Here is a 67469-nt window from a genome sequence, read left to right as displayed (position 1 = left end):
CAGGTACGCCAGTCCTGTGGTGCGCTCTGCATCCGAACGTCCAGCAAAGTGTTTGCTCATTCTTTAAGAACACCCCCAACGGTGCAACACAAGAAACCACCTCGTCCAGGGTGAGCACAGAGGGGCGGTGACATTTGATCGCATAAAGTGGCGCAGGGAACCCACGAAAGGGAGATTCCACCACTTCCACGCCTCGCTTTCTCTTCACCCTAGGAGGCGACTAACCCATCAACTAGGGTGACCACAACACAGAAAAGAGTAAGCGACCCCAGCAAACACCACCACGGAGACCACAAAGAGCAGGAGGACCGAGAAGAGAAAGAGGATTTTCAAGAGACAAACACCCTCGACCAGCGCTAACAACACCGCATCATGATCTACGCGGGACAATACCTGCACCATCAGCAGTGCACGACTCCCCCACCATCAGCCCAAACACAAATAGTGCACAGAGAGCTCAGTACGTCAAGCTCAAAGCGGCACATGAAAAAGGCCCCGCGAGGCGCATAGAAATGGGAGCACCGCGTAGCCGCTATCCTCCGTTGCTACACTTGACGCAACCGCGCCGGGGGTGGTGATTTCAAAACACATACACACATGAAGCCCAATAAGAAAAGCTAAGACAAGAAGGGAGTGGGTGGGAGACTATGGGTGAGGGGGAAGCGAGGGTGCGTGGGTCTGACCACCTCAGCGCTGTGCACACAGGGGAGAGAGCATAGTGGGGGATGAAGAAACAGGCAAAACAAGTGTGTGCACGTGGAGCGGAGGGGGGTGCGAGACGTGTGCGCAGGTGGCACACCATCACCCGAGTCGGGGAGAGGGGGGGACAGGAAAACGGGCGGGACGCGCCCGGCTCCGCACAAAGTGACACGGGGCACACGCACGCACTCGAGGGGTGCCATCAATGAGATAGGATAAGAGAGAGTCAACGAAATAAGGCGTATCGGAGGTAATCGCACTTACACATGCACGGGGGGGGGGGAGGCTGTGGGCGGGGGCATCGGCCTGCACACACACAGTCAGTAGTCCGGTGGGCCGAGAACACGAAGTGGTGCGGATAGGGGCCGTGACGCACGCGTTGAGGCACCGGCGAGCCGACAGCACAATCGTCCCAAGCGGTGGTACACACCAGCGGGCAGTGCACGCGTGGTGCGCTACTGCGCCGCGCTGTCGCGCACTTGACACCTCTAGTCCCACGAGCAGGAGCCGCAGGGCTTCCACGTTGCAGCACCCATGGAGCGCTCCGCCGTGTAGGCAACGTACAGCATGCCGTCGTCCGCCTGCTTGCACGCGTCGTGCAGCTCGCCGAGCGTCGCCGACGGCGACACGCTGCAGCCGGCAACCGTCAGCGTCACCGGCTTATTCGCCGCCACGCCGCGGAAGGCGCGCACGGAAGCCACGAGCTGCGCAGCCGTTGTCTCGCGCGCCAGCGCGCTGAAGTGCGCCTTGCCGCCGCGCGCCTGCGCCTCCTCCACCACAACGGGCACAGCGTTCGTCGCGCGCAGGCTCGCGCACCGCGCAACGCGGGCCTCCAGCGGCGTCGACGACACGTAGGCGGACATGGCGACAGTGGGGCAACTTGGGGAAGTGGGGGATTGGATGCAGGAGATGCGTGGAGGTGGTCGAGGAGGTGTGGGCTGGGCTGCACGCAGGGAGTCGAGCGGCGGAGATCCACCAGGAGCGCGCCGCGGTGCATGGGCGCACAGAGTGGAGATGGGGGGAGGGGGGCAGACGGGGAGAGGGCGTGTGGAAAGAGGGGTGGTGGTGCGGAGAGCAGTGGGGAGGCAGCAGCAGCAGAGAGAGGCGGGGAGAGGAAGGGGGCAGGGGCCACGGGGGGCGAGGTAGCGAGCGAGTGGCAGAGGCCTCACCGCGAGGCGCATCGCTCCGTGACACGTGAGCCGTGCCGGCGCGCAGTACGGGGGAGAAGAGGCCTCACCGCGGTGACAGGGAGGCGGCAGCACACGGGTCCTCGTACGCATCGTGTGTGTGTGTGTGTGTATATCGTGCAGCTGCTCTTTTGGTGCACTATTTTGCAAAGTTGGTGGGGATGGACACACTGGTGGGGAGGGAGGGGAGGGGCACGCGTGGCGTGGCCGGGTGGGGGTCCCAGGGTGCAATGAAGCGCGCACTCTAGCGGCGCACACACAGTCCCCAGCACCCAGGCCACCGCCAGCGCGCCGGGGGTGGTGATTTCAAAACACATACACACATGAAGCCCAATAAGAAAAGCTAAGACAAGAAGGGAGTGGGTGGGAGACTATGGGTGAGGGGGGAGCGAGGGTGCGTGGGTCTGACCACCTCAGCGCTGTGCACACAGGGGAGAGAGCATAGTGGGGGATGAAGAAACAGGCAAAACAAGTGTGTGCACGTGGAGCGGAGGGGGGTGCGAGACGTGTGCGCAGGTGGCACACCATCACCCAAGTCGGGGAGAGGGGGGGACAGGAAAACGGGCGGGACGCGCCCGGCTCCGCACAAAGTGACACGGGGCACACGCACGCACTCGAGGGGTGCCATCAATGAGATAGGATAAGAGAGAGTCAACGAAATAAGGCGTATCGGAGGTAATCGCACTTACACATGCACGGGGGGGGGAGGCTGTGGGCGGGGGCATCGGCCTGCACACACACAGTCAGTAGTCCGGTGGGCCGAGAACACGAAGTGGTGCGGATAGGGGCCGTGACGCACGCGTTGAGGCACCGGCGAGCCGACAGCACAATCGTCCCAAGCGGTGGTACACACCAGCGGGCAGTGCACGCGTGGTGCGCTACTGCGCCGCGCTGTCGCGCACTTGACACCTCTAGTCCCACGAGCAGGAGCCGCAGGGCTTCCACGTTGCAGCACCCATGGAGCGCTCCGCCGTGTAGGCAACGTACAGCATGCCGTCGTCCGCCTGCTTGCACGCGTCGTGCAGCTCGCCGAGCGTCGCCGACGGCGACACGCTGCAGCCGGCAACCGTCAGCGTCACCGGCTTATTCGCCGCCACGCCGCGGAAGGCGCGCACGGCAGCCACGAGCTGCGCAGCCGTTGTCTCGCGCGCCAGCGCGCTGAAGTGCGCCTTGCCGCCGCGCGCCTGCGCCTCCTCCACCACAACGGGCACAGCGTTCGTCGCGCGCAGGCTCGCGCACCGCGCAACGCGGGCCTCCAGCGGCGTCGACGACACGTAGGCGGACATGGCGACAGTGGGGCAACTTGGGGAAGTGGGGGATTGGATGCAGGAGATTTTCGGTGAGGTAGTGAATGTGCGGATGGTATAAAGAGGCGGGAATGAAAATGGGATTGAGGAGCGCGTGAGAGAAGAGATGGTGGGCAATCGTGTTGGCTGGTGTTGTTGGGTGGGGAGTGACGTGCGTGGATGTGGTGACTTGTGGGCGTGTCTTCCGGAAGCAAGGGAGGGAGGGGGGACTGTGTAGGTTGTGTACCGTATGGGGCTGAAAATTGTGGTATTCTTTAGGGGAAGAGGGAGGTAGTGAGGGAGCAGCAGTGGTGTTGAGGTGCGGTGTTACGAGCCGTGTGGGAGAAACGAGAGGTATCGTCATGGGGGTACAGCGTGGTGGCCTGGCCAAGTGTTCGTCGCTTTATGGCGGTTGTTGTTGGGCCTCTTGCGGTGGGTCCAAAGTCAAGGAAGTGATGCTGCCGACTGGGTTGTCTCGCTTGGGGGGATTCCTGTTTCTTAGGAGAGTATAGCGAAGCACGATAGGCAGGGAAGGGAAGTTTGAGGTGAAAGTGGTCACTCGATATGTGTCCACCTGCACTACCATCTTCCACAGGCCCCCCCCCCCCTACACCCACCCACACACACGAAGGCGCGCTTTCGGTCCCTTTTCGTCGCTAACAGGAGCAGCCGACTACTCCTTGCGCTTCTCCTGGTAGCAGACGTGGTTAAAGTTTTGGGCGTGCTGGTGCTTGTGGAACTGCATGCGGCACTCCTTACCGTACCAGCAGTTTGGCCGGTTTGTCACTGACTCCGACAGCTCATGAGGGGCGATGTGACGGCGGTAGTCGAAGAGAAGCCTCGCAAACACCGTCGCCACACACCGCTGGCACACCGGCGAGTCTGCCTTAATAGCGCCGTTGATCAGCACCATGTCGGGGACCCACTCCCCAGCCTCCAGCTTGGTCAGTGCCGCCGACCACACGTCCTGGAGAAGAATACGGCGTGTGGCTAGGTAGGTGGAAAGAATGCCCTGCTCGATCGTGTTGCCGTTAAACGTCTGCGGCGGCAACACACTCAAGGGTTTGTGTTCCTTGAAGGGCATGAATGGCATCACGTCGTTGCGCTCACAACCACCTGCACGGTAGAGGTGACAGAAGGCGAAGTTGCAAACATGACAGCGCTGCGGTCGACCACACAGCGGGCGAGCGGCGAAGCCGCAGGCACACGCTGAGCAGCGAAGGTGGGGGCCACCGATTGGGCACTGAAAGCCGTCGATGGGACTCGGTGTGCGGCACTCAGAGCATTGCGGACCGGCGAGGGGCACGGCGTGTCCGAAGGTCAGCGCCGCGTGGCGCACCGCAAGAGCGGTGTCGCTTCCGCAGTCGTGGTGGAGTTGATGCTCGCTATCGTCGTCGTCATCGTCGCTGCGACTGCGCTTCCCAATACTCATGCCCGACAGAGGAATCGTGTCTGCGGCGTCCAGTTGGGCGAGTTCCTCTGACGTGCGGCGGCTGGCCAGGTCTGAGAGTAGAAAGTTCTCCGCACGGATCTGTAGGCGATGGGTGGGGTGAATGCCAGTGATGTTCTCGTGGCACTCGGGGCAGGTGTGTTGTTGTCCCTGCGCTATCCAGACGCTGATGCACCCAGCACAGAAGACGTGCATGCACGGCAGCACGGAGCACGGTCGGTGAAAAATTGATCGGCAAAGGGAGCATGTCAGCTCCTCGCTCATGCGGGCTTGCGTGGTCTCTTGCTTCAGGCGTTGAAATATAAACTTGGCTTGGCCGTTGGCGGCCATGTCATTCACAACGACGCCGAGTGCCTGCTCGTCATCGCCGCTGTCTACTGGACGCGTCAGTTCCACTCGGTCACCATTCTGCAGCGCGACCCGCTCCCCCTTTGCGAGGCGCCTGCCGTTCAGGAATGTCCCGTTGGTCGACAAGTCGCGCAGCTCTACGCGTAGTGTCACCGGATCCACGATCAGTTCGCAGTGCCGCGCGGAGAGCTTGTCGCTGGTGTCAATGCGGTAGTCCTCGGCGATGTTCTTTCCCCGGCCAACGACGACATTTCCGCTGTCTTGGCGGAGGTCAAGCGTTGGAAGCGCTGCGTGGGTTGGCACAAGGCGTGCCACCAGTGGTTGCTGCAGGGGTGGGGCAGCGAGGTCGAACAGGTCGGCCGCGATGGACACCTCGTCGGCGAAGAAGCGCTGAACCGGGGTGTCCTTTCTCGCATGATGTGGGGACGCACACTCTGACATTGCAGGAGGTGCGTGGGCGAGAGGCGGACCGACGGCGCTGTGAGTCTCACGTCCCTGTCTGAGTGAAGGGGGTGAGAGCCGGCAGGTGAGGCGTGGGAGAAAAGTCCCGGAGAAGGGTCCGTGTCGAGGGAGCGAAGGCAGAACAAGCGGACACGCGGCGGGGAGGACGACACGGAGCACGACAGGGGATGAAACTCGGAGGAGTCAAGAGAGAAAGAGAGGGGGGATGACCGGCAGAAGGGTATGGGCGGCGTAGATGATGGTGACCCTGGTGGAGCTACTGTGAAGAGGGATGACTGTAAAAGGGTCCTTGTCGAGTGGCGTGGCCCAGAGCCGCCGGGGATATCGAGAGAGAACGAGGGGAGGTGCAGGGAAAGGGCACGCCTCAGCAAACAACGGCAACAGCACTGCTGACAGCACCGTCAGCGTTGCAGCGCGGCACTTTGAAAGAATACGAAGGAGCGAAACACGAGTGCAGGAGGATGAAAGACGAAAGGAGGCGGTGTACGTTGATGGGAGAAGAGCGTGCGGTATGTGGAGGCACGTACACACACGCAGGTGCATGGACGGTGGTGTGCAAAGCGGTACGAGGTGAGGAGAGGGCAAAAGAAGCGGGAGAGGTAGCAAAGGGTCTTTCAAGTCGATCGGGAGAAGGAGGGAGGAGTGTTTATTACGCGGGTGCATGAACTCGCGCTCATCGCCACTGCCCATAGCGGCTAGAAAAGAGCAGGGGCACTGCGTGTGGCGGGGGCAGTGAGCGGTGTTGATACCCTTTTGTGGGTGAGCATCGCTGGTATGATCTGTGCAGGGCGCGCCCTGCATTTGCTTCGTGCCTCCGTTTGTGCGTCATGCGCGCCTGCAGAGTGTCCATACAGTGCCGCTCTCCCTCCACGCATGGGCTCTGGCACGCGCCTCTCTTTTCCCATCGGTTGTTTGTGTAGTTGCCCGTGTCGTTCACGACGCCGTCGAGAGGCGCTAGTGGCAAAAATAGTCAGCCCAACTGTACACGTGAAGTCATAATGGTCTACGCACCACAACAGGAGTGAAACAAACATGTACACGTGATGCAAAGGATGCGGGGGAGAGAGGGAGCGTTGAAGGAAGGAGGATAGAGGATCCATGAGGGGGGAGGGAGGGGGAAGCGGCAGTGTTGGGCCGCGTGGTAGCCGCAGACTCCTCCACACAAACACGTGCAGGCCTGTCGTAGTGGAGAACCGCAGCAGCAGCAGCAGCAGCAGCAGTTGTGGTGGTGGTGGTGGAATGCCACGCCTTGGCTTCCCTTTTCCTCGATCTTTACTCCGTCAAGCACATTGTCACTTTGCGAGTAGAGAGGAGAGAGAGACGAAGGAGTGGGTGCGTGCGTGAGAGCTACAGGAGGTGGTGACAAAGGCCACGTGAGTAATCTCCATACACACACACACACACGTACACACACACACACACGTACACACACACGCACATACACACACACGCACATACACACACACACACACACAAGGAGAGGGAGAGGCTGAATAGGGGGAGGGGGCAACAGCACAAGCTTTTTAACGTGTCCATACGACCACGACCACGTGAGCGGAGCACATGCATACACAGCAGCACCAACACGAGAGCAAGACAGATGAGGCTACTCCCACACACCCTCGCCCCTTCTCCAACCCCTCAGTCCCCTCAACCGTTTCCTCCTTTCCACAGCGCATCATGGCACAGGGCATACGGGGACGATGTGGGTATCTGTGTGTGACCGAAAAACAAAAGGTAAACAAAGCGGCAGCGACAGCGGGGGGACGTGAACATACAGTACGTCGAGGAGCGATGCCCATGTACAGACTGCTTGATACATGCGTGGGCAGATCGGTGTGCAGATATGTGAGGCCCTACCTACCTCTCTCCCTCAGCACCGCAGCTGCTGTGACAAGTGAGCTCGATACCACGCCGTCCCAGCCAAGCACGTACAACCAGAAAACGCGGTGCGAAGCTCTCGGTATGTACGCCAAACTCACTCCTTTGCCAGCCTCAGTCACCACGCCCCACACACGCACACACACACGCACACGCATATGTACATGAGCTCTATGCATGTTAGGGTAGTGCACGCAGCGAGCGGGACTCCTCAGCGAGAAGCATGACCTACTACTACTCTGTCGCTTAGACCTGCATGTCTTCCATCTTTCCTCTCGACGATACTACCGGTGCAGGAGAGACTGACGTACCATCGGCAGTGTAGTTTGCACACGCCGTGCGGATGTCCCGCACAGACGGCTGGTGCTTCTCCTCCGCTATCATGTCTCCACTGTCGCCACGCGGCTTCGCCACTGCACGCTGCAGTCGGCGAACCCGCTGTGTGTGGAACTTGCGTGCTTCGTTGAGGTTCTCGATGCGGTTATCGAATTCGGCCAGTTGCTGTTCGGCATCAGCGAACATGTGGTGGAACGCCTGCAGCTGTCGAAGCATTTCCTCCACATCGTGCTTTTCCTTGAGAAGGGCTGTGTGCTCGGACTGGCCCGGCTCACTAGACTGCAGTGCAGCGTGAACTTGCGAGAGCCGCCGTATGAAACCCTCCTTGGCACTGTTCCACTTGGAGGCATCAGTTGTTTGAGCGGTTAGGAGGATGCGGCGGTACTCCAGCAGCTCTGCCAACTCCTTTTCCATTCGCTCTAGCTCTTGCAGCTCGAAGTTGATGGTTGACTGGGTCGCGTCGCCGTCGCGTGAGCTCTTCAACTTCACATTGATGCTGCGGTGGGGACCACCGATATGAAAGTGCAGCGGAGGCGATGTCATGTGGGGGTTCTTGCGAGCCTTGATGATGCGCGGCGGGGTGTCGCCGAGTGCGGGCGATGGGGGAGTAGCTCTGGAGGAGGACAGCGTCAGAGACGATGTTTTCTCAGGCGGCTGGTGAAGAGAGAGAGGCGAATGCATCCGCTGCTGGGGGGGCTGGGGCTCCACCTGCTGCTCCGCCAGCTGTTTGCGCACCTTCGCGATTGCCGTGTCTTTGCGGTCCATGCGTTGATGTAGTAGTGTCAGCTGTGAGGTTGACGACTGTAGCTGCTTCTGCAATTGCGCAACCTCCTGCTGGTGGGCAGCGTTGAGCTGCCACGATGCCTTCTGAGCCGTGCGCGCACGCAGCCGCTGCCGGGACACCTCCTCCCTCAGCTCTGTCACCTTCTCTCGCAGCTGGCGGGTGTTGTCGAGATCCTCCTGGCGCTCACGCATCTGCTGTACAGCTTCCTTGACGCGGCGGCAGTAGTCCGCAGTTCTTGTCTCAGCGCGGCGGAGGCGCTCCTCGTAGGCGGCGCGAAGCTTCTCCTTTTCCTGCTCCTTCTGCTCACGTGCCATCTCGGACTTCTCCAACTTGGCCTCTGCCTTGCGCAGCTCTGCGCGCAGGTGCGTCTGGTTGATGAGGGTGCGCTGTAGCTCTCTCTCGTACTGCGCGAGTTGAGCAGAGACGTCATTGTTCTCCTGTAGCTGCGTAATTTGGTCTTCCTTGGCCACATTTTCCTTTCTGAGCTGCACCACGAAGGGGTCGTCGTCCGCGCTAGCAGTTGAGGTGGCGGCGAGGTCGTCAACACTGCAGTCTCCATCCATCACAAGGGCTGCCTCTAGTCGACCCGTGTCCCGTTTCTCCTTTAGTTGCGGGCAATGCACCATGTTCATCGTGAGGCCACTGCGGGGGCTCCGCACAAGAGCAGCCCGGTGCTCAGTGCCACTGTCAGCACTGGCCCCGATGGGCCTTTCTGAATTTGCCTGCAGGACATCTGCAATCGTCGCCTCCAACTGCGCAACTCGCGCCTCCAACGCCTTGCGCTTCTCCACTTCGATCATGGCGGTGTACTCCGCATTAAACACGTCGTTTTCGAGCCTCTGCGTCACCCTGCGCTCCGTCTGCAGGAGATCGCGCAGGTGCTCCACTTCTCGCACAAGGGCCGTCGAAGGTGACGGCAATGTTCCCATCTCAGGCGATCCAGCAGCGTTCCGCGGGCCCGCGCTAGTGGCGGCGGCGATCACTACGCGGCGCTGTGCGTCCTCCAGCTGTTCCCGCAGCACCTCAATTGTTTGCTTCGCATCCACGGGCGTATTCACTGACGCAATGGCCAAGTGCGGATTGATCGGGATGCGCTTCGCGCGGTCTGCGTACTTGAGTGTGTTCAGCGTCTCCTCCAGCGACGATGCGAGCTGAGAGACGCAGGCGACAATTGCCGTACGAGCGTTTCCGCCCAGCATCGGCTGCAGCAGGCGTGTCAGCTTCGAGGATCGGTACGGCACGTAGGGTTTCTTCTCGCATAGTGCCACGATAACGTTGCCCAGAGCGAGCAGCCCACTGTTGATGTTGATGCCCTCTCGCATGCGCGTGGCTACAGTGCTGCTCGGCAGCAGACTCGCCTCGACCGGGGATGCTAGCCCACCAGGTCTGTCGGATGGGCCAGCAAGTCCGAGAGACTTCTTCAGGCGCTCGCTCCCAGCCAAATCAACAAAGCAGCAGCGCGAACACAAACCACGTCGCTGCAAAGTGAGCGTGACGACGCAGTGCGATCGCGAGCTTGTCGCATTCATTAGCGTCGAGGCTGTCTTCCGATTCCCAATGGCGCCGTCAATTAGCGTGAAGAGCTCTGCTTCACTGTGCACTTGCACCTCGGTGAGGCCCGCCACGTACACGCCGCCGTGCGGATCCTCGCGTAGGGCGAGGGAGCTGCTGGGGTACGGGGTAGTTGGCGCAGAAGCGCGTCGGTGCGATGGCTTCCGCTCTTGGCGTGTGCCTAAGGCCTGACCAGAGGACCGTCTTGGGGCGGGAACAGCTACGGATTGTGAGACGGTGCCGCCCACCACCGACGCCGTCTGCGGCCTCGGGAGCTGCGACGTTGCTGCGGCGAGGAGGTCGCCGATGGACTCGTTGTACACCTCCAGGACGCTGAGTGTCACGGAGACGGTCGTGCTGACGTCTCCGCTGCTCTGCACCGTCTCCGCGTCCTCTGTGAGGCGGCAAAAGATTTCCTGCACGGTGTCGCTGAGCAGCGCGTCCATGGTGAACGTCTTTCCAGCGCCGGTTTGCCCATAGGCGATCGTGGACGCGTGAAAGCCGCTCAAGAAGAAGTCCGCCAGCGGCTGCCCCAGTGCGACGTAGACGTCGTCAGACGAGGCCGTCTCGTCAAAGACGTGGTCAAAGGCGAAGAGACATCCGGCGCCAACGGAGACTTGGTTTGCCGACACCACCACGCAGCTGGGCTCATCCTCATGCGGCAGAAACGGGCGCACTCGCAGAGCCACCGTAATGCGCTCCCCCATACTGTAGTCCCTGAGGTGGTGGGGGAGGTCCGTGTAGCGAGCGCTACCAGTGTTGAAGGGTCCTTTCCCTACGTTGTCTATGTGCGTTGTTTCTTGGTTACGTGTGTGTGGTTGGCTTGCGTGTCTGCACATCTGCTGGTCCACATGCGACAGGAGGCGCCACTCGACGTATGCAGTCCCCACACCGAACCTTTCACTGAGTATGAGTGGGAGGGGGACGGGGTAAATCAAAAGGCAATCATGAAGGGGATGGGAGACGTGGCGGGAAAACGGCACGAAGATAGGTGGGCAGGAGGAGGGGTGAGGGAATAATTTCCTCCGCTATATGGCACATACGCGGTACTGTTCGTGTCGGCCTGTGCCCATGCGTATGTCCGGTATTATTTACAGCCTTCACATGCTCAGCGTGATGTGCCTTGTACGTTGGCTGTTGCTCTTCTTCTCGTTCCTTGTGTGTGGGTGCACGCGTGTGCCTGTCTGCCGGTGGGCAGCGTGGGGAGGCAAAGAGGACAACGAGTAAACGACACACAGAAGCGTGCACCCCCTGTGGCCCTTTCCTCAGTGCCGCACCACCCTCCTTCCCTTGTCCCACCGTCAGACGCATTCTATACTATCTAAGCACGGCCACTCAGCCGCATCTAGGAAAAGAAACAGAGACACAGAGGAGAAACAACGAAGACGTAGAGCGAACTCAGTGGCGTATTGGCCAACCAGCGGTGGCAGCGAGGAGAGGGAGGAGTGGGAGGCAGCAGGATAGTATGGGCTTGCTCTGCTGCCCGTACCCAAACACTCCTCGCTCACCCTCGGCGCACAACTCCCAAAGGAAAAAGAACACTGGAGCACGCCATGCAGTCAGCACTCACAGCGCAAATGACCGCGCGCGCGGCCCTGCCGCAGTCGCCGAAACGGGTTGGTAGCGGAGCGGCTTACGCCACGAGAGGGGCGCGGGGGTGCAATTGGCGCCGTCCTCGTCGACAGCAGCCTCTGGGCCGCCGGGGGCCGTCGTTTGGCGCCACTGATACGGCCCTCTGCGCGGGATGTCGGTCGTGTGCGGGAAAAAGACACCTGGCGGCTGCCGCATTACGTTGGCCGGCGATGAGTCTGCCGAAGGCACGTCCTGCTGCGACACTCGCGAGAACGAAGACGCGGTCAAAGAGGTGCTCGCTGGCGGACGGATCCAGTGTTGCTCAAATGACTCCTCCTCTTCCCCCTCACCCTCTGCCTCAGAGGCGATCCTGCGCGAAGCACTCGCTATTCTCTGCTGCGAAGACTGGCTGACACCGTGATAGGGCGGCAAGCACCTAGGAGACACACATAAGGTTTTGGGCACCGGCGCTCGTGCGTATTGCGGTCGCCACCACTGCTCCGCTTCCTCTCGCTGCCGCCGTGCCTCCGCCTGCCGCTCCAGGAACGCTTCCACACCCCACGCCGGTTTGGCGTCACTGCGGGGCAGCGGGAAGACGGGATCGATGTGAGGCTGAAAGGAGCACTCCTCGACTGTACTCTCGTTGAGCTCAGCGCGCAGGTCGGCGAGGCGACGGTTACGTTGCTGAGCCCACAGCGCTGTTCGTGCTTCGATGGGCATCGCCACGTAGCCGGCACGGCGCTGGGGCGGTCGTCCAGCCTTGGGTCGGAAGGTGCACTCTGCAGCCTCCTGCCGCCGCCGCTGTTCCTGTAACGTCAGCACCTCCTCCTCCCTCCGCTTCTCCGCCTTGCGCCACAGTAGCTCCCGCGCCTCCTTGGTGCTGCGAGCCACACCGCTCGCCTTCAGGGCCGACACCCGCTGACGCCATAGCTCCTCCGATACGGGGCTCACAGATGGGGTGAAGGTCGGCGTTGTCTGCTCCTCAACCTCTCGCGCCGTCAAAGCCCTCTTGAAGGCCCTTTTCTCATGTGTCACGACGACACTGGTGCTACCCGGGCACAGGCGGCTAGCCGGACTGTCACCCAGTGCACTCGGTTGGCCATCCAGCGCCAGTTGCCGACGCCGCTCCTCCACTATGCGGCGTGACGCATGGCTAATCTCCGGCTGTCTGCTGAAGACGCTCGGCTGCGCCGACTTCCGGTACTTGGGCGTGCGGCGCGTGTTGCGGAAAAGTCGCTCGCACGGATCTGTGCCCGCCTCGCCCTCCTCTTCGTAGTACTGTCGTGACAGCTTCACCGACTGAGCAGAGAGCTTCGGCTGGAAGGTGCAGTGGAGGGCATCCTCCTCGTCGTAAAGGCGATGATGCGGCGCCAAGTGGCCGCGACTGCCGTGGCGCTCATATAGGCGACTCACCACATCCTCCTCAAACTCGATGCGCGAGGCGTAGGCCGAGATGGACGGAGAGAAGCGTCTTGCTGAGGTGGTGCTTCCCCTGGAGGAGGCGGGGTACGTTTTCTCGAATGCAGCTCGACGGCGCTGTCGCCGTGCCTCAGCCTCGGCAGTCAGGGACACCTCAACCAAAACACGGCCACGCTCGGCTCTCGCCTTCTCCTCTGCGTACGCCGTGATGTGCGGCGTGGCGGACACCTTGCTGAGCTCGTTGCGTGTCGCCTCCACCTGTGCCCGGGCTTGGCGGGCGCGACGCTGCTCTCCCCATCGTATGAGAGCCACTGTTACGTCACTCCCGCTTCGACGAGACCGCGTCGCGCGTGCCGTGACGGCTGGAGAGAATGAGCAGTCCTGCGCCTCGGCCGCTGCGCGCCGCTTCGCCTCTTCTTGTGCCTCTTCTTCCAGTAGTGCAAGTTTCTTTTGGTGAAGCTCGTGCAGGCGCGCGCCGATGGACGACGACTGCCGCTCCAGAGAAGTCTTGCCCATCCGCTGAGCGTACGAAGATACTTTAGGCTTGAACGGCGCACGCTGGGCATCTCGCACTGCCTGTTCCTGCCGGAGGAGTTCTATATGCTCGCGGTAGCGCCGTCCCGCCAGCTGAAGGTACTCGACGACCTCGCTGACATGCTGCTGCTGTACCGCCGCCATACAGGTGTCCAATGGTGAACGCTGTTAGATGAGTAGTTCCACAAAATCCACAACACCAGGCAGTGGGACCGCGTAGTTGCGTGTGTGTGTGTGTGTGTGTGTGGGTGACGAATACACTGGCCTGTGGGGAGATGGCCAGAGACCACTTCTTCTCACTCGAAGACCCCCTCCCCACAGCGAGAGAGCGAGAGCGAGCGATCCAGAGGTGGATACTGCTGCTTAATAAAAGTGTTGGTGAGTCCGCAGCCCTTTGTTCCCAGCATGTGCGGACACACCTCCACAGGCACAGACACAGTGAACGCGTTGGGGTGCAGTTGAATAGAAGGCGGACAGCCAGTGATCGGTGGAGGAGGAGATGGCGGTGGAGGGGAGGGAGACGGGACGAATTACGCATGTGCACGAAAGCTCACCAGGGACAGGCAGAGACTCAGAGTGAAGAGGAGCGGGGCTTCATGTGTGTCGTACGAAGCGATGACATAGAGTCGAGTCTGACGAGGAGGTATGAGAGAGGGGTGGAGGTGTTTGAAGAAGGCGACGGCACTTCTGTTCACACTGCGCTGCTCCTTCCCCTCCTCTGTTTCACAGACGCCCCGCGGCGTCACCGTCGCCGCGGTCGCAGTTGGCATGTTTTCTTAGGAGTACACTGAGTTGTGTGCAACGTGTATTATGAGATCCACACACATACACACGCAGACACACGGCGATGGCAGTACCTGTGCTAGGTGTGGTGCATGAGGAATGCTTGTGGACCAGCGTGTGAGTGAGTCTGTGATCCTGCAGACTGCTGAGGTGCACCGAGGCATCGGAGAAAGGCAAGGGAGGGAGTCACTGGAGGGGGGGGGGGGGAGGGCGAAGGAGGAGAATACCCGAGCACGCACACGAGTGCCTGCCCGGTGACGTGCCCCTCGCCCACCACGCCCTCACCGCTCTCGCACAATGTCATTCTCCATCTCCTTGCGCAACTCACGCTTCCGCGCCTGTGCCGCCTCGAGGGCGTCCAGGGTCTGAATAATAGGGATGGCGAGTGTGCGGTAGCGTTCCTCGGCCCGGTTTACACCAATGCGGCACGTATAGTAGATTTCGTAGAGAAGGAAGCACATGGTGATGAAGAGCAAGTACACCAGAACGTCAGCGATTGCGTTGCGACTGCGCAGCTGCAGGCGCAGCGACTGAAGGCTCCACGCATAGTAGCGGCGTGTCAAACCCTGGCGCGCACGCCTCCCCACGCGCCACCACGGAGTTTGCTGGGCCATAGCGTCCACTGTGGTCAGCCCACGATGCAGACGCAGAAGCCGCAGTCCGTATGTTAAGCTGTCGCTCAGCGAGTTAACCGTGAGGCAGCGCTGCATCATGCTGCCCTCCTCGCCCGCCTTGAGTAAACGCCGGTACAGGCTGCGCATCGCCGCCTCCCCGGACTGTTCAATCGCTTCAGCACCAGCGACTAAGGGCCGCCCGTTTACCGATGCACTTGAGGACGCGGAGGATGAGGTAGCGGCGGCTGCGGCCGCCGTGAAAGCGCGCCGGCAGCAGCACATTACTAGAGGTGCCATAGGAGACAGAGTTAGATGGGAAAAGGAGGAAGGCTGACAGACCGCACAACCGATTTACACGTGAACAGTATCGTCGTTCTGCATCAAGCCACCGCTGCCCGTCTCCTCTTTTCTATTGGAGAACACCGTAGATCGTCTGGTATTGTTGGCTCGGTGGTGATGGCGGCGGAGTACCGTGACGAGTCCGTCCCCACTGCACCGAGAGCGAGGAGAGGCGGAAAGAGAAAGGCGAGGAAAGAAGCAAAGGGAGGGAGGGAGGGAGGAGGCATATGTATGCGCATGCAAGGCAAGAAGAACGAAGGACAACGTCTTTGTGCGATGCGATATGCGACGGGGGAGGGAATCGCCTTTTCTACACGATGGTCGGCAAACGCCCACCCACACACTCTGTCTCCTGCCTCACGTGCTGTCCCACACACACGCACGGAGACGGAGAGAGATGAGGAAGATGGAGCGAGAGCGGGGGGAGGGGAGCCCACTGCCAACGTAAGCGCCCTTGCCAGACTTTTTGTGTGTGGGGTGCGTGGCTGTGCGCGCGTCTTTGTGGGCGTTTGAGAGCATCAGCACGCAGAGATGGTGAGAGGCCATTTTAGAAAGGCGGAGGGAGAGGAAGAGGGAGAGGCGTAGAGTGTGAGGCCATAGGGGCGGACAGCACCAGTCGCAGCAGCTATTACGAGCGACTGATCATGGGCGTCGGTGATGGGAGAACAGTGGGGAGACGGTGGGATGTTCAGCGGGCACCCACGCAAGAGCTATGTACCCCGACACTCCACTCCCTCTCAGCCCTACTCCCTCCTTGCCTAATCAACGCCTGAGGGCACCGTGTTTCTGATTGCCATCCGTCTAGGGAAGGGGAGAAGGGGAAGCGAGAGCGTCAGCAACGTTGTGCGAGCGAGAGATGCGGGCACCGGTCACAAACGCGCTCATGGCAAACATACAAACGGCGAGAGCAGCAGCAACGCCAGCACACGACGTAGTTATCGGAGAAGATAGTGGTTGAGGTGTCTGACACTGACCCTCTTGTTGTTCCAGCGTACCAGCCTGTGTGTCTGCCGACGCGCAACAGTGTACTTGCACGCGTGGTCACTCACCGTGCCTCAGTTGCTCTTTGTTTTGGAGGCATTCACTCTCTTCAACCTCGGGTCCGTGGGCACGCCTATCGCTTTGTTTTTCAGTTGCACAGCACTCTGCAACAGCAGCCGGCCAGTGCCCTCCCCCCAATACGATGAGGATAACAGTGCAGACAACTTAACGGCACGCAAAACGAAATAAACAAACAAACGAAAAGAACATCTATGGAGAGGGCGAAACAGGAACAGAAAGAGGGTGAATGGGGGGAAGGAGGGCTGATCGTTGAGAGGGAAAAGGCTCCGGCACGTGGTAGAAATGAGCGTCAACACCACAACGTCTAAAGCACTGTGTCGGCGGAAGTATTTGCCGCCCTCATGCCGCTCTGTGGCGCCACTCTTCTGTCTAGCCTCCCCCCTCTACCACCACCACTTACCCTCTTTCCATGGCCTCAATCAAGACCACACCACGTACAGTGACACACAACGAAACAAACAGGAGAAAGCACAAGACCAACGGAGAAGAAGCGGCGGTCGTATACTCTAGAAGGAAGGAAGAGAGCGAGGAAAAGAAGAAGAAACGCTCGTTTAATGATGATGGTGCATAGCCCCGAGTCCTGGTCGTGTCGCCCCACCACCACCACCACCACACTCAAGACGCAAACACATACACACGAGCGGGTCGGAGGACTCGGAAAAGAAAGAGGGCAATCTGGTCGCCATCTCTTCTTCTGCATGTGTAAAAGTGTGCTCCCGTGTTGTTGCCTGTGAAAAGGCGTCACCACCACCAGCCTGGTCTAACCCGAGGAAAAATACACTACAGAGCGCGTACGAAGGAAGCGCTCACACTTGGTGAGGCGCACATTGCTCTGTCCTAGAAAGGCAGCCAGCTTAATTGATGGCAGCACCCCCCCACGTACCCGCATACAACGCTAGAAAAATAGGCGTGGCGGGTAAAGATGGGAATGGATGAGCAATGAATGTGATGGGGGTGGGAGAGATGAACTGACCAAGCACCCACAGAGGTTGACAGACACGCGGGCTCGTACACGTGCAAGTGACCTCACAACAACGCAAACGACGTGCGCGACTGCTCATCTAAAACAGCGAAAGACACACACACACACACACCTACAGACACACCAAAGCGGTAAATCCAGAGAAAATGCGCTCAACACGAAAAACTCACAGGCGCGCACGGGTGCGAAGTGAAGTGCGCCCATGTCGCGAGCGTCACCAACGAAGCAGCGCGTGAGTAGAGATGAATCGCGGTTACTTCTAGTGAAAACGACAGCAAGCAAAAGAGGGGGAACGCGGTGAGGCAGCGTAGGAGGGCATTTTTAGCGACACACACACACGCACACACCCACGCCCACGCAGGAGGTGTATCGTCCTATGCCCCTCTAGCACTGACTCAGTAGCCGCCGGGGTCGCGCGAGTAGGAGCGCGTAGCGAGGTTGATGCGCATGCTTCCAAGGTAGCTGCTGGCTTCCGACATGAGTTTTGTCTCGCGCTGCTCCAGACTGTCGCGCTGCTCACGAAGGCGCAACTCTTGTTCGATGAGGGTCCGCTCATGCTGTGTGATGAGCTCACGTTGACGACGGTGCTCTTCGAGCTCCGCCTCTTTTTGTTTGATGACTCTGTCCTTGTCGGCGACGGCGTTGCGCGCTGCGTCCAACTCGCGCACCCTCTGCATCACCTTGTCCCGTGCCTCGGCCACAGCCTTCTCGCCGGCGTCGCGCCGGCTAGCCGCCTCATCTGCCTGTCGCCCAATGTCCTTGCCGGCACTGTCCAGTTCGCGCAGTACCTGGTCTGCCGACGCTACATTGCGGTCTGCCATACGCACGGCGTCCTCGGCCTTTGGGATGTCGCGCGCAATCGCGTCCGCTTCCATGGCGGCATCCCTTTCGCGCTCCTTCGCCTGGTCGGCTTCCACCGCTGCTAGCTCGGCCGCCTGGTGTGCACGGTCCGCGATGCGCTTCGCGTCCTCGAGCGCCTTCTGCAGCTGGCGAACCTTGTCATCGGCCGCGTCCGCGTCGTTCACGAGCGCAGCAGCGCGCCGGTCCAGCTTGTCGGAGTCGCGAGATAGGTCCTGCAGATCCTTGCGGGCTTCCTTCTCCCGCTCCCTGATGGCGCCGAGATCCTGCTCCCGGTCCTTCTTCTCGCGCACCACCCGCTCCTTGGCCTTGCGCGCCTCCTCCATGTCTCTGGCAAGGTCGCGCATGCGGTCTGTACGTTCCCGCAAATCGTCATCGGCGGTTTTTACAGCGCTCTGAGCGTCTGCAACGTCAGCCTCGGCGTTCTCCAGGCTGCGCTGCGCCTGGTCCAGCGTAGACTCCGACTTGTGCGCCGCCTCCACCTCCGCCTGGATCTCTTTGCGCATCTGGTCCTCCTCCCAGAAAGCCTTCGAGCGGAAGTACAGGCAGTCTGTCATGATCGGGTACAGACGCGCAAAGCGCTCAAACTCCGAGTAGGAGATGCGGTGATCGTGGTTGAGATCAGTGCGCTCGAAGAGGTCCTCCACGGTGGCACTGGAGAAGTCCAGTCCCATGTTGTGGAAGCCATGCTTAAAGTCGTCCACATCAATCATGCGAGTTCCCTTGTTATCGAATTCGGAGAAGACGACGCGCAGCTTCTCTTCCGGAGATGCGTCTGCATTGCCGCGGGGAACCAGGGCGGTGCTGCTAGCCCCAGCTGCATAGGGCCTCCGCACCGATCCCGACTCGCTGCGGCCACCGGTATAGGGTGCCAAGGCGTTGGAGGTAGACGCGACGGCGCGGCTGCCGGACGGCGTGTTACTGATGGCGGCACTGCGACTCAGCGCGGTTGAGGCCGTTGGCGGCTTCGTTGCCGGAGGAATTGGCTTCTGCGTCTCCTTGTGCCATGGATTCTCTGGCTGGAAGGCATAGAGCTGGCAGTAGTCCGTCAGCTGCCCCTCGCCCAGAAGGTCCACCCACTTGCTCTTGTCTTCGTCGTACACTTTGATCTTCGAGATGTGAAATGCGTGCGTTGGCACGTTTTCTGGCCGCGTGTTCGCAATCTCCGTGGAGAAGGCGCTCTCAGATGCGCGAGTGATCTCCTGCACACTGGGGCGGCTGGGGAAGCTGAGCTCGAAGTTCAGTTTACTGCCGAAGATGTCCGCCGCTACCTGCACAATGAACATGGTGGCAACAGAAGGGAAGCGAGAAGGGATTTGTGTCACTACGATGGATTGGGAAGCCCTCTATTAAGAGAGGAAGGGGAGAGGGGGGGGGGTGGTGGGGGAGCGGCGCGTCACGAAGTTCCCCTGCTGCAAGTGCAGAGTCGTTTTCTGCCGTGAACGGGCGTGTTGCTGCTGTTTCGTTAAGGTGCGGTTTTTCTCTCTTTGTGATCCCTGATGGTGATGAGTTTGAAACGGCAGGATTGCCGAGGACGCGTGTGTGTTAGATGCTCAGGGAGAGGGTGCGTGAGCAGGGTAGAAAGAGGTGTGCGGTAAAGTTGTCAAGAGACAGAAAAAGGCGACAAGAACGGCGGGGCGATGAAGCAAGAAAGCGTGCGAGGCGGGGGCGGGGGTAACATCATCATCCCAGAGGTGGTCAAGAGTTGGAAGGGCGTGAACAGCGCACGTTAACGAGGCAGCTGCCAGGGACTGAGGCACTCGTAAGCACGGGGGCGTTAAGCGGGGGTGAAAGCTGTCGGAGAAACAGGAGAAGGAAGCGACATATAGCACGACTGCTATGCGCGTAGAGTCACAGACAGAGAGACGGCCAATGCACACACACACACACACACACACACACACACACACGCGAAGCCGCTGCTACATGCGTCTTTCTTCGTTTTTTTTTCCCCGTTCGTATGCACTTTCGCTTTGTTCGGTCCGACGACACATCATACAGACACGCACGCACGTGCCCCCTCCGATGAGAGTAGGCAAAACGGGCGTGTGCAGGGGAGCGAGGAAAACACAAAGAGGGACACGACAAGCGCCACGTGTGGAGCGGGAGAACACACACGTGCACCGACGGTGCACAAAGCGCCCCACGCGCGCGAATGCAGTACACAAGAGAGTGCGTGTACGATTACATGCATACGGTGTTCGAAGTTTTGCAATCCGCAGGGAGGTATGAGAGTGTGAGAGAGAGGGAGAGCGACTCAAGGGGGAGAGTGAGACACACGGTGCGGAGGGGAGAGGGAAGGAAGGAGGGAGGAGGAACTACGGGAGAGGTGTGAAGGAGTGGCGGCAGCAAGCGCAGAAGAACAAAGACAAGTCCGATAGAGACGAAAGGAAAGAAAGGAAAAGCAAAAGGCCCCCCCCCTCCCCCCAAAGCAATGGCGACGGTGTGAGTAAGCGAAGGGCGAAGGTGAGAGTGCGACAGAGGAGAAGAGAATAATCACGTTCGAGAGACAATACAAACAAGTTGGCGGGCAATCGCAAGCAAAAGAGAGAGCTTAGGCACTGCAGATAACGTCGACAGCAAAAAAAGAGAGGAGAACGCAGAGATCAAAACATATATTTTGCGATGAAGGGAAGACAAGGCTAGAAGGAACCGGCGAAAGGGGAGGGGAGGGGACGTCAGCAATGAGGTAAGCTTGAAGTTGAGATGCGGACTTAAACTGGCGTGCGTTGCTTGAGAAATGGCTTTCCCCAGCCTCATTTCACAGCATAGAAGAAACGGGAACAGCAGAGAGAAGAAATGCGAAGAACGCTGTTGTGTGCTTCCTCACTCCTCAGCACGAGTCGGCAAGACAGCGCTTCAAGCGACCACTACCGCGACTACGATGTGCCCGTACACGTGATTCAGCTGAGCGGACCTTCTCTCTTTCTCTTTGTCGCTCAGGTGTGCATGTGCGTTTGTATAATTATAGTTTCGCTATGCACAATTCGCTTCTGAGGCTGCGCCGCCATCGCGTACAACGGACCCTTCAGCCATCAAGAAGTGCACGCTGCGCGTCGTTCGTCTTGTCTGTTCACATCGCAGAACTGCCGCTGTCTGAAATTGGGGCCATCTGGGGGGGGGGGGGAAGAGAGAGGAGTCTGTAAGCCCGTGTACGTGTCCTCGTATATATCGATATGTGGCACAACACGATAGACCGAAAAACAAACAACACTCCGTAGATGAAGTCCAGAGGATGCGGAAAGCACATACCTGTCGTGGTGGTGATGAGTGGTGGGGGAAAGGCCGAGAAGGGCGGTACACACACACACACACACAGACAAAGTAATCAGAACGGGAAACTTCTGTGGGTGTCTGTTGTTATGATTGCAGAGCAACGACACACAAAGAGAGGACAGGCCAGCAGCAGGAGAAACGAAGCAACAGCACAGTGCAACCCATGAGTGCCCAGCTGCAGATAAGCGGTGCAGATGTGTACAAGATCCTCCACGAGGCAAAGTATGCCCATGTCTACAGCAGCACAGCGGTCCTCCGCAAAGTACCCCTCACACGGCCCAAAATGAATTGATGTTGAACCCGTTCCGTCGTCCCTACCGCCAATGCGGGAAGAAGAGGGGCATGCGACTACACCAGAGGGGATTCAGAAAACACAAACACAAAAACAGCCATAAACGCCGTCGCAGTAGTCCCCCCCCTTCCCCCCACACACACGCCTCCAACACCCCCACCATGCAGAGGTGCTCTGTCTGTCTTGTGGGCGGGGGAGAGAGAAGCGAGAGGGGAGGCTTGTCTTTGAGCAGGCACCGTAATCACAATGTGGGGCACAAGGGTGAATGACACGGATGAAGTTCTTGAGACGCTGGGTACCCCAATCATACTCATCACCCACCCACACACGTGCACGTGAGCAGCACAGAAAAAGGAGAAGAATGATGATTCCGCACGCAGAGACGGGAGCTGCTGCCTCGATTCTGTAGAGGGAGGCAGAGATGAGTGCGCAACAACTAGGGCAGCAACGAGAGGGGAGGGAAAACGAAAAGGGTGAACAGAGAAGCGTGCGAAGGCTACACGTTTGTAGTGTTTGGTTCTCTTGATAAAAAAAAACGATGTGCCTGTGTGGGTGAGCAGACTGCTGGGCAGCTGTGCTCCTCTCGCTCTGTTGCAGGTACGTCCCGACGCGTTCGGTGTATTTTGTACATCGGTTCACAACTTGCATCAACTCTTCCCCAAGGCTCTGCAGATGAAGTTGCGGGAGACCGTTGTGTACGCCTCGCGGTGACCCTGCCACACTCTTCTCCTTCCCCTCGCCGTCCTTCCAAGTCGGAGGGGGAGGGGAGGGGTATCCGCGAACGTTTAAGGACGCACTACTCCTGAGAAGCGCAGAGGGGGAAAGCGACAAGAAGCGATCAGCGAAACAGGCGAAAAGAGGGTGTCGGTAGGCACGGAGAGGACAAGGGGGAGTGGGGAGAGCCGACGACCCAATGCGCAGCAAAGACACTGAAGCCTTCACGGAGTAATTTGGGCAGCGATAGGCTGGGGGCAGAATGGCCTCTCGAAGACGCGGAATTATGATAGGAGAGCTTTGTGGGGAGAGGGGACCACCAGCTGTAGCAGCGGTGATGGTGATTAGATACTCAGCAAAGAGTCAGGGGAAAGGAAAATGTGCAGGGAGGCCAGCAGGGAAAGACTATGCGAAGGAGGGCTCACTAAATCTTCCGCAAGACGCACACGAAAAATTAACAAAAAAAATGTCATGCTTCTTCCACTCGCTGAGGAAGAAGCGCAGAAACACAGCTGCCAACACGTACAGTATACATGCACATACATCTACATCAATCAATCTCTCTCTCTCTAGGTGATTGCTTCGTAGTGAATTAAAGCGCTCAGTCGCGTATGTTGTGCAAACACATGAGCTTCCCACCGTCTCACAACCACTAACGCGCGTCGCCACTTTTGTGAGGGGTGTGGGTTGGCGTAGGTGGAGGGAAGAACGATGACAAAGCGGCGCTGGAACTTTTTTTTTGCCATCCGCGCACTTCACTCGTTCGGAGTGCAAAAGAAAAAAGGGCAGGCCGGAGGAGGCGAAGTGCGATGACGACCGCGAGTAAAGCGGGGTGTGGAGAGAGAGAGAGAGAGGAGGCAGCGCGACGCGAAACGCAGATGTGCGAGTCGCCATTCCAACCCCCTTCCCCCCAGCAGCCACTACAGCGCTTCAACGCGTGCCATCCCTCCACCTGATGGCGCACTATGTGTGAAGGGGTGGTCGATTAAAGGAAAAGAGTAGGGGCACTACACAGGCAAACGACCACAGCACAAACGGGGACGATGAGCGGTGCGTTGGATGAGTGTGGGGTGGCGAGTCGAAAGAAACGATGCAAAACGCCCGACAAGAGGAACGGAGGGGAGGGAGTGGGAGAGAGGACAAAGACACGGAGGCGCGTGCGCTGTCGAGTTCACCCGTATTCACCCTCATCAGGGGCACCCGGGGCCATGGCACTTTATAGAGGGAGGGGGGGCATAAGAGCAATGAAAACAAGAAGGGGCTGATGGGACGAGCAAAAGCAACGAAAAGAAGGAAGACCGCCTTCACATACACATGCCAACACTCAGCTAGGACGAGCAGCCTGTGTGCACTGTGCGCTGGTACGCCGGCACACTGCCATCAGTGTATGCGATGGAGTACACCTCCACACCCACAAACACCCAAGCACGGCCGCAGAGGGATGGCGGTGGCGGTGCAGTACGGCAGCAATAGATAAACAAAAAAAAACATACAGGATGTACACACACCGTGGGGAGGGTGAGACGTATAGTCAAACAACTCCACAGAGGATCCCTTACAGACGTACAGGAACGGGGGAGAGGGGGGGGGGGAAGAAAGGACAGGCAGGGAAGAAGGGAGGAGGGAGAAATTAGAAACACGCTCACAGACGGTGAACAAAGACGCGTACCATGGAGGCCAGATAATACCCATGAAGGTGGAGGGAGAGGGGAGAAAATGAGGATCAAGCCCACACAGAAGAAAACCCCACATCAAGGTAGAGGAGCTGGTGATGATGTAAGACCTCTAAGGAGCTTGTTTGCCCAAACAGGCGCTAGAAAAACGCGATTGTTTCCTCAGCGTGCCCACCTCACCACGAAGGCGTCAGCAAAATGTGAGCCTGCACCACCACAGCCCAGCCACGTCTCTCTGCTGCCCCGTGGCGGAATCCGAGTCATCCAGCACCAGCCGCCCTGCCGCCGTATTGGGCCATGCGTCTAGCGGACTCTTCTCGTTTTTTCCCCTCGTCCCTCCTTTGCATCACGTGCTGGGCGATCGGCACCGCACGGGCTCAGGCGGAGCGCATGTCCTGATCCGAGCGGGCTGCGGCCAGGGTCCCTGGCCGAGGGTGCAAGCGGTGGCAGCCGTCGTGTGCGCAGTAGTGGGTGGTGTAGACGCATGCCGGACGTGCACCAGGAGGAGGCCGGCCAGCCTCAGGTCAGGGCCCCCTGAGGCCCTGCACCCTGCCTGGATGCCATGCTTCGCCCTCCGTCGCTTCAAGCTGCGGCACCCCGTAACCCGGTGTCGAGGTTCTCTCGTCATTCTTCCGGCATCGGTTTCCTCATCAGCCCGCCCAGTTGCGTGTAGGAGGTGCCACACTATGTCGCAGGCATGCGCTGTGGGGTTGATGGGTATGAATGTCCTCACGCCTTGCTCGGATGCGATACGCCATACTAGCTGTGCTTGACGGCGCGTGCGCACAGTGCTCGCAAGTGTGGGATCCTAAGGCCTGTCTCAGGACGACGGTGTTGACTGGGTGGCTCGCTGTCCCCATCGTCCGTTTCAGTCAATACAATGCGTTGGAGGCGTGTCTGGATGACTTGCCCGCATGCGCCGCGACAGTGGGATGAGTCCGCGGCAGTAGGGGCGTTCCGCCCTCTCCGGAAGCCGCGCGCCCTTAACAGGAGTGGGTGTATCGAGCAGAGAGGATCCCCGTGGGGGGGCACGCGCCTGCGCACAAAGAGCCCATCGCCTGCCCTCCCCCCCCCCCCCCCGAAGGGCCACAGAGGGGGCAGCGATAAACACCCAAGAGGGGAACTCCATGCAGCGCGGGTGAGGTGTGCGCAATCGCATCACTGCGTGCGCGGTCATGGCGCAAAGTGCGGCGGTGCTCTTTGAGCGGCCCGCAGATCTCGCGCAGCGCACCCGGCACAACGCCGAGTCGGCCGCTCTCGTGGTGAACACAGGCGGGGGTGGGCGCACCACAGGGCCAGCGGAGCAGTAGGGACAGCACACCATCTGCACCCCATGCTGCCGCTGCCTGTTACCCGCAGTTGCAGGAACCCCCAGTGCAGACAGGTGCTCGTGTGGTGCTGGGCGAGCATGGCCTTCTGTCGCCTCGGAAGCTCCACGTCCCTCCTCCTTTGGTGTGAAAGACGGATGCCGAGACGAACACACACACGCACACACACACACACACACACACACGCACACACACACCCACAAACGAATAGCATATGCGCTAGTGCAGGAAGACAGAGCAAAGGAAAATATAAGGAAAACAGAGATGGTCAGGCCACAACGCACTCCTCGTTGGTGTGCGCGTCCATTGTGTGTTCGATACCCTCTTTAGACATTTGTTTTCAATTTTTGTTCTTCATCTACTTTTTCTGGTGCTAAATGATGTGTATGCGTGGGGTGTTGGTACGTGTGTCCGCCGCGAGCATGGTTTCCAGTCCGTATGATTTCTGCTTCTCTTTCCGTGGCTGCCGCAGTCTTCATAGACACCCTAGTCGATGTCGATGTTGTGCACATGTTGTTCGGTAAGTTCGTATCACTGTGTGGGTGGTTTATCCTGCCAAAGAAACGTGCCGACAGGGGGTGGGGAAGGGGGCTGCCACGGCGGGATGCTCCTGGGCAGACGATGGAATCGCAAGAACAGATAAGGACGCAACAACACAGAGGCCAAGGATGAACAGCACCAAAAGAAATAAAGGAGGGAACCGCACGCACGTACATACACACCAACGCACAGACAGAGAGAGCGAAACGCGGGTGGCGAGGAGAGAAAAGAAAAGGGGTCAGTGAAGGGAGACGTTTGCTGCCACCTCCAACCCCTCCCCCTACCCTACCCCACCCTAGAACTGGCGCGCATCAGAGACATCTGCCAAGTGAGGAGGAAAGAGGAAGAGGAAGAAAGTCCGTATGGTGGTTGCCATGACGGCCGCGAAACAACGAGGAGAGGTGAAGATGAGAACGTCCGCGAAATGAAGACACAAACGGAAAAGGAAGTCAAAGGCGGCGTGGCTTGGGGCATCAGCGGCAACCTGTTCGTTCAACAGCTGATAAGGGAAGGAGGCACAGGGGTGGAGGAGTCCTAAGAGGAGGAGGGGGCCAGCTTGCAATGCAGTGAATAGGCAACCAAGTCCTCAGATAGCTTCTGTTCAGCGCCACAATCCACCTCTCTCTCTCTCTGCACTTGGTCCGTCTAACCACCGTCTCGGAGTGAACTTAGCCTTCTACAACTGCCCATCTCTCGCAAGCTTTCGTCTCTGGTCTTGTGCCACTGCTTCAGTAAGACGTGGCGCGTGTTTTTTATAGGTGGCACCCGTCCAACCCGAAGCAAACGCTAAAATGACAAAACTGAAAAGCAGAAAAAATATAAAGGAGCCGGCGGGAAGCAGCGTCAGCTACGTTGGTCGGCACTCCGACTGTGCCTATGTGTGCGATTTTGAGTGAGATCGCACGCATTATCGACTCTGCAGTACTACGAGGAGAGAAGACACATAAGGGAGTGCATGCGTCTGTGAGGGCTGTCTTACTGGCAGACAGGTGAGATACACGCCGCAAACAATAGACCATCTGCTCACGTAGATGGAGTGGGAGCCAAAGCACAGACAGTAGCATCAACCACATCCGTGTCGAGTGAAGAGGCAGATGGAAGGCGAAGGTTGAGGCACGGACACCCGCACGCACTCAGAGATGCGTACACGCACAAGCAAACACAAAAACCACGGAAAGACGCAAAACTAAAGGTAATGTGAAGAGACCCAAAACACAATAAGGCAGCGTCATTCCCGAAGACAGAGAGGCAGACACACACACACACACACACACACACAGACGCGAAGGTAAGGAGAAGGGCGGAAAAGGGAAGCAACAAAAGACGGAGAACGAGAGTGGGGGAGAGAAAGGTAACCAGCACGGAAGGAGGCGAGCAAGCGCAAACAAGAAGAGCACCGGGAAAGGTGCGAGATAGAGGGGGGAGGCGGGGGAAAGGGGAGATCGGGGAGGGAGAGGGCCCGTGTACATCAAATAATAATAAAAAAGAAACGATAAAAGACGAAAGAGAAGAGGAGGGGAGGGGGCCAGGGAGTAGCAGGTGTTGCGAGGGCAAAGGTAACGTATTACCAAGTAAGAATAAGATGACACACACACACACACACACACATGGCGGGGAAGCAAACCAGTGGTGGTGGGGGGAGGAGGAGGAGGAGGAGGAGGAGGGGGGTTCTGAGAAATGAATTCCCTCATGAACAGCCACAGCACTAGCAGCAGAAGTTGTTGAGCAGGCAGTGCGCCGTCACATAAACACACGCAGGAAAGAGAAAAATGGCAACAACTCGCCGATGCTGTCTGTCATGACTGTGGAAAAGGGAAGGTCGAAGCGAGCAGCTGCATTGTGCCTTTGCGTGTGCATGTGTGAGAGTGCCCAGAGGAAAAACGAAAGGAAAAAGGAAAACGAAAAGAGCTGTGTCCACACATCGCGTAGAGGGGGGAGCTCTGTCTGTGTGTATGCACACCATACGCTTGGCGCACGTCTTGCAGCGCGTACGCATCGGTTTGTATGTGAGTACGTTTGTGTCTTTGATGTGTACAACATAGACAAGGACAGGTACGACGATTTCTCGATTTGTTTTGTGCTTGTGCTTGTGTGTATGGGTGCGTAGATGTTGGGTGACAGTCCAAGTGTATTGACAGCACCACGCTCATTCATCACGCATGTATGCATGCCACTATTGTGCTGGCACACCAGCACAGAGTTGTGTTATTAATATAATGAGAACTGCCCTCCATGGGAAAAGAGAAGAAGTACGCGGTGCAGCACGAGGAAAAGGAGGAGTGCCCGAAGAAAACAAAGAAGCCAAAGAGGACACACACGCAGACGCGCACGAGGTACTTCTTCAAAGTAAAATCAAATCCAACAATAAAGAAAAACAACAAAGGGAGTGACGAGCAAAAACACCATCGCACGTGCATTGACAAAGAGAGAGGAGGGCCGACGCCGCTAATCGCCCTCCGTTAGTCAGCAAGTCCCATCTAGCGATCACGCGGCAATCCGCTGTTAGACTGTTGCGCAGACTCTCTGTTCCGCGTAGGTGCGCGCTCACTCAGATAAGTGACGCGAGGAAAAAGGAAAGGCGACGGAAGACCGTGCGCGAAGAGCAACAGCAGAAAAAATGCAGCCAACAGAGAAGCAGAAGCACAACAATCAAAATCATCCTCATTGAAGAGGCATTTGGCCTTCTTTTTGAGGAAAAAGAATGCAACGTGTCAGGTGTTATTCACCCTCAACATCTCCCTACAGCCCGCACGACGCACGCACACACAAGCGAGGAGCACAATTGAAAAAAAAAAACTGAGCCGACACAGCAAACACGCACACACAAAGAATGAAGCGGGGGAGCAGAGAGCGAGGAGAATCAAAATCCAGAAAAAAAGCGGAGAGTGGGGGGCTGATATGGCACAAGTCGCAGAGCCCTTATCTTTCTGTGTCTGAGTATCTGTTTTTTCGGTATGTAAGTTTTGTTGTTTATTGTGTTCTGTTTTGTTCTGAATGTAAATTTTTTTTTCGTTTTCTCCATGTGCCCTCGTCCATGCTCATCGTCCCTTTCACTGACCATTTTTCCATTGTTTTGGCGCTTCTTACGTATGCTCTTCGGTCACATACCGGAGTACGGTGTGCGCAGGAAGACGGACAGCATGAGGCACATCGTGCACAGAGACCCAAAGGGCTCCACACATCCAGACGTGAACGGGGAGCGAGGGATAATGAAGAGATGCACTGCGGCGACGACGAGGACAGACAGCGAAAAAAAAAGCACCACAGCAATTTACACCAAAGCAGCGAAAAAGGTAAGAAATGAAAGCACAAGTACAAACGCAGACCGGAAACAAAAAAAGAAAAATGAGGGAAGGAAAAGGTGAGACTCTAAGAAAGGGAAACGTCTATCGGGCAGCCGCTCTGGCGTATGTGCGGGTGTGTATGTGGGGAGGGGAAGGGAAGGGGGTGGAGGAGAATCAGGCGCGTGCATGAACACCACCGCTCTCCGTCACGCGTGCACAGAGGCACAGCAGACAACACAGAACATATGCCTATGCGGTCTGACCTGCGTCCGTAGCATACACACACGCATGCCTACACGTTTACCCATTCACAGAGAGCGGGTGAGTGGGAAGGCTCCCGGCTTCACTTTTACTTTGAAGAGGAGGGGGGGGGGGGGGGAGAGAACAAACACACGAAAAGCAAGTGAAACATTTAACGTGTGAGAAGATGACGATAACGCCACTACCGAAAAGATCTCCAAGAGGTAATGATGAACAGAGAGAGAGAGAGGCGAAGACATACACGCGCATAGAGACACGGCAACAACATCAAAGAACAAGCCAAAAAACAAAATGACACGACAAACGTGTGTCGAAACAGCAAAGCAATGGAGGGGAGGGGGAGGGGGACGTGAAAGGGGTAAAGTTGCTTCTCTGCCATATGTGTGCGCGTGTGTCTTCTCCTGTTTTTTTTTTTTGCGCAAGGACGAGAAAGGATGGCAGAGACCCATAAAGGCTCTGCACCCCCCCCCCCCCCCCCACACACACACACACGTACGGGCAGTTCAAAGGGTTTGTAGAGTGGCCTGTGTGTGTGTGGGGGGGGGTGCTCGTAGGGGAGAATTCCCGTTGTCGGAGGCCTTACGTTGTTGATTAGCTTGTTTTCCTGTCGCTGGGAGGTTTATGAAGGCGCGCAGCAGACAAGGAAGTCGGCAAGGCAAAGCAAAAGCACACAGAGAGCGATCATGGTGAATGATGTATAAGGAAGGGCGTGTCAGGAAGGAAGGAAGGAGGGAAAGAGGGAAGGAGGAAAGGAAGGAAGGAAGGGGGTGTGGGCGAAGAGTAAGAAGCGAAAAAGTAACTTTCAAGCTAAGGAGTCAAAAGTGCGCATGACAAGAGAAGAGCAAAGAAAAGGTAAGAGAGAGAGGGGGGGGGGAGGTTAGTGGAGGCGAGAGCAAAAGAAAGGGTGTTATTGTGTGAAAGGAGGCTTGGGTAGATGGAGAGAGCAAGCAGAGCCAAAAAGAAACCAATGCGGGGTAGCGAGGGGACAAGTACGAGCACCCCATCCTGGCATTCCCGCCCGCCTTCCTCTCCCTCGTCCTCAGCACGCGGGTACTCGGGATAGATACAGGAAAGGAAGAGCGAGGGGTGAAGGGAGGAAAGAGAGGTAGCTTAGTAAGGAAAGATGGCTGGGGGAAGTGGGACGAAGAGGCTACAGCAAGTATACGGAGAGATGTTACACAATAAAGAAAATCAAATCCCCCACGGGCCACGTGAGGCTCACAACGAGACAAAAGACAACCAGAAGAAGGCATGCGGGTAGGGGGGAGGAGAGAAGGAAGTATCAGCAAGGAGAGAGACAGAAGAAAGGAAACACACAAAGGGATGAGAGATGGGAAGGAGTAGGACGCAAACGCCGAAGCCGGAAAGAAACCAAACAAAACACGAAAGAAGTGAGGCCGATAATACGACAAGCGAGGAGGAGAGAAAAAAGAGACGCCGAGGGAAGAGAGAAGAAACAGGGGGTAAGGGGAGAGGATGACAGCAAGGAATTCGAGATGGAGGGCGCCAAGACCGATGAGGGTGCAACCGCAAAGCACCTCGAGTTCTCTGGCGCGAGTGGTGTGATGCTCTTAGCATGCGGCGCTGGTGCTTAGTAGATCGCGTTGGTTGGCTGCATCTGCTGCGCCGGCGATGTCAGCACCATGTACATCACATCGCCTGCACCCTGCACCACCGTGCGACTGTTCGGGATGGCCACCAACATTGCCGGCTGCGTGGGCGATACATTCTGCACAGGACCCCTGCCGTTCGTCAGAACGTAGGTCGGGGTCAAGGCGGTGGTGGCGGGGTACAGGGGATGAAATGGTGGCTGCTGGGTTGGCATCAGGTGCGCGGCGTAGTTGATGGGCGTTACGTTGGACGATGATGCGCGCGTCGTACCGGGAGACTCAGTAAAGGTGCAACTCACAGCCGAGGCGGCTTCCGTGAGAGGAGCACTGGCAGCAGAGCGGGCACGACGAACCTGGATCTTGTTGCCGCCCACCACGTGACCAATCATCTCCGACCGCGCCACTGCCGCATCGTCAGTATGTTGGAACAACACGAACCCGTAACCCTTGCAGTGGTGCGTTCCCTTGTGGCACATGACCTTGGCAGAAACGATGGGGCCAAAACGTTTGAACAGCTCATGCAGGTCCGCATCCGTAAACCACTCGGGCAGAGACGCAACGTACAAGTTGCTATCGTAGGCTCGTGCAGCGGGGTCGCTTGCCTGCATTGACATGCTCAGCGACTCATTCTTCATCGGTGACACATTCTCCTCGTAGTCGCTTAGCGGCACATTTTGTGTAATGCCCTGTAGAGACCCAGACATGACCTGCGGTGCGAGCGCCTGTGAGGGGCTCAGCATCATCGAGTCCGAGTCGCTTCCCGCCGTGACGCCGAAGGGCGTGAAGAGTGCGGGGGCAGGGCTACGCTCAGGCGCGGTAGGAAGGCAGTCGAAGCCCCAGTCGGCGTTGTTGCCGGCCAGAATGTCAAAGTTCAGCGTCATGGTTGCTTAATGACAGAAGAGCGTGCAAGGCAGAGAGACAAACGTGAGCAGCGACTGCGTCTTACGCCGTAAATCGCACACGCAAGCACGACGACGCGCAAACACAGCAGGGGAAAAAAGGGAGTGAGGTCTGACGTGAAAGCAAAACGATGGGGAGTGCACACAGAAAAGTGAGCGACGTGCAAAAGCGATTGAGCAGGAGAGAGGAGAGGCGCGACGACGAGTGGGCTGAGCGCGGAGGGGGAGAAGAAGTATGGGCTGAAGGCACACGTTTTGTGCCTTTCTTTTCACTCGAAACGTATCTGTTCTTCTTGTGTGTTTGTGGTGGGACGAGTATCTGTACGCCTCTGGTGTGGGGGATTGCAGCAGTCTGTAAGAGAGACTGACGAAGGGGCTGCGAAGGGAGGAGGCGTGGCAAAGGTTGCCGCTGGGTAGAGTAAGAGGCACTGAAAAGAAAAACGGTTGGACGTTGTGTGAGGCAGATATGGCGAGTGAAATCTGCCACGGTACGCAGCGAGACAAAGCCCGTGGGGGAGTGTATGTTTACCAGTTGTTGTAGAGGAAGCAGAACAGGCAGCTGACCGATGAAGAAGGAAGAACATGATGATAGCGGGGAGCGTGACGGCGAAGAGAGAGACCTTTACTTCCTGTCAGTTATCCGCTCCCCACATCGATACTTTGCTTTTTCTCTCGCCTCGATGGAAGGGGGTAAACGTCCCGTTATTATGACACGCGTGAGCAGGTTGAGTGCGATGCACCCTCGACTCACACACGTTTAGCCGCACAATTGCATGTGCGTTGATGCCTACAGTCGCCATGGCACGACTTGAAGGTTGTGTGTGTGTGTCCTCCGGATGAAGGGCATTTGCCGTTGTCAACATGCTTTTTTTTTTCTTTGCCAGTCTTCGTATAAGACGATGGGCGAACCGTACAGGCGAATCGCGCAGTCGGGGGTGTAGTTATAGACAATGGCGACAGAAATGAGCCCGTGGCAATTACAATCGAGCACTTCACAAACGTGTAGTAATAAGGAAAAAAAAAACACAGCACAAGAGAAGACCAGAAGTGAAAAAGCAACATAACCCAGCATGGAGAAAAAAGGAAAGGAACGTGCCGGTGCGCAAGATAGCATTCCCCTCTACAAGGGCTCCTCGAAGCTTAGAGAGCCCATACATATATTTTTTATTTTATTGGCACGTTGTGCGCGTTTTCTTTTCCGTGTGGAATAAGGCAGCACAGTAAGGCTGTGGGTGGGTGTGTCGGCGTGTCGGACTGTTGCCGTGTGCAGGTGTGACAGTTCCAATTGTGAGTCATCGGAGCTGCGTGCGCATGAAGGAGACCTGCAAGTGAAAGGACAGGTGACATTAAAGAAAGAAAAAGGTGATAGCCTAAACAGAGAGGGAGACAGAAAGCCCACGTCATGCACACACACACACACACACACACGGGAATATGAGGAAGAGAAACGAACCGAGAAAAGGGGGGGTTGAAAGGAAGGGGTAGAGAAGGGCAGTGACAACAACCCATGCGGCTCTAAGGGCGGTGTCTGGTTGTAAGCTTCGCTCGTTTTGACGCACATTGGTTGTAGCCACATTTCCATGCAGGTGTGTGAGTGCTTCTCACTCTCTTCGCCTCTCATCTCCTTTACAACCTCCCACATTTTCCCTTGTGCTGAGTCGCCACCTCTGCCCTTTTCCTTTTCCCCCTTTTTTTTGAAGTAGCGAAAGCGAAAAGAAATGTTCGTCGTCCGGCGCTCTCTCTTCGTTGTTTTAAAGCAACGGTGTACATAAGCCTCTGCACTCACAGACATCTACACAGCAGAGACCTCCTCGAGACTTTGTTCTTCGCATTTCTTTTTCTTTTTCGTTATAAGACGCGGTGGAATCGGAATCAACACAGTTTCTCCTCTTCCACAGTTTTGGGTGGGTGTGCCGATTCCACTCGTGTCACGTCCTTGTTAATGTGCTGTGCGTTGATCAGCAAAAGCGAGCAACTCTTGCTGTGGGTTTCTTCCTCTCAATAAGAATAACAGGAGGGAATAAGACTGGAAGAAAGAGGGGCGACATCCACAAGAGGGAGGCGAAGAGAGAAAAACAAACAAAAAAAGAAAGATGCGACTGAACAAAGGCGTCCATGAAGCACACACTCACACACCCTAAGGGCACCGTCATACACTGTGTTTGCTCGTCCCTTCATTTTTCTTTTCGTTCCTGCTGCTCTGCGCTCTCTTTCCATATTTTTCTTACGTTTTTCCACTTCCATCTCATCTTGCCGAGAGAGGGAGCCCTTTCTGCCACAGACAGGAGTCTGCTTTGTCGCTCAAGCTGCCGTGGTGTTTGGCTTTGTTGTGTTCATTTCTCGGGCACCTCTGTAGAAGAGTACACACGAGAGGGAGTTATAGAAAGGGTTGTAATGGGCATGTGAACACGTGCACGACTGTAGAGTCAATGCAGTTGCTCATGTATTTACCCTGCTATGCCCTTCCCCTCCTTAACCCTTCCTTTCCCTCTCTAGAGCACACCACAACCTCTCTCTCCCCAAAGCGCACGCGCACCGTTGATGCCCGCATCAACTCTTCACTGGAATGAAGAAAACAGACGGTCATGCTGAAAGGCAGTGCGACTAGCAAGAGGACAAAGGAGGCACCATGCGAAGAGGTGCGAGTTGGATAGTTCGGAGGGGAGCGAAGGCGAGAAAGAGAGCAGAAAATATACATGAAAAAGAGCCCACCAGCAGAGCAACAAAGTAGAGGAAGAGCAAGTAGTGACAGGAACAGCGGTAAAATACAAGAGAGACCTTTCTTTCCTTTCGTCCTTAATGCGAGTCCTTCGTTGAGTTGTTTTACTTGCCTGTCCAGGCAACTGATGTAGCACAAGCAGCAAGACTACGTACGTTGTGAACCGGGAGAAGGCGAGGGATATGACAACGAAAGCGAGCCCGTAACAACACCAGCGGGCAGAAAGAAAGAGAGATGGATATGGCGGGGAGAGGGAGAGGGACGGCAACAGAACGGACTCGACAAACGAAATGAGATCAGAAAATCATCTCTCAGCGAAGGACAGAAGAGTTAACTGGTAATATGCTCGTTTATTTGCTCGTCCCTCTTTCGTTTGTGTTTAGGAGGCGGCAATCTACCATTAAGAAAGACTAACATAAAAAACACACACGTCGTGTGGGTACACAGAGCTGGCGCGAGAGACACAGGAGAGAAAAGGAGAGCACGCAGACCACGCACAAAGGCGACGACGAGCTTTACGGGCAAGGGGTGGAGAGCAGCGCGCCTGAACACCTGCCTCTTGTGTGGGCACAACAGAGTGCACCCCGATTCAAGATAGGACCATCAAAATTGTGAGAGAGTACTGATAGCTGGTCGGAGAGCGACGAGTCACTGTGTCTCCATCCCTCCACGATGGTGGGTTCATCGGCTCATGCATTGGTGTAGGTGGTTGTGTGGGGTATATGCAAGGCGGCGAACAGAGAAGTAAGACACAGTCAAAGGAGAAATGACGCTCTTCTACCGGGCAGTGCCTTTCTTTGGGCTTAGGTCCCTTGCACAGGTGCACACATCCCGCTATACACGCACAGCCGCCGCTACCTCAACAAAAGCGATTCATTCCACTGTTCGAAGGTTGCCCCCACCCTCCCCCCAAAAAACTAGAAAAACTGAAAGTCTACTCAACAGCAACAGCGAGAGAGAGAGAGAGAGACAAAACGAGACAACTCCCCGAAAAAGCAAAGGAGGAAGAGCCGTTAGTACAATAAAACTGAAAAAACAAAAACAGCAATCCGTGTGAAAGAAACCCAAAGAAAAAGAAGAGCACAGGTGCTGGGCGGATACGCTCAAACTGCCAAGAATCCTTTTGAGGGGCTACGCCAACAGCCATCAGCATCTCCAACTCGCCCTTTCAGTTGCTCATTGGTGGTGCGGCTACTGCAAGTCATTCGCACCTCAATCTTATATTCGGTCGCGGGCCGGCGGACAGACACAAGAACACCGTAGGTGCAATTTTGCCTGTCGAGTGTGACTAAAACAGCGAGACTCGCTCTCAGAAGGCGGTGATGGTGTTGCGCCTCGATAAGCCTTCAATGAGAGGTCAGCTTGCCGCAAACGCATACAGATCGATGGACAGTGATGAGAACAAGTAGGGAAAAAGACGCCCACGGCAGCTGATATAAAAACAGAGGCAGAGCACATAGGAGAGACAAACAAGGGCGGGTAATGCAAACAACACGTAGAGAGGAGAGAGAAAAGGCTAAGGGCAAAATGGACTAAGCGCCAAAAAGTCTCGGATGGGGGCTGCTGCCTGATGTGTATTGGGGAGGGAGTGAGCGAGTAGGGGTGCATGTGGGTGTGCAGACGCAAACCTGTCCATTCAGATCAACAAGCGCTAGCAAAGATGGTGCACGCCGTCCGGTCCTTCTCCAACTGGGAGTGCGCTTGGCTGCACTCGAAAAACGGAGTGTATCACAGACGCGTTTCACCAGAGCGCCCACATGCATCGTATTGCATCGCTACACCTTGGGTCGATACGTGCACGCACACAGACGCAAGGAGCAAAGGAGAAAAGCAAAGAAAGACAGCGATAGCGTCGAGCGACAGAGGGAGGGGTCAGAAGGGCATTGGGCGCGCTGAAAGCAAAAAACAAAAACGCGCAATCATCGAGAGAACAAGGCTCGAGTGACGCGATAAGGCAGGCAGGGACACAGAGAGAGAGAGAAGGGGAGACCCTCGAGCTGCTGAACGGAAGTCAAAGAGAGAAGAGAGACAGCTGACGAAATGACTCCACACACGCACGTAAGAGTGATGTACACTTCAAAGTGGTTCTGCAAGAAGACCGAACACAAAAGGGCGTGTTAGGTTGAGGCGTGATTGAGAATCAGAAGAAAGTCAGAGCGACACGCGCCGAAAACATGTGATGCCCACTTGGCATCATATAAAGGCGAGATAAGAGAACGGAAAGGAGGGAGCGAGGCGGGAAGAGCGAATGAGGGTACCAATGCCAGTCGGTTGAACGCTGCGAACGAGGGGGTCTTTTTTCTGCCTTTGTTTGTTTTTTTCCTACAGCCACGAACAAACCGACAGGGACGCATGTATACTCACAGTAACTGTTGTGGGCGTTTTTTTTTCGTATTTCCATCCGTCGATTAACAAATGAGAAAAATGCAAGAGTAAAACAAAACTAAAACCGGAGAACAAAAGAGAGGAGGGGGACGGGTGAGGCCTTGCATAAGCCAACATCGAAGCGCAATCACTGTCCTGATCGATCACCGCTCCAACAGAGACACTATTTTCCTTTTCGAAACAAAGTGCCTGCGCACATACAGAGGTGTAGTGGCAGCATCGAAGTGGATTCGAGTCACACATGTGTCAGTCCGTTACAGCGGTGCCGGTGGGATGTCTTCTTGTCCCTCCGCTATGAAAACGTAAGAAAGGCAAAAAGATGAGGCAGACGCAATACAAGGCGAATTAGGGTGGAGCGCAGAGGAGCTCGAAAGCGATGCGGAACAAATAAACAAACAAAAGGCGAGGCAAGGGAGAGAGGTGTCTCGTCGTTCTTCCTTCCGTGGCTGCCACCTTCCCCACTTTACGGTGTGCGAGGGAGAAAGACTGCCGCTTCCCTTGCCTTGAAACAGCGATTCCGTAAGGGTCGCAAGAGGGCATCGATGGAGAGGAAGAGAGTGGGCGAGCGAGCGGAAAACGGAGACGAGAGGGCGAAGAACAGAGAAAGAGGTACGACGAGGGAGTAGAGAAGGCGGACATCGGAAAGGCCAAGTGCCAGAAAAAGAAGAGAGACAACGGCAACTTGACTGACAACCACCGCATACGCCAAGCGCAACGGTGCTAATAAAAAGAACAGAGAAAGAACCACCAAATCCAGAGCCACACTCACAGAAAAGCCACCAAAGAAAGATGGAACAGGGAAAGGCGTATGCGCGTGTGTTTCCTAAGCCAGCAAGGACGAGAATAGAGGAGGGTAAAAAGGTAGGGGAGAGACAAAAGCGAGGAGGGGCTCGCGTGTGTAAGGGGGAGTCGAAAATACCGGATATACGTTAGCAACTGTCCCTCGTGAGCGGAGAGAGGGGTGGGGCAAGCAAGTCGCAGAGTCATCAAACCTACACAAACGCGCCCCGGTACACACAAGAAGAGAGCAAGCAGTGAGACGCTGGAAGGACAACGTGCAGGGAACAGGGAGAGAGAAAATGAGGAGGCTGCCGAATGGGTATGTAGGCGGGTAAGTGTATGGGTGTGTAGGTGTGTGTACTTCGTTCTTCGCTGCCTGACATCACCGCCGCTCATCGACCGGCCCTTTGACAGCCGATGAAGAACAATCAATGGGCGTGGGAGTCGGGTGTTCCACAGAAAGAGGAGGAAGGGGAGGGGAGGGGCACAACTCCGTGAAGTTCATTTCTACCCTCTGCGCACCCAGCGGCGACGACAACAATCCAATTGAAGCTTCCGATAAACAGATGCCAGCGAAGAGAACAAGACAAACGAGATATCAAGGAAGAAAGCCGCCCTTTCAGGCAACTGCCTCTGCGACTCATCCGCGCCCATCCCTTGCAAACCGTTGAGGAGAAAAAGACAGCGCGGGCGGTGATACTGAGAGTGATGCACGCAAGGTTCAGCGTGCAAGGTTATGTGCGAAGGAAATGGCCGCGAGACAGGCGGCAGATGGGGGTGAGAGAACAAGCATAGTCTCCAAGACGTTAAGGCGTGGGTAGGGCCCCGGGTGATACCGGCAGTTGATGCCTCGAAATGCGTCAGGCACATACACAAGCATCTACGTACAGACAATGCATGCGGCTGCGTGCTTGGCCCGCTTGCACATCTCATCCCCTGCTCTGCCTCATATTCTTCATGTTGCAGTACGACGTTCTCTTATTTCACGTTACGAGGATGTAACCTGACTCAAACGACTTGATGCTCTACTCGAAGGCATCCCAGCACTGTTGTCTTTGATGTCTTGTAGGCCCAAGTGTTTTGAAAAAGAGAGAGGAAGTGAAGCACAAAGGAAAAAGAAAGCAACAGAAAAAAGCACAGCACGAAATCACCACAACATGGATGCACATACGCGAGCTGAAAGGCGGAGAGCAACTGAGCAAGAGAGAGCGCACACAATAGCGGGCTCATCTCTGTACAGTAGGATGGTGAGTATGATTAGCGCAAAAACAAAAAACGGCTGCAACCCATAGAAAAGAGAACACCAAAAGAAGGGCGGAAGGAAAACATCGAGCGAGTGGGGCGAGACGAAGAGGGAAACATAGATCTGAAGAAGGCAGATTCATGTAGGACACCAAATAAGGTAAGACAAAGAAAAGGAAATACCTACGACGAAGAGAGCAACGCTCCATGAAAAGAAAATGTGAGCACAAAAGAAAGTGAGGATGTCAATGAAAATCGAGCGAACGCAGGAATGAGGAAACAGAGAGAGAGACACACACACAGAGGAGACAAGGCGTGCGCCAATAAAAAGAACAAAAGCAACAACAAAGACAAACGAACGCACATGCATAAACGAAAGAGATGATCGACTGCACGGCAGGTTTGTTCGGTGCGCGGTTGAAAACAGCGATTCGCCACGTTCAAGTGAAGCGCACGAGCAGCAATACGAGAACAGAGAATCGACCCCCTTTTTTTTGCGTGTCTCCTGTGCTTCACAACAAACGCAGAAAAGAGACAATGGAGGTGAAAAGGAAACACACACACGCACGCACGTGAAAGGAAGGAGGTGGGAGAAAGAAGGACAGCAAAAGACATCTGTGAGCTGACACACGATCGTACAAATGACCCCGATAAGAGAGCAAATACATCTTGAAGTGTTACACAGGCGTTTGCTGCGTGCGGTGAGAGTCTGATGGTAAAGAAGGAATTAGCACTCACCGGCTTTCTTCTCGCGTTAAATAATCGAGCCCTCCTTCAGCTTCCACTTCTCGTTTTCTCTCCTTTCCCTCCCCCTGAGCCTGGAGTCCACCGAGGCGCTATCGGATCATTCCCCGTAACAGAGCCCGTTGCCTGAACTTTGCATGAAGAAAAAAGGCAAAAAAACTTCCAGAGAAAACGCACAAAAACACACGCTGGAGAGAGAGAGAGAGGGGGGGGGGGGAGGGGAAGACACAACGAAAGGGAAGGAGAACAGAAAAGAAGTGACAAGTGAAAAAAGCGCACTTAATTACAAAATCGTTTGTAGCGCCGTTCTTTCCTTTTTCGCTTAGTTGTGTCTTGTAGGTGATCCGACTTACGCTTTCGGTGATTGAGATGAGGCGGCATCCGAGAGGAAGAGGATCAGGAAAAAAGCCTTTTCTCGCATGCGATATCTTGAAGAAAAAGTCGGAAACCCTATACACCTAAACACACGTGTCCGAACCAGTGGGAGGCGCGGCCGTTCTCGACATTGTCCTTTACATTGAACAATCTGGTATGAAAGGAGAGAGGTGTTTTTCCCAACATGCCCATGCTGCGATAGTATGTGACTTCAACTCTGCTCTACCCCCACGGCCTGTAACAGGCTCACCGCGCTATGCGAGGCAGCCGCACACACGCCTTAGAGCAATGCGACGACCCAGTCATCCCGGCATGGCCCATGCGCCTCAAACTCTGCCCATCCACCCCCCTCGAAGTGACAACGCAGGCGTTACACCGGTAGACAGAGAGGGCCGGATGAAAAGCGCTCGAGTCAGGGTGGCGCTCTGCCCATCCCACGGGTAGTGCAAAGGCGTTCACTGCCGCAGGCCGTGCTTCGACACAGCGCCACCCGGGACCTGACCGCCGACATCGGCAGCGATGAATCACTCTCACCCAGCCCACGTCGTAAGTGCTTTGCCCTGCCACCACCGGCGATGGCTCAGTATTATCAGGGAAAGGGGCTGCCTGGTTTCCTCGCACAGAGGGGTGGGTGCTGGAGCCGGGGATGCCACGCACTGCGGCGTCCCCTCTGTAATCAAGATGAAAAGAGAGAAGTCAGAGAGAAATGTCGATTAGGCCTTGAATGGGAGAAAAACCGAGGGTGCAGTAGAAAAGAAGAAGAAAAGTGGAGAGAGGGGACGTTATTCCTAACACGGCAACACGTGACACTGAAAGCTGCACCAAGCTAGGAGACAGAGGGAGGGCAGGAAAGACAACTAGCCAAAGTGTGAGAAACAAGAGTGCATGAAGAGTGGAAGGGAGGCAGAAGGAAGACCAAATCAAAAACATACAGATGAGCCGTAACTGAAATCAAAGGTAAGGAAGAAAATCCAACAACAGCGAGCTGAAACGAGAAAGCAGCGAAGGCGTGTGCACATTTTTCGCATTCTTTTGTTTTTCGTTTTATCCTCGTATTACATTTTGCCATTCCATTTTTGAGTGTGTGCGTGTGTGTGTTCTTTTCGACGAAAAAAAAAAAGGCATAAGTCCCGTGTGTTCTTTGGGAAATAAGCGCGCTGGTCCACCACATATCTACAAGTAGTAGAGAATCAGTGTGAAAAGAAAAACCCAAATCTTCCTTAGTGAAGTCATTCATCTCCTCTTTGATTGGCTTATTTTTTCGTCTTTCCTGTTACGCCGAGCACGGAAAAACGTACACACACACTAATGTAAAAGCGTAAATCTACATTTATACAGAGAGGGGCCAACAGAAAGAGGAAAAAAGGGGCTGATGGGGAGGGGGAAAGGGGTGCAAAGATGAAGCACGCGTGTTCTTTTGTCGCTGTTCAACTGAGTATACCCACTAGAGAGAAAGAGTCGAGGTTTGTGATAGCGCCAAAACAAAAAAGAACAGAAAATGAAACGTAGGGTACAAGGGAAAAGAGTACAAACAAAGTAGCGTCAACATCTGTCTTTTCCTTCGGCTGCTTTCACACCAGCCCTAGTAGATGATAGCGGTTGTCATGATGGCGGCGGTTGCTATTGTTTGTGCACACGGATGTGAATGTGTGTGTGCTCTACTATTATTTGCCGTTGCCTGAGAAAGAGAAAAGACAAAATACAAAATAAGGAGCAGATTACGCAGAAAAAAGGTAAAACTCTCATGTACGCTCCTCCGCACATGCGTTCTGCGACGAATATATGCTTCGAGGCAGTTGCAAAGGTACACATCCCCCAAAAAACGTTGCACTGCTCCACGGTTACCGGGTGAGTGCACACTCGTGTCGTACTTTTGAGAGTGCCCTGCGCGCCTCTCAGCGTGCCCTTCTCCGTTTCGAGGCAGAAAAGTAACCACAAAAGTCACACAGTTTATATTAAAAAAAGCCCCATAGATATATTAACGAACGCACAAGGAACACACAGAAACAAACAAGGACTGACGCGTGTGCGGAGATGCGGAGGGGCGAGCCACGAGATTGTGAGGCACTGAGTGAGGAGACAAAGCTGAAAACCAAACGCAACAAAGCAACCCCGACGCAGATAAATCAGGGCTTTCCCGCATCTGCATGCGACGAGTTTGCCTCATTAGCAAAAGAGGTGCATTAATGCATGACAATACATCTACTTCCTCCTCTTCTCCAGCGACAACGGAATGCAGTTTGAGTGTCCTCGCTTTTTATTTCGCCCATGTGAGCTAAGTTTGCGCGTGACTACATGGAAAACTGGCAAGGCTGAACAAGGTGCTGTCCGTCGGGGAGGAGTACCATGTAGATAGGCTGTTGCTGCTGCACGGCCTGCGCAGATATCTGATGTGGCTGCACGTGCGAAAAGTGGGAGACACCAATTCCACCGCTATGTGCCTGAGGCACATGGGAGTTCATTATAGCGCCATAGCTTTGATTGATTGATACAGGGGTCGGATTCTGGTTTGGATAAGTGTTTGGCGCAACGATCGCATACGGAAAGCTTGACGGCGGTGCTGCGTGAAGGCCGGTGACACCCTGGGGAAGAGCTGTCGAGTACACGACATGCTGCGCGGAAGCAGCTGGAATTGTGTACTGCAAAACAGACGCGGCGCCGTTACTCTGAGTGGGCGGTGTGCTGCGTGGGCCTACGGGAGTGTGTAGCACTTTACTGAACGTCATGGACGCATCGGCATTTGCGCGGCGTACTTGAATCCGTGAGCCACCCACGACGCGGCCGTGCAGACCCTCGATCGCCTTCTCTGCACAGCTAACCTCGCGGAACATGACAAATCCGTAGCCCTTCGACGCGTGCGACTTCTTGGCGCGCATGATACGTGCAGAGACGATGCGCCCGTAGGGGGAAAAGAGATCTTGCAGGTGTTGGTCGTCAAAGCTGAGTGGCAGACTGGCGACGTATACGTTTCGACTCTGCTTCAATGTGTCGTCATTGGGAGACTGCGCGGTGGACTGCGGGTGCATCGCCGGAGTGTACAATTTGACTGCCGTGGAACGGTTCACGTGAGTGCTATGGGGAAGAGATGGAGAGTGAGTGAGAGCAAAGAGGAACAGGACGGTACACACACACATATATATGTGTGTGTGTGGGTGTATGAGTACGTGTGTGTGTGTGTATTACAAAGGGTAAGCAAGAAACAATCGGGGAAGAGGAGCAAGGAGATGAGCGCACACACAGAGCAAGAACGTCATCTAATGCAGACTACGTAGCGTGAGAAAGAGAGACCGAACGAGAGGAGGGGAGGGGTGAATCCGAGGTGTAAGAACCGAAGCAGGAAAGGCAGCACACACCATTGAGGCAGAGGCAAGGACAAGGTGGCAAAGAGGCCTCGAAAGCACAAAAGTACACACGGAGAGAAAAGGGAAAGGAAAAGATGGAGATGGGCTCGTGAGGGTGTAGAACTAGTACATGGAACCCAGAGAACAACAAAGATTTAAGAGCACAGTGTTTGTGTGGTGAGGGAAAGGGGAAAAGCGTCCCTGAGCGTACACACCAACACACAGAGAGGGAGAGAAATCAAGAGCACGAGCGACGAGGGTGAAGAGAGGAGGAGCTGAAGGGGATAAGTGAGTGAGTGTGTGCTAGGTGCCAGAGAACGAAGCAGACAAGAGTGAATAGATCGACAAAGAGGAATAAATACGGTCCAAAAGCTGTTCGATTCATAGGGCGAAGGGGAAGCGCAGGGGAAATCATGTGCGTATGAGCGAGGCGTAAGGCGTGACGGTGTTCCCCGTGTTGTGATTTCATCATTGTCATTTATTGTACGGCAAAGGAGACAGAGGAGGTGGGGAGACGCGTAGAGACATGTACGATGCGGGAGAAAGGAGCGGAAAAAAAAAGAAACACTGACGTATGCATGTGTGTGGGTGTGTGTGCTTCGGCAGCACCGCTTCACCCGGACCCTTTCAGGTCACGAAGAGCTGCGGGTAAAGGGCTGTGTATACGCAAGGTGCGGCAGAGAAAAGCCCGAGGAAGAGGTGTGGCCGCTGTTGTACAGAAACAAGGAGCAGCGCAGGCCCAGATCCCTTCACAGCGATTCCTAGCATTAAGCAAGGGGGTAGCGTAATGACCTTTTCGTGTATTCACCTTTCCAGTGAGTACAGCGCAGTTATACTCTGAGATGCCCGTGACCTCCTCCGCCCTCAGATGAGCAGACGTCAAGCAGAGGCAGCCGCCCATGAATGTTATACCCAATAGCCTTTCTCTTCGCTCTCTATTACGATGGACCTCCCTCTGTGGATCAGTAAGGGGATAACGTCATGTTTAAACGTCTGCTGCAGTCGCAATGTCAGCAATGTGAAACAAAGCTAAAGAGTAGGGGATGACACACCCACACACACACGCACAAAACAAAGAGAAAATAGACAGTGAGCGAGGAATCGGCGGTCGACTGTTCCTCCAACGCCTTGCCCGGTAAAGAATGAAAAAAGGTACGCGCGATACCACATCCCGCTACCGCTTCAGTGCCTTCACCAGTGTGCAATCCTGCGGAAAGTGCCACTGGCCGCAAATGAAGCAGCGAACTGGTGGACCATTCTTGTGATGTGTGCTGTTGTGCGGACAGTACCGCGACACGTGTCCGGTCTCACCACACAGAAAGCACAACTTGTTCGTCTTGAAGGGCTGGTCCGCAGGAACAACAGGGGAAGCCGCCACCTCAGCCTCCGGCACGAGCCACTCGGTCAACAGCGCCCGCTGCTGTCGGCGGTCGATAATCGTGAGGCCGCCCGCCCGCCCGCCGTCTTCTTTGAGGAGCTTCACAATGGCACGGACGACCACACTACTGATCGATTCCCATGTTTTCGACGGATCATTGATCTTCTGCGTCAAAGCAGAGTCCAGCTGCGTCTTAAGATGCGTCAGCAACGTCGCATCGTCCTGGCGACACTTGAATGCAGTCATTTCGTCCACGCAGAGCTCCTCGTACTTTGCAAGGTACTCAAGCTTACCGCTGCCAAACAAGATGACGTGCAGCGGTGCCACCATCGACACCTCGCGCAAGAACGTTGCCGACGTCTTCACCTTGTCCACGTACACGAGCAATGGCGATGCAAACGACACCTCTTTGCCCGCCACACTAGAGGGATGCACCAGACACTCTGACCCGTCAAAGGTGGAGAACTTCACAGTGTGCTTTCCACCGTAGCTGCCGCCTTCGCCCCTGCGATGCCCGCGTGTCATCCGCATCTGTGCGATATTGGGGTATAGGCCGGCGACCAGGCACGCCAAGATGCACCGCGTGCTGGTAGAATTCTCGTTTAACTTCGGTCCTCCCGCCTCAAATACGCGACCATCGAGCGTTGTGAAAGGCGGGAAGATAAACTTTGTGGTTGACATACGTGAGCGCGGTGCATTGTCCAGGAAGCCGGCCTCGTACAGGTAGCGCTCATACTGGCGCTTCGTAGACTCGATCTGTTTCAGTGTGGCAGGTGACAAGTAGTGGTCCTCACACACCTTGCGTGCAGCAGCGGTACCCTTTTGTTGCAGGGCCGATACCCACTTATTGTAAGCGAACCACGCGGAGAGTTGGTCCGAAAGCGTCTCCCCCGCGAATGCGCGCCGCATATTCTCCACCTCAGTGCGAAAGTCAGCAGATGCAATGAAGGGTGACCTTGTGGCGAGGCAAGCGGCCATGGTGAGCACAGGATCGATGCACTGCAGTAGCGCACCGTGAATGATCATTTTGCCCACACGCACGTCGAGGGGAAGGTTGGCGAGGTGCTGTCCAAGAGAGGTGAGCCGCTTTTCCACCGTCAGCGCGCCAAGCGTTGTCAGCACTTTGACGCTGCTGTGGATCGAACGCTCCTCGGGCGGGGTCAGCGCCTTCCGCAGGTATTCGACCTCGTCACCTAGGTGAAGGGCGTAAATCTGCAAAATGAGACTTTCCAGCGGCACGCGGTGCATCTCACAAAGCTGGTGATCCTCGAAGGCCTCGAACTGCGCCTCGGTAAAGAGGCGAAAGCAGAAGCCCTCCTGCACACGGCCCGCTCGACCCTGTCGTTGTCGGCAGTTCGCCTTCGAGATGTTCACCGTGACAAGTTCGGACAGGCTTTTGCGAGCGTTGTAGCGGTTCTCCTTTGCCTTGCCGGTGTCGATGACGTAGACAGCGTCGTCGATGGTGATGGAAGTTTCCATTATGTTGGTGCCCAGAATCACCTTGCGCTTACCAGCTGGTGGCCGGCAAAATACCCCTTGCTGCTCTGATGACCCGAGCGAGCTGTGCAGGTTGTAGAAAAGGCACGACTTGGCGAGGCGGGGGTTGAGCTTGAGCTGCTCTAGGCATCGCTGGATTTCCGCCATGCCGGGGAGAAACACGAGCACTGCACCTGGTACACGCAGCGCGGTGTCGATGTACTCCACAATGGATTCAATCAGCTCGTAGTTGATCACGTCATAGTTCATGCGTGCAAGCGTGTCGAGTGTCTTGGGCGATGCTTGCACCACTCGTGCAAGCTTCTGCTGCGCCTTCTCCCGCTCCACGTCCTCCTCCACATCCTCCAAGTCGAGGCTCAGCACATTCTTCCGCGTGTTACGCCGTCGCGTCTCCTTGTCTCCTCTAATCCTCTCAAACGGCGAGCCCTCCTCAAGGGTGTAGTTGACCTCAGGGATAATCTGCTCCAGGTGCATCACCTTTACCGGAAACGTGCGTCCTTCGATGAAGATGACCGGAGCACCATCGAAGTACCGCGCAAAAAGCTCGGAGTCCATCGTGGCGCTCATCAACACCACCTTCAGATCCTGTCGTCGCCGCACCAGGTCGCGCAGCAGGATAAGCAGGAAGTCGGTGTCTACACCCCGCTCGTGGATTTCATCCACGACCACATGGCTGACGCGACCGAGGTATTTGTCTGTTTGTAGCCGCCGCAGCACAATACCGGTGGTGCAGTAGGTGATCTGCGTCTTCTTCGACACACAGTTCTCTAGGCGAATCGAGTAGCCGACCGTACCACCAACCGCCTCGTCGCGCTCTTCAGCGACGCGCAAGGCGACGGAGGTGGCAGCGAGACGACGGGGCTGTGTGCACACAATATTAGCCGAGCTGCCGTTTCCTTCTTCGCACATGAACTCGTATAGGAATTGCGGAATTTGAGTTGTTTTACCGCTACCAGTCTCACCACCAATAACAACAACGTTGTGCTTCTGTAACGCCGCCCGCAGCGTTTCACGTACTTTGTGTGCCGGGAGCGAGTCGCGCGACTTGCGCAGAGAACTTCCGCTCTTCAGCTTTTCCCACGAGGACTTGAGAACCGCATCGAGGGCGGCGTCGGACGCTAAGAAGTCGCTGCGCTGCGTCTCCTGGTTGACGCTGGCGGCGTCGACGGTCGCCAACTCGACCCTCTCCGGCATCGAGAACTGAATGAAGTGGTCTTCCTCCTCGTCCGCCGCCGTCTCGGTGCCCTTTTTATTGGGCACACGGCTGCCGGTGAGAACGCCCAGGAATGCTTTGCGCTGCTCCTGTGCCACAGACCTTTCCTTTGCGATCGCGTCCCTATCCGGCGGCAGCGGCGACGAGGGCGGTCGTATCACCTCCAATGAGGACACCACACCGTGAATGGCCGAGATAAGCGCCATCAGACACCCGCTACTCACAAACCCGTTAATGGCCTGCACGGCTGCATCCATGATGGCGCGCCGGTCGACAGCGGAAATATCTTTCGTGCACGATGGCGCCACAACAAGGCTCGGCAGGGACTCGGATGAACTACTGCGAAAAGGCTGCACGTAAATGACTGGCGTCTCTGTTGGGTAGTAGTCGGGAAAGCGTACAACTACGAGCAGTGGCTTGTCATAAGTGGTGCGGAAGCTAAAGTACAGCTCGCGGTCGTTTGTGTCATTGTCATCAAAGTGTTTGCGACCAAGAAAGTTGTCACTAAAGAGACTCTCAATCGTGTCAATCTCTTTCTCTAGCATCGCATCACCCTCCTCGGGACTTACCTTGTCGTCACTCTCCTCACGCAAGAACCAGGTCATGCAGTTAAAGAGCTCAAAGCAGCTGTGAACCAGAAACGCCTGAAATGGTCCGGTCTCGTCCAGAAGCTCCGTCACATCCGCAAAGGTGGGCACCTCGGCCGCCTGAGCGAGGTCAGTCAGGTACTGCGTGACAAGGTCTCGCGGAAAACCTAAGCCCTCATAAAGCCGTTGCAGAATTTCGGAAGGTGTCAGCGGCGCATTGCGCTGAAATGTGATGCGAGAAGAGATATTGGTGTCAAAGTGCTTCTCCGACACTGGCACGCTTCCTCCCGTAGCAGCGTGGTGCAGTACATCGATGATAAGGTCCCTGCCAGCATTGGTGATCATCGACGGGGTTACCTTCGCGGGTACGGCGGCAGGCGCTGCCGCTCGTCCTCGTCCTCGTCCTCGGCCGCCTCGGCCTGGATTTGGCGGTTTCCTCTGTCGGTTTGGCCCCATTACATTGCTGACTTCTTTGTGACGCCAGGAGAAATGCAACAGTGCTTCTGTACTCACCGATGCGTGCGTGTGTGTTTGTGGATACCCCTTCAGCCCAACAAGATCACCGTTGCTCCTTGTGGGTGACAGTAGAGAAACTTCGGGTGCTCACGTGAGGAGTGCGCACAACAGTTCGGCTACAAGTATGCCAAGCGAGGGTGCTTAGAGGAGGACAAGAAGAGGGACAAACCGGTAAGAAAGAGGTGGCAGAAGTAAGGAGTTCATAAGAAGGAGGAGGTGGCTATTAAGCAGTATGACAAGGGCAGAAAGGCGCAATACATGGCTCAGCCAAATACAGTGGGAGAAAGCAAAAGAGCAGCTACAGGCATTTGGGCAGAAGGGAGGTGTGCAACAACGGCGAAATGGAAGACTAACAGACACCAGACAGTACTTGGCGCGGTAAGCTGAGTCTACAATACAATGATGCACGTATATCGTGGCGTATTTAACTGCTCACTCCCGGCAGGTGCTCGCGGATAGGCCAACTCAGTATATGTGAAGCCCAAAACACCTGCGCTTTCACCTACTATCGCTGTGCTACCTATATCGCCCGTCACTGTGTAGGTATTGGTGAGGTGGGTATTCTATTTTCGCTTTGGTCAGTGAGAGGCTAAGCATGCACAAAAAGGTTCTGTTGTGAGCTTGGTACATTGCCTTGCTTGCTTATCTTTCCTTCTCTATCAGCAAGCAAGCACATGCACACGCCCCTTCTCAGCGCTGGACTTGCCTCACCTCCTTTTTCTTCTTCTCAGCGCATCAACATTGCCTGAAGGAGGCAGAAAGCAAGGGAGTCAGAGGCAGATGACTTCAGCAGCGGAGCACACCTCTTCTCCTTCCAAATAAAATACGTGCCCTCGAATCCAATTAGTATCTCTTTCAGTTGTTTCTTTTTTCCTTTCGTTTGCCTGTTGGAATTCGTTGTCTCGGTTGAGGTTTGCGCGAGAAATGCATCGCTGAGCGTGTTCTCATAAAGTAAAAAGAGAGTTTAGCACCATGAGGCTGAATTAAAAAGGCAACATGAAAAATGCACCCGAGAAGGAGAAAATTCGAAAGTCCAAGACAGCATCTCATCTTCGGTGTCTCTTTCTTTCTCTCCGCCTTGGGAATCGATCGTTGTTATTTTCACGTATTCTCTTTATCCGCTGGCGTCTCTCATTTTTCATCCTATTTGCGCCTCATTCTTCTTGTTTTGTCTGCAGCTGTGGACAGTTCGCTTCTCTTCCTTTTCCTGCTCACAGCAATTGCTGCACCGGTGTTTTTTCTACGCACTTCTGATATGACACATGCAGGGGAAAAAAGGAGGAGATGTGCAGCATTCCCGGTCTTTGCAACTTTCCGGGTTAAAGTAAGCGACAATAAACTGAAAGCGGAAAAAAGGGCGGGGCAGGGGGGGGGGGGTGTATTCGATGAAAATCAGAAAACAATATGAAATGAAATGAGGGTACGAAGAAGAGAAACAAGGATGTCATACACAAGAGAGACAAAGTGTAAGAAAAATACAAGGAAGTAGTTGGTGGGAGTTGAAGAGCGAAAGCTAAAGTCACTAAGTTCAGTTGAATGAAGTATGCGGGGATGCAGTAGAGGCACCCTCAGATCCGCAATATAGATAAAAGTAATAGTGTGCTGTACGACTTCGCAGAAACGCGGCAGACGTTTTCTCGCTACACGGAACAGCCACTTTATAGCATCGTTCGCTACAGGCAGGATACACCTTGGAAGAGGTGTCGAAGTTCTCTCGTCTGCTCCTCAACCCTGCACTGACGACAGCTGGCTGTAGAGAGGCGATGGCACGTACATGACGTACACCGGCTGGTACGGCATGCAAGCACTCATCATCTGCTGCTGTATCATCACCGGATACATCTTCTTCGCCGAGGCTTCCGGACGAGCCAACCGCACTTGAATGCGTGTGTTCCGGATGGAGTGGCCCTGAAGCGCAATCACGGAGTTCAACGCGTCCTGTTCGTTTTCGAATAAGACAAAACCGTACCCCTTGCAAAGCCCAGTCTTCTTGTCGTACTTTACCGTGCAGGTGATGACGCGGCCGAAGGGAGAGAAGAGATCCAATAGATCCTTCTCGGAATAGTCATTTGGCAGGCTGGCAATGTACACATTGCGAGTGAACGGAGACGGGTACGACATTGTTGGAGATCTGCGTGGTTTCGCTTCGTTGTTGCTAGCTTTACGTTTCTGGTTCGAGAACGGCAAAGCGTGAAGTAAGACAAAAAAATGAACCACACGGGAGAGAAAGCTGCTGATGGAATTGAACGCTGGAGGCTTTGCGCTATTTTCCATTCCTCATTAAAAGTGCAGATGAGGAAGATGGGTCAGAGTTGTGAGAGGGCAGAGAGGAAAATGTTTGAAGTGCAAACAGCAGTTAGAGTCATACACAAGAGTCGACATGAAAAGCGGCGTCGATTCCCTGAAGCGTGAATGAGCCGCCGACGCGTGACGAGCACGCCCACGTGAACTCCCAAAAAGGGGACGTAGGCGCACTCCTGTAGGAAGACACCTGAGGGCGCACGACGGTCACTTCCTCATCACACCGCATGGACAAAGACAGATGTACATGCACACAGAGATATCCTTTATCCATGTTCCTTTTTCTCTTGGGAGAACATAAAAAACAAGAGAACGGTTACTTCATCAGCGGAATGGTACCATCCAACATGCAGTATGACACAACAACAACAAGCCAGCAAAAAAAAAAAGAAAAACACCGCGCAGAGTAGACTGCCTTTTCTCACGACAGTGCAGACCAGCACATCACGTTCACTTTATGCGTCTCTTCTTCTGCGGCACAGGCTCCTGCCTCCTCTCCGTGGGCGCTTTTGTGCGGAGACCCTTCTGCTGTACCTCTTTGAACGCATTTGGGCAAATATCGCTAAGTTCACAGATGCCGCACTTCGGGTAGAGTGGCGTGCACACTGTCTGACCGAGACCCACCATGAGAGAGTTAATGGTTCCCCAGTGTTTCTGAGGCAACCATGACTCCAGCGCCTTTCGCGTGTCCTCCGGCGTCTTCACAGTGCTTGGTACCCATCTGTAGCGCTGCGAGATGCGGTGCACGTGCGTGTCGACGCCAATTCCGACAGTACGGTGGTCAGCGTCTTGGAAAAACAGATTAGCCATTTTCGGGCCGACGCCGGGCAGTGCAATCAGCTCCTCATACTCTCGCGGTACCTTTCCGCCGTAGTCCTTTATGAGAATCGCGGCGACTTCCTTGATATGCTTCACTTTAGTATTGTGAAACCCAACTTTGCAGATGTGCATGTCTAATTCAGTCGTCGTCATTGCATGAATCGACTGCGCAGTCAGCCCGCGCTTGATCAGAGCATCCATCGCAGTGGCGGTCACGATGTCCTTCGTCTGAGCACTGAGCATAAGCGCCACCAAGGTCTGAAAGCGTTGAACCTCCTTTGGTGCATTCTCATCGTGGAGGCGGTGGCACCCCATCGTGTCCACCGGGGCCAGTAAGTGCTTTCGGTAGTCCTCCAGACGCGCAAAAAGCTGCGCCCAATTCGATGGCGGGGTAAAGGAGTGTTTACTCATGGTGCACAGTGCCGCCCGCCCAGGTCTCCTTCAGAGTGAGCATACGTACGGAGAAGAAAAGGTAGTGGACTCCATAGTCGGGGACACAAACACAGTGAGAAGTCATACAAATCCCACTTGCGGTGCTGTGCCGCTGCTGAGCAATTTACGGCGAGGCTAGAGGAGCGACTCGACGCACACGAAGTCCTTACTTCTTAGCTGTTGGTGTTTCTGTCATTTTTTTATGTAGTAGCGGATTTGGTTTCCAGCCACCGAGTGTGTGGAGCAATACAACATCAGCAGGAGAAAAGAAAGTGCGTGGCGATCATAAAGTAGTTTACTCGACGAGGAATACATGCATGTCAGCACGAACAACTGACTGGATTGTTAAAGATACGGCGTCCTCCGAAGCTCCGTGTAGAGGCCAGAAAGAAAGACATTACCCGACCTTGTACAGCGCTGTGCTCCACTATTACCTTTTGCTGACGGCTAGCGCAAAAGCGCATATATCACCAACAACGCACGTGCCACACATAGGCTCCCTCGCGATGCACACCTGTTTCTCCAGAGTGACCAGGTTGAGATTGACGTCCTCCTGGTACTCGCGTGGCACCTGGGACTCAAGTGCATTACGCGTGTCCTCCGACGTGACTCTACTTGGCACCCAGCCCAGGCGCTCAGAAGTGCGGTGCACACGGGTATCCACACTGATAGCAACGACCCGGGCGTCGGCCACAGCATAGAGCACGTTTCCCCTCCTAGGACCCACGATGAGAAGTTCAAGAGTCTGGTCGTAATCGTGCGGTATATTACCGCCATATTCACGCTATAAAAATCTGGCAGCTTGAATAATGCGCTTCGTCTTGTAACTGCAGAAGTCAGTACTGCGAATGTGCCTTTTGGGTCGCTCCTCTTCCATACGCTGCACATTTGATGGCACGAGTCCCCCGTCAAGTGAGCTTTGTCATGGTGACAGCGCATGTGGTCTCTTGCAGCATAGCGCTCAGCATCAGAGATACAAGCCAGTGAAACCTCGTTGTCTCATTTTTACGATTCGCCTGCCGCCGCCATGCAGGCAGGCCGTCGGCAAAGCGGGTTGGGCAGTACTTGCCGATAAGCGTCCCTTCTGTTGTACACAACCTGACAGTTTTCCAGCGCGTGCACATGAGCGATCTGCACCAGCCGGAGTGGTGGCACTCTGCCTCACGTGGAGCTTCTGAGATGTTGCCTTTGACATTTGATCCTCATGATGAGCACAGGAGCCGGAAAAATCGCGCGACGGGTAATCGGAGTGCAAAGAGCAGCGAGAGAAAAGGGAGGCAGGATGGTACGGCTCGGGAAGGAAGTAAGCTGCAAGAGAGAAAAGGGTGGGAAGGGGGCAGTGAGGTCTACCAGCGCTCTCATGCACGGCAAAGTCAAACCGACAAAAGCTGAAACAAAACGCCCGAACATCATGCAACCGGAGCACTCAAACCGAGTCCGGCGACCGTTTTCATTGCTGGACTGCACAACACCGCTGCGATTTCTTTTTCGGCGACATGATGGCAGTCCCTCAGAAGGACGTTTTTCACTGGCCGATAAAAAAAAGAAGCAGCGCCCCTCACAATGACGCAAAAGTCTAGACACCGAAAACGAGGACATTTCTCGTGGAAGCGAGCGTAACTCGACAGTAGTTCATTCGTCAGCCTCCTCTCTGCTCGATCCAGTCTTCGTACGCCTTGCACTCTGCCAACACTATTGCAGCTAGAGCTCTTCGATCTCATTCACGTAGGTGTACGAAGAGAAAATTACAAACAAGTAGCGAAACCAGACAAACTGGCTGGCGTGCTTGCGCATGGCGGCCATGCTCTCCCAGGCTGATGCGGGTGGAATGACGGCGACAAAGCTCGTGCGACTAGCGCTTGTGGATGACCACAGGACGTAAGGGAGAACCGCCAGCAGTCCTACGTACTTGAACAAAAGGCTGCGTGATCTGAGCTGCAGGTGGAGGAGCCCTGGAGGCATGTTTTCTTTGAGCCCCCGCACACCATTGTGAACTGCAATGTGGTTAGGATGGCCAGAGACACCATACTTGTCAAACGTAACAATGGTGCTGATGTTACCGGCTTTCTGCATGTACGACTCGACTTCCCTGCGAATTACCAGCGGACTCCAGACGTTACCCATACCGTCTTGCAAGTCGGTGTGGTCGACGACTCGAATGTTGCGTCGCTGCACTCCGAAGAAAGCACCACTGGCATAGAGCTCCTTTTCGCGTTCCTTTCCCATCCCAGCGTAGTTGCCATTGGACAGGCACAGAAGATGTACCGTGACCCGCTGTGCCCGCAACGAATGCAGAAGTGGGGTGAAAAACATTGCCTCATCGTCGGGGTGTGCCAATACAAGCAGGACGTCGCTGCGAACGGACGTCCCGGCAAGGTTCGAGATTTTCAGCCACAGCAGCAGGAGCAACGCCAGCACCACGCTGAGGCACACAACGGTGACGCTGTGCATTGGGGCGCCTTACATGCCGGCGTGGACTTCAGCAGTTCAAGTGACAGGAATAGAGAAGCCACAGCAGGTGTGCCAGTGTCATAGTCCTGCTACCACTAAGGACTAATGCAGCAGGAAAAACGGAGTGCTTGATCAAAAGCCACAAGAATACGGTCAGCGCACAGCGCAACGAGAAAGAGAAAGAGGCAGGGAAGTGGGAAAGTGTATGCCTAGAAGGTGTTCAAAGTGGCAAGGCGATGTAGAGGCTGAGAAAAAGGGAGGGGGGGGGTGAACGCACGTAAACACCAGTACGTGTCACATTATGCTGACCCTCAAGCAATGCGTGACAAGACGAGCTGCTGCGCACACCTAATAGTGGGGAGAACCACGAGGCAAATGAGCACCACTTCGCTTCAGCGCATGCCATACTATGTTTGACACACGTATTGACGCAAGCAAAGCGCAAAGTATCAAGCAAAACACTGCAGCACAATGAAGTGACAGAGAAGCAAGTAGGACCCGAATCTTGATCTCGGTGCAAAAAAAAAAAAAGCAGTGAATTATGCAGAGAAACGTTGCTAGACTGGGCGGCAAATGTGTACAAGCCAAGAATCACCTATAAGCCGGCGGTACGACAACAAAGCACACGAAAAAAAGGTGCCACACCACACACGTGGAAGGGCAAAGGATTAGGCAAGGGCTAGCGGCCATACGTCCACACGCGGTAGACAGAGCACAGCCCAGACAACAAGCCCGCGGCACTCACAGATCCCTGCAGCTTCCACCCTCTCGAACCTGAGAGGGCAACAAAGATGTCCAGCAGCAGTTTTGCCTCCGTTACGCAGATCCAGTGTAGCTCGAAGTCAGTCCACAGGAGCTCAGCGTACGATTCAACGTATACGACATTCTCGTCGTTGATGTCGTTCGCCGCCAGCTGCTCGTCTTTATGCACCTCCTTTAACTTCTCATCCGTCGTGGACGCCAACTTGCGGCGCAGCTTATCTACGCGGTCATACTTGGACAGCAGAGAGAAGGACTCTTCCGAGAACATGATTTCATTCGAGGGCTTGATGGCAGAGGCGTCTAAAATGCCTTGGTAAAGGCGCAGCGTGTTCAGGAACAGGTCGATTGTGAGAACTGGAAGTCCGCACCGCGTCGCCACGTAGATAAGACGGCCAGCCACATTGCTGTGGAAGAAGCCCTTCTGAACGAGGAAGGCCACATCCTCCAGAAATGACTTGACAAATAATAAACCTCTCGCGAACATATCGAGCAGCATTTGGCATTGAATGAAGAGCGCTACCCACTGGCCACCGTTCACAGGAATGCACACCAGCTCTGATGCCTTGATGAGCGTTACGCGCATGCGAACAAACTCTCCAAAGAAACGACCGAGGCGGAACATGCGCCGACTATTCACGATGGTCATCAGATTTCTCTCCATCCGTGAAAAATCCTCACCTGGCACGTAGTTTACGTTGAAGTCAACGGAATTCCACCACAGCCTGATGCGAAGCAAATACTGTGCTACTTTAAACAACTTGTCTCTGCCTTGGTGCGTCTGCAACAGCTGCCGCAGACGCCTTTTCACGGTGATTCCCTCAAAGGGGTTGCGCCCTAAAACACGCAGCGCTTCACACGCGACCACATCTTGCTCCGTCATGATATCTGATGTCGATCGTGCAGCACAATAGAAACAACGCATCCACATTGCCGCGCGAGAAGCGGCAAAATCGAACCAGAAATGGAGGGAGAAAGCCAAACAGGAGGACCAAGAAAAGGAGTCATGACAAGAACTAGGAGCAAGACAGAGAGAGGGAGGGAAAGAGTCAGCAAACATAGACTACCATAACTTCGCTTATTATACCTAGCCCCGCGTGCAGGAAGTCTGTTAGAGGTTCCTGCACAGCTACTTTTTTTGATTCTTTTTTTTTTCTTATGGCCAGCTATCTTACTGTACAATCACATACGGTGATCGCTGCGTGAGAATGCCCACCTAACGTGCGCCACCACTTCGCCAACAAACGACGGAGAGCAGTGCAGTGCTCTCTCAGTGAAGGGGAGCAAGGAAGGAAAGGTGAAGTACACGACGACCTCCAGATACCTTACGTAGTGTTCCTGGTGTGCGTCAGCAACCAGTGCCCCCTTCCACTTATATGCTCCCAGTCACACGGGATTGCCGCGGTTCGCTTGTCGCTCGGTGCGTTCCTTGAGTATACGCTCCAAATCGAGCTCTGAAACGGTCAGCACGTGGACAATCCAATCAGCGGAGACCGACTGCAACCGCTTCGTTTGGCCAACCGTAAGATTCACTGGACGGACACGTCGCATCAGTGCCCCGAGAGCGCCGCCGCGTTCAACGGCCTCTTCTCCCGTCTTGGAGTGGTACCTCGTTGTTTTTTCTCTCTGACACCGTGCCGCGGTCCGCGCGTCCACTTTCACGCGATACACGAGCTTTCCGCGCAGTTCTCGGGCCCCAGTAACGTCGTCAGGATCCTCTTCCTCGCGAGAAGGCAGGCAGCTGGGCGGCGGCACAAGTGGTACCCACTGCGAGTCGTCAGGGGTTTCACACTCCACCTGGAGCCCACGTTTCACTGCCACCGCCTTGTTTCGCGGGGGCACGATCCCATGAAACGGCGTCTCCTCAACGGACGCCTTGTCCACCCGGTAGTCCTCCACAAAACGGATCCACTGGAAGGCACTCTTGTCGCACGGCAAGTAGTCTCCCACCCTGCAGCTCTCCATGAACGTGGCAATACGATTCTGCGGAAACAGCTCTGCACGCCGCTTCGCCGCCTTCGAAAAACTCAGGCCAAGAAAGTTCTCAATACGCACGAGACTGTTCCACGATGCCATGATTTTGCCGCGGTGATGCAACAGAGCTTGCTGCTCAATCTGCTGCTCCGCGTATCCCAGCGCTTCGCGCTCGTGACGCTGCAAGAGGTGGTACTGCGCCGCCTCGCTACCCAACAGGAGGGCATCACTGGGAAAGTGCGAGCAGCAGATCATGCCGTTCTCCAGCACCTTGGCAGCCATTCTTGTGTCATGGGCTGCCATATCCTCCGCGGTTCGCCATTGCGAGAAGATCTTCCAATCGCCAAGCCCTTGCTGAGCGGCGGCTTTTCCTACAGAGCGTAAAGCACGCAGCCGGTCTTTTGTAACCCCATTTGACGTCAATTCCTCTGCAGCTCGGCGCTGCTGTACCAGCGCCTCTGTGGCAGTGAGAAGATCAGCGGTCGAGGCGCTGCTGCTGTTGCTAACACTAAGAATACCATCAACGACGCAGGCGATGTTTTCTAACGCGAACGACGTCCCTGTTGCAGCTATCCCGCTCGCAACAGTTTTCTTAGCGCCCTCGGCATCCTCCAACATGCGAAGTTGGAAGAGGGCATGCTGGTACCAGCACGAGTCATCCCCTGGTAACTGAGCGCACATTTGACGCATCGCCAACTCGATTCGCCGCAACTGTAGGTCCCTGGCAATGGCTGTGGCGTCCAGACTCGCCAGCATAGAAGAAATAAGGTCCAGCCAAGCACGCCGGATGCCCTCTGCCTCGGCGTCGGTGTCAAACTCGGCGTAGCGGTCTGGCCACTTTTCTGTCGCCAAGACATTCGATACACGCCGGCATTCGGTCTCTGAAAGGGCGTCACCGCCCTCATGGCCATCAGTGCATCGACGATATTCTTCGAAGAGCTGCTGCCATCCATACAAAGGAACGGAGAGACCAAACTCATACAGGCTCTTCCGCGACTCTAGTGATTCGCAGCAGGCAGCGGCTTTTACCCACAAGGGGGCGCTGAGTGGATCTAGTCCAACTGCCTGCACTGCCGCCAACGCCACATTCTCCGTAATGGCAACATTGTTGCGCTCAGCGAAGTCGAAGTACGCCTCCCAGGAGTCACAGTAGACGGCATCGTCGATGAGTGACACAACAGAATCCCGCTGCTCCGTGCTTTCCAAAGACGAAACAAGCTTGGCGCTGAAAGCCGACTTTGGAAAGCACCGAACGAACTCCTTTGCGTCCATAGATTCTGAAAGGCTGCAAAGCACACGGAAAGGGAGAACCAAGAGAAAAACAAGGAAAACATGACCAGAGCGGGGTTTGAAGCGAAGAGGAAGACATTGGTAGTATGATGACAAGAGAAGGTGGCATGTCATTAAAACAGTCCTAGCCAGCGAAAAGGCGAGTATTAAGACTGAAACGAGAGCTACACCCTCAAACTGCCAGATTCACAACACTCGGTTCATCACCATCACTCACAAAGGCGGCAACCGTATCAATCTATTTTCCTGAAGACAAATGCCTGTCATCTACTTGAAAGTGGATGAAAGCACCTTTATCCATGAAGCGGCTACTATCTGAATAACCATACAGCAATCATACACCTCCCCCAAAACAGCAACTGCTAAAGTGATGGCTCAGCCGACGACGTTTCCGGCTCTACCACAAAATAGCTAGAGGGCCCACCAATTAACCAACTCCATGACCTCACGTAGTGAGAGTACTGCTCCATAGCCTCAAGAAACTTATCGCGGTCATACGCAGGGGCGGATGACGGTGGCTGCTTGCGCGTGGTATCGCCTCTGTTCATCTCGTCCACATATCCATCTATTTCGGCTAAAGAAACACGAGAGAAGAGGTTCTTGTGTGGCAGCAGCCTGGGCCACGTTGCCAAATAGGAGAGACTCTTACACGAGGCGATGTGCAGACGCTCTAGGAGCAAAGCATTTCAATATTGAAATAGGCGAAAAATAGTCGGCAAAGATAAGTTCTGGCAGAAATAGATACACCCGAACCACAGGTATGTTGCGCAACGGACATCCATTATCCCCCATCTAAGCAACCATGGATCACCTTCCATGATGCGGTTGTGTTTATGCTGAAAACAAGCAGAGCGTACCCTGTGGGGATTCTCATCCTCCAGTAGCATACCACCTCCCCTAAAGCGACCACGGTCGAAAAATGCCGACCTCAAGACTGAGGATAGAAGCACTACAGCTTTCTTTTTCACTCTCTGATTGCCACAAAAATGCATGACTCAGAAGACAATTCAAAGAAGAAGGTTTCCTGTTGTTTTGATGCACTCAAGCAACGCCATCTTGTGCTACTATACTTAACAAAAAGCCCTAGGTAACGAGATAAAAGGAACAAACAAAAATACACCAGCTGAGACATAGGGACAGATATGAGCTTAGTATGTGTATTCCTTACCAGTGTAACCAGCCCAGCACTCGAATTCTTTGATACCACAATCACGGTTCAATCCATTGTTACCCCAGCCGAACATGAACGCACCACCAGGGAAGCGACGATGACGAATACGCGCAAAAGGGTTCTCGGGGCCCTTGTAAGTAATGTAGTGATGCGAGTGGCGCAGCTTCTCGTACATAATCCAAATCACAGCAATCATACCAAGGCCAGCAAGACGGCTGCTGTGGCGCAAACCGTGCATGTGCGTCGGATTGAAAAGCGGATCGTCCGGCATCGGAAGCCGGCCAGTTCTGCAAGAGGCCATTTTTCGATAACAGAAGGTATGATGTAAAGGAAGCTATATATATGTATAGCCGAGTGCCGCCACTGTATGCTAATCACAATACTACAATTTTTTTTCGTGATAAACACAATTCGTGCAATTAGCGTTTTAAAAGCTCAGAGAGAAGAGGAACAAAGAAGAGGGAATCATAGAATCATAAGTTACGCGCAATATATATATTAGGCACAGTGGAACTCCCAAGGATGAGATAAGATATGCGTACATGTGTGCTGAATCCATTTTGAATCACCTACCAACCACTTCAAAAAAATTTTTTTTTTCGGAATGACAGCTCAGATTTTTAAAAGTCAACTGTAGCGCCTTTTAGTTGCGTATCAGAACGAATGTAGACATTATTTTCCCCACAGCAGTTGCTCTTCGAGAGCGATCCTCGCCTAGCATGTACGAGTGCACTGCACTCTTGTTCATATATATATCTATAAGTACATGTTACTTATAGCCTTCACTCTTAATCGCACAAGCACTTTCATCACGAAAGTGAGCGGTGCTTATCTATTACTCGGTTCTCACAGAAAGAAATGACATCCTTAGTCGCCCTCCTTTTCTATATTCTTCACTTTGAATACTGTACACCAAAAAAAAAAAAAACAGAAACACTCTTGGACATATTTACTCTTTTCGCTGAACTTTACGCCTGTTCTCAGTACCTGCATCCACTACAGTACGTTTTTCATCGAGATCGTCCAGCACTGGGTCCATATCATCCCAAATAGCATCTCCTAAAGTATTTGCCTTTTCGGGCTGCTTCGTGTTCACAATAGCGCTGAAGGACGCAACATTATCTCTCATTGGGAGCTGCTTGTCCAGAAGCAGACAATTAGCCTTCTGCTTGACGTAAATTGAGAGAAGCAGCTTTCCTGTCGGTACGTGGTAAAGCCGAGCTTTGCGGTCCAAGCCTGTGACACCTAGAATTTGATGGCCAGCAGGATGCTTAGACATGCACCTTACACTACCGACACCGCCACGCAGTTTGGCGCGGGAGCTGAAACCGCGCCGAGTGTCATATAAGTGAACATCACCACTGGCTTCACCAATCAGAAACTTGTTTGTATTCCACTGCATCATCGTCGTTGGGCGTCGTTCGATTTCACGACTGATCTCAAATTCCTGCACTGGTCGGTCATTCGAACGCCGGTCGTAAAATCTTACCTGGTGATATGCAGTGCACGTGGCAAAAACATACGGGTTCACAATACACACACCCGTCACGAACACCGGGTATGGCGCATCTAAAATGTGGTCTTGAACGTTTCGCGCCTTGAAAACAGGGATCTCAATGGTCTCCAAAGCTAGGTCGTAGACACGTAGATCATTCTCTCTGCCACCCATCGCAACCATCCCAAATTTACGGTGAATATGCAACGTATCGATCGGTCCATTACCCACAAAAGAGCTAGACGCTGTGAGATCACTACTGAAAACATTTGCCACACCATCCTTCGAAACAAGAAAAAGTTTGCCCTTCACAAACGACATGGCGTTTGGTAAGCCTGCAACACAATTCACCTTCGCAGAAGAAGTGATCACTTGATCGTTTATATCAAGCACAGAGAGCACGCCGTCATTGGAGGAGAAGGCTACAGACGAGGTGCTACTATCTTGCCAACACATGCCCATGATGGCTCGTCTCCGGCTCTGCTCCCCAAAAGCGAATTTGAGCGTTGCACCGCTGCTTTTTGAGATGTCCCATATTTTAATAATACCAGTATCATCTCCGGTAACACAGGCCATTTCCGATCAACTTGAACAATTTCGCCTTACACATTCACAATCTCCAAAACAACTTGTTTCAAAGGTCAGAAACGAATCTCAAAGAGAGTATAGGTATTGAAAGCAAGAAGTTCGAGCAGAGGTCTTGACTATGTAAGCCCACAGAACGGATCACTTAGAAGGGCCCCGCCAGTACAGGAGGTATACATTACATGCATTTCGAAACAGCACACCTACTTTTAATCTATCGAGGAGCCATTCAGCACTACTTCACATGCTGATTAGATTCTACACCAGACAAAAAAAAATGCAATACAGCGCTCGAAATAAGCTTCTCGCACGAGTACCAGAAGCATTCGCTAATGTTTTTTTTTTTTGTAATTTTTTTTTTTTTCGCTGCAGCGGCAAGCAACTTTTTCACACTTCAGAGAGGGCAAGAAAAAAAGGAAGCTACAATGAGCAATACATCATCCAAATGCATCACCCATATTCCAACACGGCTAATAGCTTACAAAGCGACATCGTGCAACAGCAGTAGTGCCTCACACTGGTAACAAGCAGGTATAGTACTACAGCACCAGGGGAAAAAACAGCTTAGACCTTGTGAAGTTCGAGCTGTTTATTAAAGTCGCGCGCGGAAATAGTGATAGAAGCGCTGGCTTCAAGGAGAACCTTCTGCCGGCGCAGAACATCAATAAGAGCGCTTTGTCGCCGTACAAACTGCCTTAACCGATCGTTCTCAGCATGAAGAGCAGCTTGGCTGTTTTCTGTACACGTTATATTGCAAGCAGGTAATAGAGTAGTGTCTTGGGGGTCCATGGTCGTGATGGAAGCGGAATCTTTCTTCGATTTGTAGACATGTCGCAGGCGAAGAACTTCCTTCTCCAGCAGCTGCACCTGTTTCTGCAGTTCCTCTATCGTGCGCTCTGCTTCACGTCGCTTTGTCATTTCCTCCTCTAGCATTTTCTCCAGCACCCCTTCGCGATTCGAGACACCACTTCCTGTCGAAGCAGCGCTTTCCCGTTCCATTACCGTGAGCAGTAATACTAAATTCAACACCACCATGTACCGTGCGCTGGAAATAAAAATGAGCAAAATAGTAGAGGAAACGGAGAAAAGGGTGCATTTCGAGCAAGTTCCTTACGAGCAAAGCACATGCTGTTCAGTTCGCCGCAGTGCATCGGAGTTCTACATGTCGAAACCCATGTCCCACTCAAGGAGAGCGCTTTCAGTTAATCACTTCTGTCCAGCTGAGCACAATGTCAACACCTCCATCCAGTTCAATCAACACCACTGACGTCCGAGATTCTGAAAATGTTTGGAGAATCTATGTCTGGCTGATGGGGTACCCCCTCGGAGAGGCTATTCCTTTTTTTCTGACGATACAGAACTCAGTCAAACAGCAAACGTCTTTAAAAATGACAAAATGAAAGCCGACGGGGGGGGGGGGGAAGAATGATTGTGTTCTTTCACTGATGAGGGAAAGGTTTTTCTCTGTGCGCAAGTGAAATAATCTCTTTGGCGGAATACCTTCTGGAATCTTCTTCGATTCACTGCGGCATGTCATCGCCCCAGACTGGCAAGCCTGAGGCCACTTCATTTAACCTAACTCGCCATCCGGCCCCCAGCCCTAAATCGACAGCTCCCACCCGCCACTATTTGTGTTCATTCTGGCGCTGGGGGCATCCACCCTTGAGATCCGGAGAGGGGGGGGGAAAGGGGAGACACAAACTTCTACCATGCCAACTAAGGCGTTTCGACAGTCACATAATGACGGTTCCCTCCTTGCAAGCCGGGGCGTGAGTCTTGAAACTTCAGTCATTATTCGTCGTATTCACTTTCTACATGTCAGTGGCTCCCCAAAGGCGCTTGTTGTCCCCGACTCCTTGTCGATCTTGCTAGCGGAGTTTTCACACCCGAAAGACTTGCAGAATAAGCAACAATAAAAACATCAGTTATCTCGTCAGCTTGGCACCTTCTGGTCTTTATCACATTCCAAGTAAAGCAATACTAAAATGCAGATGGTGTACGCGTTAGACGTTCAAAGAAAAAAGAAAAGAGTTGATTAGTTTATTGATGTTGAGCTAAGCTTGTGCCACTGTCTTTGTGGAAGGCAAAAAAGGTAGCGCAAAGACTGGTGGCTACTCGCCAGATGCTATGGGTAGCACCTGACTTCTATAAGCAACAAGCGCCAAGCAACATAGGATGCAATATGTAATCTTTGCATTGGTGCACGTGTCTTTGTGCGCATTTCATGCACACATGCTTGCCACGTGTAGGTGCGTAGAGTCACAGCCGCATCGCATTGGCGGCGCGTGCAGCATCTTCATGTGTTTTCAGGAATTACTGACGACAAGCAGACATCATAGACGCCTTATCACAACTTTCCGCTTCGTTTTCTTGCCACACCAATCCTTCTACTCGTTCTCCCCCAAATCTCCTCGACCTTCCACACTTATGCCGCACTGCATCACGTATCGCGCTCGCCAGTCGCTCAGCGAAAACTTTCACCCTACTCTTATTGTTCGTTTCTATCTAAACGAGTGTCATTTTCCATTTTTCTCCGCTCAACTTCTTCGCACCTTTCCCTACCTAAACAATTCACTCTCCTATTTCTTTTGCTTTGTAAGCACTGCTTACTCGTTCTTTCCCTGGTGACGAGACGCACCTCAGTGCAATACAAGCGTCTAGCACCCACTCCTCTGTGCGAGGAAACCAGGCAGCCCCTCTCCTTGATAATGCTGAGCCATCGCCGGTGGTGGCAGGGCAAAGCACTTACGACGTGGGCTGGGTGAGAGTGATTCATCGCCGCCGATGTCGGCGGTCAGGTCCCGGGTGGCGCTGTGTCGAAGCACGGCCTGCGGCAGTGAACGCCTTTGCACTACCCGTGGGATGGGCAGAGGGCCACCCTGACTCGAGCGCTTTTCATCCGGCCCTCTCTGTCTACCGGTGTAACGCCTGCGTTGTCAGTTCGAGGGGGGTGGATGGGCAGAGTTTGAGGCGCATGGGCCATGCCGGGATGACTGGGTCGTCGCATTGCTCTAAGGCGTGTGTGCGGCTGCCTCGCATAGCGCGGTGAGCCTGTTACAGGCCGTGGGGGTAGAGCAGAGTTGAAGTCACATACTATCGCGGCATGGGCATGTTTGGATATTTCTCACTGAGTCACATTTTTCTTTTTAAGGCAACGCATTTCCTTTCTGTTTTTTGCTACCCACATCGTTTTGTTTTTTTTTGCCTTTGCGAGAGCTCGCTGGGCTAGACGTCCCTGACCCTTTGCTGTGAAATGTCGCTCTTCATAACTACAGCAACAACACGCTTAAGGTAGGGCCAAGAAAGTACAGAGCCACGGGGAAGCCATCACTACGCTGTGGTGGAAACATCTTCAGGAGCATAGAAACAGTAGAAAAGGCCCCGCATAGAATGAGGTGGACCAGCAGGGGTTAAGGTTAGGGTTCCATTGGCGGCGTGTAAAACCACAAAGGCAATCGAATGGCATGACCTTATAGGGGGGGAGTGGTGGTGGTTGGTGGGATGTGGTGTTGGATCTGTTTTGACCGATAGCTGAATCGGTTTCTTGTATCCGTGGAAAAGGAATCCTGAGTGAGTGTGTGTGTCTCGGAAACCGACTCCTCACTTCCACTGGTGATGTGGTCGATAAAGATGTATCTTACTATTCATGTGTTTTCTTATGGATTCTTACTTTACTGTTGTCCCTCTATCTCTTCTCCAAATGTATATAGTAATCACACTAAGTGGAGTTCATGCGGCCAGCGACGGAAAAACGCCCACCCACCCAACCCTAGACATGAATCTCTCGGATGTCCGGAACGGACCGGAAGGCCACAGAACGGCGAACCGGTTTCCCTCCGCGGAGGTGTGTGTGTACTCCGGGAACCGCGGGAGGGTGCGGGTGCCGACCACGGCGTGGACGAACCGCAAGTTGAGCCTACCAACGCAGGAGGCGAGTTGTATTTTTGCGAGTTGTATTTTTTCCTAACATGAATGGCTTTCGTTTCAGTTAATTTTTCAAGTGATTTCTCATTTTTAATTTCTCATTTTTAATCATTGGTTCATTGTCTCTTGTTTTTCCTTCCTGATGGCAGGCGCCTGGCGCTAAGCTGTTTTCTCCCTTCCCTGAGAATGGACCCTAACGGTCTTCACCTGGGGACTCGTCCCCGAAGGCGCACGAGATGCACCGTTTTCAAACAGGGTCTCGGCCCTGGTTTTACGCGGATGTCGGACCCAGCGTCGCCCCGAGACTCGGAGTTGGCGAGGTAAAAACTTGAACCGCGACGAGCCAGGTGCGGGAACGGGTTTGGACAGCACAGACCCTCGCGGACGACACGATTGGAAGCGAGTGGGCGCGCCCATCATCCACCCAGTTCCCCTTTCTTTTCAGCCCACCCTGTATTTCTACTTTTGTGCGTTTGTAGTTTTGACTTTGTAGTTTCCTCTGCGGCATGGGTTCCCGATTGTTCCCAGCGATCCCTTCGGGTTCTGTAGCTTCCTTTTTTGTAGATTTGGCGACCGCAGCGCCGCCTGGATTCGTGTACGTGCGTCCCTGCGTGCCCCGCTGGTGCTGGCGCTTGTAGCTTGATTGTTTTTTCGGCGGCTGACCGACTCGTTTCCTTTCTTCTGGCGACTCCCCGCATGTCCGTTTGGCATGCCGCCCTCTGACCGTAATGAATGGGCACCCGGTGGGGGAGGCTTCCCCGGTACCGGTGCCAAGCCATAAGAAAAAGCACACGAAAGAAGTCCAAGACGACTTGATGTGCTCCTCACGCGACCGAGCGCGGTAGAGGGGACCGGCGGCATAATCATGACGCGGCGCCGCGGTCGTGGTTGCGTGCCTGCCTTGCCGCTTCCCAATGGGGTCGCGAAGACTCTCTCCATACCCATCTGCCTTCCACAAATCTTTCTCCCTTCTCGCCCTCTGTTGTCTTCAAGAAATTATATCTTCGCGAGCACCCTATCACACAGGACGGCGGCATTAGGGTTAGGGTTAGGGTTAGGGTTAGGGTTAGGGTTAGGGTTAGGGTTAGGGTTAGGGTTAGGGTTAGGGTTAGGGTTAGGGTTAGGGTTAGGGTTAGGGTTAGGGTTAGGGTTAGGGTTAGGGTTAGGGTTAGGGTTAGGGTTAGGGTTAGGGTTAGGGTTAGGGTTAGGGTTAGGGTTAGGGTTAGGGTTAGGGTTAGGGTTAGGGTTAGGGTTAGGGTTAGGGTTAGGGTTAGGGTTAGGGTTAGGGTTAGGGTTAGGGTTAGGGTTAGGGTTAGGGTTAGGGTTAGGGTTAGGGTTAGGGTTAGGGTTAGGGTTAGGGTTAGGGTTAGGGTTAGGGTTAGGGTTAGGGTTACGGTTAGGGTTAGGGTTAGGGTTAGGGTTAGGGTTAGGGTTAGGGTTAGGGTTAGGGTTAGGGTTAGGGTTAGG

General features: G+C 54.7%; 19 protein-coding genes across 19 annotated transcripts in view; all 19 read right to left on the bottom strand.

The window, feature by feature from the left end:
* The window catches only part of LBRM_09_0190 (conserved hypothetical protein), a gene marked incomplete at both ends in the record, with an annotated part of 366 nt that extends 306 nt beyond the window's left edge, over positions 1-60 (bottom strand). Inside the window, one exon of the mRNA XM_001562585.1 lies at positions 1-60. This exon is cut by the window's left edge and continues 306 nt beyond it. Within this exon, the coding sequence (XP_001562635.1) occupies positions 1-60 (60 nt within the window).
* Positions 61-1187: 1127 nt separating this feature from the next.
* ATG8C.1 (putative ATG8/AUT7/APG8/PAZ2) lies at positions 1188-1562 on the bottom strand (the record flags this gene model as incomplete). Its single annotated transcript, XM_001562584.1, has 1 exon — positions 1188-1562. The coding sequence occupies one exon, from the start codon at positions 1560-1562 to the stop codon at positions 1188-1190; it is 375 nt and encodes a 124-aa protein (XP_001562634.1).
* Positions 1563-2797: 1235 nt separating this feature from the next.
* ATG8C.3 (putative ATG8/AUT7/APG8/PAZ2) lies at positions 2798-3172 on the bottom strand (the record flags this gene model as incomplete). The annotated part of the gene is made up of 1 exon (XM_001562583.1): positions 2798-3172. The coding sequence occupies one exon, from the start codon at positions 3170-3172 to the stop codon at positions 2798-2800; it is 375 nt and encodes a 124-aa protein (XP_001562633.1).
* A 673-nt stretch (positions 3173-3845) lies between these two features.
* Positions 3846-5411, bottom strand: LBRM_09_0160 (conserved hypothetical protein; the record flags this gene model as incomplete). Its single annotated transcript, XM_001562582.1, has 1 exon — positions 3846-5411. The coding sequence occupies one exon, from the start codon at positions 5409-5411 to the stop codon at positions 3846-3848; it is 1566 nt and encodes a 521-aa protein (XP_001562632.1).
* A 2148-nt stretch (positions 5412-7559) lies between these two features.
* On the bottom strand, positions 7560-10823 carry LBRM_09_0150 (putative kinesin; the record flags this gene model as incomplete). The annotated part of the gene is made up of 1 exon (XM_001562581.1): positions 7560-10823. One exon carries the CDS (start codon positions 10821-10823, stop codon positions 7560-7562), a length of 3264 nt encoding a protein of 1087 aa, XP_001562631.1.
* A 727-nt stretch (positions 10824-11550) lies between these two features.
* LBRM_09_0140 (conserved hypothetical protein) lies at positions 11551-13653 on the bottom strand (the record flags this gene model as incomplete). Its single annotated transcript, XM_001562580.2, has 1 exon — positions 11551-13653. One exon carries the CDS (start codon positions 13651-13653, stop codon positions 11551-11553), a length of 2103 nt encoding a protein of 700 aa, XP_001562630.2.
* A 920-nt stretch (positions 13654-14573) lies between these two features.
* LBRM_09_0130 (conserved hypothetical protein) lies at positions 14574-15053 on the bottom strand (the record flags this gene model as incomplete). Its single annotated transcript, XM_001562579.1, has 1 exon — positions 14574-15053. The coding sequence occupies one exon, from the start codon at positions 15051-15053 to the stop codon at positions 14574-14576; it is 480 nt and encodes a 159-aa protein (XP_001562629.1).
* Positions 15054-17684: 2631 nt separating this feature from the next.
* On the bottom strand, positions 17685-19433 carry LBRM_09_0120 (conserved hypothetical protein; the record flags this gene model as incomplete). The annotated part of the gene is made up of 1 exon (XM_001562578.2): positions 17685-19433. The coding sequence occupies one exon, from the start codon at positions 19431-19433 to the stop codon at positions 17685-17687; it is 1749 nt and encodes a 582-aa protein (XP_001562628.1).
* An 11673-nt stretch (positions 19434-31106) lies between these two features.
* On the bottom strand, positions 31107-32006 carry LBRM_09_0110 (RNA-binding protein 5-like protein; the record flags this gene model as incomplete). The annotated part of the gene is made up of 1 exon (XM_001562577.1): positions 31107-32006. One exon carries the CDS (start codon positions 32004-32006, stop codon positions 31107-31109), a length of 900 nt encoding a protein of 299 aa, XP_001562627.1.
* A 10554-nt stretch (positions 32007-42560) lies between these two features.
* Positions 42561-43295, bottom strand: LBRM_09_0100 (RNA-binding protein 5-like protein; the record flags this gene model as incomplete). Its single annotated transcript, XM_001562576.1, has 1 exon — positions 42561-43295. One exon carries the CDS (start codon positions 43293-43295, stop codon positions 42561-42563), a length of 735 nt encoding a protein of 244 aa, XP_001562626.1.
* Positions 43296-44784: 1489 nt separating this feature from the next.
* On the bottom strand, positions 44785-48630 carry LBRM_09_0090 (putative RNA helicase; the record flags this gene model as incomplete). Its single annotated transcript, XM_001562575.1, has 1 exon — positions 44785-48630. The coding sequence occupies one exon, from the start codon at positions 48628-48630 to the stop codon at positions 44785-44787; it is 3846 nt and encodes a 1281-aa protein (XP_001562625.1).
* A 1896-nt stretch (positions 48631-50526) lies between these two features.
* LBRM_09_0080 (putative RNA-binding protein 5) lies at positions 50527-50922 on the bottom strand (the record flags this gene model as incomplete). Its single annotated transcript, XM_001562574.1, has 1 exon — positions 50527-50922. One exon carries the CDS (start codon positions 50920-50922, stop codon positions 50527-50529), a length of 396 nt encoding a protein of 131 aa, XP_001562624.1.
* Positions 50923-51552: 630 nt separating this feature from the next.
* On the bottom strand, positions 51553-52332 carry LBRM_09_0070 (putative endonuclease III; the record flags this gene model as incomplete). The annotated part of the gene is made up of 1 exon (XM_001562573.1): positions 51553-52332. The coding sequence occupies one exon, from the start codon at positions 52330-52332 to the stop codon at positions 51553-51555; it is 780 nt and encodes a 259-aa protein (XP_001562623.1).
* A 1722-nt stretch (positions 52333-54054) lies between these two features.
* On the bottom strand, positions 54055-54804 carry LBRM_09_0060 (N-acetyl-D-glucosaminylphosphatidylinositol de-N-acetylase; the record flags this gene model as incomplete). The annotated part of the gene is made up of 1 exon (XM_001562572.2): positions 54055-54804. One exon carries the CDS (start codon positions 54802-54804, stop codon positions 54055-54057), a length of 750 nt encoding a protein of 249 aa, XP_001562622.1.
* Positions 54805-55483: 679 nt separating this feature from the next.
* Positions 55484-56623, bottom strand: LBRM_09_0050 (conserved hypothetical protein; the record flags this gene model as incomplete). The annotated part of the gene is made up of 1 exon (XM_001562571.1): positions 55484-56623. One exon carries the CDS (start codon positions 56621-56623, stop codon positions 55484-55486), a length of 1140 nt encoding a protein of 379 aa, XP_001562621.1.
* A 326-nt stretch (positions 56624-56949) lies between these two features.
* LBRM_09_0040 (conserved hypothetical protein) lies at positions 56950-58941 on the bottom strand (the record flags this gene model as incomplete). The annotated part of the gene is made up of 1 exon (XM_001562570.1): positions 56950-58941. One exon carries the CDS (start codon positions 58939-58941, stop codon positions 56950-56952), a length of 1992 nt encoding a protein of 663 aa, XP_001562620.1.
* A 1034-nt stretch (positions 58942-59975) lies between these two features.
* On the bottom strand, positions 59976-60299 carry LBRM_09_0030 (conserved hypothetical protein; the record flags this gene model as incomplete). The annotated part of the gene is made up of 1 exon (XM_001562165.2): positions 59976-60299. The coding sequence occupies one exon, from the start codon at positions 60297-60299 to the stop codon at positions 59976-59978; it is 324 nt and encodes a 107-aa protein (XP_001562215.1).
* A 648-nt stretch (positions 60300-60947) lies between these two features.
* On the bottom strand, positions 60948-62069 carry LBRM_09_0020 (conserved hypothetical protein; the record flags this gene model as incomplete). The annotated part of the gene is made up of 1 exon (XM_001562161.1): positions 60948-62069. The coding sequence occupies one exon, from the start codon at positions 62067-62069 to the stop codon at positions 60948-60950; it is 1122 nt and encodes a 373-aa protein (XP_001562211.1).
* Positions 62070-62642: 573 nt separating this feature from the next.
* LBRM_09_0010 (conserved hypothetical protein) lies at positions 62643-63113 on the bottom strand (the record flags this gene model as incomplete). The annotated part of the gene is made up of 1 exon (XM_001562157.1): positions 62643-63113. One exon carries the CDS (start codon positions 63111-63113, stop codon positions 62643-62645), a length of 471 nt encoding a protein of 156 aa, XP_001562207.1.
* Between the last annotated feature and the right edge of the window lie 4356 nt (positions 63114-67469).

The sequence above is a fragment of the Leishmania braziliensis genome, chromosome 9 (assembly GCF_000002845.2).
Source record: "Leishmania braziliensis MHOM/BR/75/M2904 complete genome, chromosome 9".
Classification (NCBI taxonomy): Eukaryota; Euglenozoa; class Kinetoplastea; order Trypanosomatida; family Trypanosomatidae; genus Leishmania; species Leishmania braziliensis.
This window is presented reverse-complemented; position numbering and strand designations above follow the sequence as displayed.